Raw genomic sequence first — 60,632 nt, forward strand, 5'->3', positions numbered from 1 at the left:
GTGCAGATGAAACTGCTACAGGGGTTCTATTGCCTCCTATTTCATCTGCACCACAACCCTGTGCAGTAGGCCTCAATTGTCTCATCTTCACAACAACCTGCATGGGAGCCCTCAAATGTTTCTTTGCACAACAGCCGTGTATACCCTCCAAAGCAGCCATTACTGCCTGAAGATCTGATCATTTCAGTTTGAAGGTGAGCTGTAATTCCAGGGGCCTGCAAATCCGGATACTGCAGAATGATCTAAATAAGAAGTATTTAGACCCTAGACCTGTAAACAAGCAACATAGGGGCTGAAGTGACTTCACTCAAGCCTGGACTGATAAACATCAGTATTTGCCATGACGGTTCTATGAAATAAATGCCATAAGTAGCCCAGATATTCAAGTGGAGTTAGCTTTGGGAGATTACATACAAAAGGTTAACAGGAAAGTAAAAAGTGAGACTTTGGGGGGAATGAGGTTTCCAGTTTTATTAAACAATGAGGACAACAGGAGCTGCAATTACCAGCAGTAGACATCGGGCTCCAGAAGTGTAGACATCAACAGCCAAGCAAAAGACTGCTAGTGGAGTCCAGTGAGAGCAACATTTGGAAATTAATTTTATGCGAGTTCAAAGGGGTACAACGCCTCAGAATCCACCCTCCAAACCAGCCATTTCTGCCAGGGAAGCTGATCTTTAGAATCTGGAGACAAGTAATGATTCAAGATTTCCAGGCCCCACATGAAGGCTATCCCTGGGCTGGAAATATTCCTTGAGGTCTGAAAGTGGGCCTCAAAAGAGTATAATGGTTCCACAGCCACCCACCCAGCCACATAGTGCCTATGGCCTCTTTCACATCAAGAATACATTGCAAAGAGGAAGTAAAGTTGCCAGATAGGTGTGTTTGAACCTGATTTGGGTCAGGACTGCTGTGCACACAGAAACCTCCTCTTGGGATTGCCAGCTTCCAAATGAGGCACAAAAGCCACCTTCAAATCATGAGCTAGTGCCCACCAAGGCTACGGCAACCAGAGGCCTCCTGCCCCTCCCTCCCCATCAGCTAGAGCCCACCCCAGGCTAGGGAGCCACTTGCGGCCTCAGGCTCACAGAGGTGGACAACGGGATGCAGATGGACAGGTGGCTGGGAGGCCTCTTAAGTGATTTATATTGCTCAATCTGAGTGCCCTGTACACTTCAAGTTAAGCTTTTCAGTTTTCTTCTAAAGACAATAACTTTTGGTAATTGATGAACAAACTATGCAAAACTGAACTATTCAAAAGGGCTTTCCTGCACAGGTAAATAAGGTTGCACTGCATAAATGGTTTTACAAACTTGTTTGGATACATAATTAGGGATGTGATCCATACTGCTGTGCATACTGTAAGGATACTATTGCACGTAGGATAAGGTGACCAGATTGTCCCGCTTTTGGAGGGGCATCTGGGGGCACCTGGCAAATTGTACTTATGTTGAAATTTTAAAATATATATTACAATACTATTTTTGCATTCTATGCGTTCTATGAAAAATTTTGTTGCTCCATATAGACCAAATTTTTAATCAAGAACCCCCCCACCAGTCAAGGGTGTCCGATTTACCAATGTTAAAATCTGGTCACCTTAGTGTAGGATTCTACTTATTAAATTTTTGTACTGCTTAGGCATGTGACTACTTAAGCAATCCTTCAGTTCTTTTGGCCAGTTCCACATTTCTATAATCCTATGTATTAATTACTGAATTTCCAACTTTGTTGGATTGTACTGACTCACTCTGTGCAATTCTCCTTGAGTCCCTGTGAGAAAGGTAGATTACAAATAAATATTTTTAAGGTACCACAGCCTTGTCTTCTTAACACCTAGGTAGACATTAGGTGTTTAGAGCCTTGTGGTAAAGGTAACGCATGCTTTATTAAAGTCGCACAGTTAAAAATAAATAAAATCTGTACTAGTCAATTGGCCTAAATATTGCAGTCTTCCACTTCCGCTGACAACGGAGGCCACCCATCACTTTGTCCATGGAGGGGGAGGGGGGCAAATCATTTATGTAAAGCTTCCAACGATGTTGCTTCGCGAGAAAGATGCGACTCAATAATACCGTCGTAGCTGTTCTGTCAGTACGATACTCCGGTGTCAGAAAGGGAAGCAAAGGGCTTCCATATTCTAAGAAATTTAACTCCAAATCAGACGATTTTTGTTCACACACAACAATGTTCACTTCTGGGAGTAGAAACAAAACACCCTGCCCATTTAGTGGCGCTTTGATCGGCATGTCTTTGTTTCGCGCGAAAGTTGCAGCAATGCTTCGTGGCCACTACAACAGCCCGCTCGCTTCCCACCCCACGTCGCCGACTTTACCCTGGACGTTCCCTTACAATCTACCCGATAGAGTTCCCAGGGCGTGACTGCCTACTACATGACCAGCTACTCTTCCGTTAGTGAAAAAAGGGAAAATGGCGACTACCCTTCTTTCCCACACTCACGCACTAGCAACTCAGGCGACGTGATACAAAATGGCGGCGGCAGAGGCCCTGAACCTAGCATACGAGAGACTTTGTATAGCGTGGAGGCGGGATCAGTGACTAACAACCAATAGACAGTAGAACTGGGACCTCAGCTGTCCAATAGCCAGGATGGGCGGTTTATAGTTTCTTGGGCTGGCCAATGGTTCCTTATACTGGTGCTGATTGCGGGGCCCGACCGCACGACTGTGGGCGGCGCTGGGATAGGCGGGCGGGCGCTGAGACGGCCGTTTCCTGTCCTGGTGCATGGTGGTCGGACGGAGGAATTGTTGGAAAATTTCTCGGCGAGGTTCGTATATAAATGTGTTTTTACCCAGTGTGCCTTATTCTAACCGCCGCCATCTCCGGCTGGGATGCTTCACTTACGGCCTAGCCCGTCCGTGGCTCTGCTCCATGAGGGAACAGCAAAAGGAAAGGGGGGAGCTGTGCCTGCGCCGCGGATCACATTAATAATAAAAGACGAGGCGCCGCCGTAGCCGCCGCCGCCGCCGCCTACCCCGTACATCTCCCCCCTCCCGCCATGTTCCCGCCTTCTGGGCCTCCGCGGGTCACGCTCTTTTCTCTCGCGGTGCATTCGGGCAGGAACAACCGCCGCGAAAAATAATCGTGTCGCAGGCAGGTCCGGGAGGCCCGTCGGAGCGTGGGACACGGCAGTCTGCTGGGGGGGGGGGTCGGGAGGGGAAGGGGGTTGTTTCGCCGTGGCGCTGGGAGGAGACGCCAGGGGTTGCCACCGCCCTCCCCGGGCTCAGTTCCCAGCGGCTAAGGCCGCTGGCCCCAAGTGCGGCCGCGTTGGCTCCGTGTCTGGCGGTGGAGCCTGGCTTCCTTCCCGTGCCGCCGTCGCCCGCTCGGGACTGGGCGCCCGTGGCAAAGCATCGCGCACGACACAGGGCTTGCTTTCGTCAGAGCTTTAAGCGACAATTTAGGTCAAGGAGGGGCTCCGGCGATGCATATTACCGTAGAATCAAACCACCATCCTGCTTTTCACTGTTGCCAACCGGGGTAACTGCAAGCGATATTCAGTGGACCACTATCTGAACATGGAGGTTCTGTTTGATCATGAAGAGGAACAGCAACCACTGGACTTAGTTCTCACATCTGTTAACTCTTTTCTGTGTACGCTAATATGCTGCCATTCACAGGTCTTGCCAACGTCTTTAATTCAATTTCAGCTATATTTATTGCCCAACTACTTCATCTTTATTTTAATTAGCCCTTCCCATCCCCCCCATCTATATGTAAGGCTTAAAGAAAACAGTTTTAGTGTAACTGAAGGAATGTACATGCACATAGAAGTTTTTACCCAGAATCAAACTTAGTTCCTCTTAAGGATGATTCTGGACTCAAACTTTGTTCTAATTGTGTGTGGTTTACTTAGAGGTGGTGTATATAGGACTACTCCAGGTTTAACAGATAAGATTTTAAACCTAGTGAATTATTATTATGGCTATTTATTAATTAATTAACAAAAGGTAGATAATATTTTTGGTTGATAAATATGTAGGTATATGCACATTTAAGTACACTTGGTCTAAATGCCGGTAGTGCAGCAGACACTGACTTAGAAAAACATTTCCCTCTTTGCAGGATGCCTGTTCTAACATTAGTCTTCCTAATTTTGTGAGTACTTCATTAAAAGTCTGCTGCTTAATTAGGAACATCCATTTACTTGTTCAAAGCCGTTTTAACGACTTAAACAAATTATTTAATTGATATTTGGAGGCCACACTTATTTAACTGCAGTTATTTCTTAAGCTTTTCTCCGTTAATTGTTCTTGCTTGTATTCATGTTAATTATCTGCTGCCAAAGATGCTCATTTCTGGTAAGGATTGATTTTGAGGGCATGCTGTAGAACAGTGGTCCCCAACCTTTTTATCACCGGGGACCACTCAACGCCTTTTACTGAGGCCCGGTGTGGGGGGGGTAGTTTACTCCTCTACTCTCAACCACTGCCCTAACGCTCTCTGATTGCTATGGTAATGTTTAAACATCCCTTCAAAATAAGATACAGACACGCCACAACAGTGAACATAAGGAACATTTTATTTTCATGGAAATTTTAACTCATGACAAGGACAAATCAATGGGAACCCTGAGCTTGTTTCTCTGCAACGAGATAGTCCCATCTGGGAGTGATGGGAGACAATGACACCTGAAGTGTGTTGTAAAGCAGTGGTCCCCAATCTTTTTATCACCGGGGACCACTCACTGGGTACCACTCAACGCCTTTTACTGAGGCCCGGTGGGGGGGGGTAGTTTACTCCTCTACTCTCAACCACTGCCCTAAGGCTCTCTGATCGCTATGGTAATGTTTAAACATCCCTTCAAAATAAGATACAGACATGCCATAACAACGAAGTGTGTTGTGTAAAGGGCTGGGGGTGGTGGTGGATGAAGTAAAGGGCCGGGGGGGGGGGGAGAAGGCGTCCTTCGGGGCCCACCTCCAGTTAGTCGAAGGACCACATGTGGTCCGCGGCCCACAGGTTGGGGATCGCTACTGTAGAAGGTAGTGTACCCCCAGCCTTTACAAAGACAATCCAAACTTACACGTGTTTTCTGAAAATCCCAGGTAACAATTTGTAAGTTTGCAGCCTTATATACTTCTGCTGGGTGATCCTAAACATTCAGACCATTCTGTGTCAATCAGTTCCATTTCCTAACTGATTTATTGAAATCAAAATACTTCTCATTCAGGCAGCCTATCACCTCTCAGATGACAGAATTGGAATAACTTTTTCTACGCTTGTTTATTATTTTAATAATACAACAGAAGTTACAAGTGTTTCAGAAAGTTACTGAAAAAAAGTTTTATGAATATTTCAAATATTCATCCAAAGATTCTTGGAATCTATGATTAACCATATTTATTAGTTTAGCCATCATGGCTAGTGCTCTGACTTTCATGCACCATGTGTCCATTCGTGGCTCTTGCTGTTGTGTCAATCCGGAAGGAATGATGAGTCTTGCTGTCATCAGGTGAAAGAAGAACTCTGCTCCTTGATTTGGGAGACACTTTTTCTAAGCTTTGTTGAGTCTTTTAATTACAGAGCTATAATTCTGGAGACAAGCTCCTAACTAGTGAGGAAACATTCATTGCTCTTAAGGGATCTAATTAATGGCCTTTTGTCAAGGTCCCAGCTGCCATCAGACATGCACTGTAGGCCAACACCATGCTGGGATCCATTTATAGTGACCAGACAATTCTATGATAAAATGTAGCTATGTTTTAAAGTCATAAAAAAACGTGCCATCCAGATGTTGTGGCTTACAAAGTAAAAGGTCTGGTTTTAAAAAACTTAACGTAGGCTTTTTAATGTATTTTACTATATTTTCTCTGTAAATACTGTTCTTAAATGCAGTTATATCAACACAGTGTAAGCATGCTTATATAGAAGGCATTGTCACTAAAATCAAAAGGTTTATGAATAACTGTGGCTGGTATCATGCTGGTAGTTGGAAGGAATGGGAAAACCACAGTATTTCAAGCAAGATCAGTACAGCCAAACATTCTGCTGATGCCTCCTTCAGGGCAATGAACATGGCAACTATTTTGCGTAGACACGCATGGCTAAGATCTACTTCGCTACCTCCAGAAATGAGATCCCGTGTCGAGGATTTGCCATTTGAGGGCAATACTTTGATGGATGAGTTCTTAAGAGATATCAAGAACAACAAACACAGCAAAATCCTTTGGAGTTAGGAATCCTCAGCCACAAGGATTCAAGCCACATTACGGTCCTAGATACCAGTGATCGTATCATCATATCAAACACAGGTGTATACACATTCATTGGGGTATCCTCAAAACAGATCAGGGGCATAGCAAAATCAAATTTCCAGGTTTAGGCCAAACAATATGCCAAGCCACTCCCAAGGGTCTCAGGACGCTAAGGAGGGTGCACGGTCCTCAAGGCCTGGCTTCTGACTTTCCATGCCTCAAGAGTTTTCTGAGTTTCCAGGAAGGCCTTTCTAAATTTCTCCCTTATTGGAGGAGTGTTACTACTGATACTTGGGTACTGTACATCGTTCCATCTCAGTCTTTTTCTCCAACCAGGTGCAGTCAGCCCTATTGAATGCATGAGGTCCCTCTACCAGGTCCTCTTATCCTAATGAATGATCAAGTTTTTCCCAGTGGGCAATTACACATAGAGTTGACCCATTTGATGCACCTTTGGCGCTGGTGTACGATTACCTACTTACCTTAAAGCAGGGGTAGTCAACCTGTGGTCCTCCAGATGTTCATGGACTACCATTCCCATGAGCCCCTGCCAGCATTTGCTGGCAGGGGCTCATGGGAATGGTAGTCCATTAACATCTGGAGGACCACAGGTTGACTACCCCGGCCTTAAAGAAACCAAGTCTAGCCAACACTTCAATTAAGGTTCACCTGGCTGCGATTTTGGCTTTCCATCTTCCAGTGAAGGGAAATCCCTTTTCTCTCATTGAACATCCATTATTTGGATTATTTGGATTGAATATTTATCCCCCTGTCTCTTCTGTTATTCCCCAATGATCATTGACTTTGGTTCTTACACAGTGGGTTCACCCTTTGAGCCGTGGGATACGTGCTTGTTAGTCTGGCTGTCCTATAAGACGGCATTTTTAGTGGCTGTTACCTCCGTCAGGTGGGTCGGGGAGCTAGTGGCCCTACTAACTGATTATCCATTTTTAAAGTTCTTTCCAACTAGGGATGTTCTATGTCCTAGTTTGTGTTTTATTCCCAAGGTGGTTTCTAGGTTTCATCTTTCACAGGATATTAAACTTCCAGTGTTTTTTCCCACTCCCTCGTCCACAGAAGAAAATGCACTTCACGCACTGGATGTCAAGTTAGAACAGCATAGATGTAGCAGCTGTCAGATGTCATTTGACGTTAGAGCATACTCTACACTAGCCCAGGCTGCTTCTACATTCCAGAGAGGTATTCCCTTGCTAGATATTTGCAGGTCTGCCATGTGGTCATTCACAAATACTTTTATCAAACATTGTGCAGCGGACATGCTCACCCCACCAGCTCAACGGATGCAGCTTGGCAGTCTCCCATGTGGGACTGTATAGGATAATGATGACGAAAAACAATTTTTCTTACCTGTAACGGGTTTTCATCTAATTGTCCTGTGCAGGCACACATCTTCCTCTTCTCCACTGTGAGCATGATTCCATGTTTGGGCAAATATTAAACAATCTTTGATGCCCTTTGAGTGTTGAGTTATTTCTTTTTGCTCAGTTTGGTGGGCAAGGGGAGAACTGAGGTGGTGGGGGCTGGCTACTCCTTGGCCATGCGACCGTTGGGCGGGAAACGACTACTGGGTGCTGATTGGAGGAGTCACCCCTAGCTGTCTCTAGGGTAGTAAAAAAAAATTCTGTCCTCTGGCCTGCGCACCAGCACAGAACCCATGTATACCTGCACAGGATAACTAGATGAATAGATAAGGAAACCTGTTTTTCCTCCTCAAAAGATTCTTTTTCGACGGAATCCTTTCATCATTTTTGTATAGTTCTTCACTGCATTGTTATCTTTTATTTATTTTGTGTTTTTCAGTTAATGTATTTCCACATTGATTTTTCAGCATGCTTAACCATGCTTTAAATTTCCGTATGACCTCTTGAATCTTGTGGAACAGATCTCTTGTTCTTTCTTTTTTGCTCTTTTCTGTTTCTGGTTATTATAATAGTTATTATAATAGTTCTCTTTTTCTTTATCTGTGAGTCAATTTAATGCTTATTTCGACTTTTGGTTCTGTTTCTGCTATGTTTCACTCTTGCTTCTTGTCTAGCTTCAGCTATTTCAAGGGTTTCATCTGTCACCCAGCAAGGCTTTTTGTTTCTTTTGGCTCTAGGAATAGTCTTTTAACGTTCTTCCTTTATAATACCTCTGGTTTCAACCCATAGTTTTTATGGTTCATATTCCCTTGAAATTAGCAATGCAATTCTGTTCTTTACATGGTCTTTACACTAAAGAATGCTGTTTAGATTGTATTTCAGTGCTGTGAATGCTTTAGTGTTTTTCTTCAGTTTTGTTCTAATTTTTGATGTTAACAATTCATGGTCTGTATCACAATTGACTTTTGGTCTTGTTTTGGCAGGGAGAACAGAACTTCTCCATGTTCTGTTTCCAATTATGTCATATTTGATTGATTTCTATATTGGCCATCTGTTGATGCCCATGTATAGAATCATCTATTTGGTTGCCTGAGGCATGTGTTTGCAATGAGCAAATTGTCTTCACAGAATGGTATGAATTGCTCTGCAGCTTCATTTTGTGCTCCTAGACCAAATCTTCCCACAGTATTTAATTCTGCTTTGTTTCCTACTTTTGTGTTCAGTCACTTTGCATTATAGCCCCTGAGTGCTACATCTTGCTTCATTATTGGAGCATCATCGTTTCTTCTGTGTTTGTCATTCCTGTGGATTAGGACATTTTCAGTAATAAAATTACAAAGTGAATTGCAGTGAATCGACTCTGGCCTTTCTGTATTTGGGCTTTAGTTCCCTTATTTCCCAGGCTGAAATTTGCCAAATGCTTTCTGCACTGAGTCCGATGGGGGCAGCCTGTCATCATGCTTTGCTCCCTTCCCCTTTCCCAGAAATGTGCTTTTGGCAAAATGGTGCCTGCATGCACCTTTGTTTTTGTTGCGCTCCTTAATCCCACCATTCTATGCCCTTGATCACCTCCCCCCTTCCCTGAAAATGTCCCAAATGTAATTAAAAAAAAATCTCTAACAACAACACTGCTTTAAAAAAAACTTAGAAATGTTGTAATGCGATCACCCCCTTCTTATAAAAAAGGCAGATTTTTTGGAGGGAGGGAAGACGGCACTGAGGAAAAGACACATTCCCAAACAACTCTGAATGGCGGGCACAAGGAAAACCCGATTGCATGCATTCCCTCATTTAGTAGCCCAGAATTAGACCTGTTAGTCCCTGCTTAAAAAAATGAAAACCGGTTTTCTGGGGATTCCTTTGCTGCAGGGCAAGTAAGGGGGCAATTCAGATGTGTACTCGAAGAGGCGGATTTCAGTGTGGGAATGGACAAAATTCTGACCCTTTAAAAATTCAAATCCAAACAATATCTCTAGTGTGGAAATAGTCTTCGTCTGGTGTCTGAGCTGTGGCTGTTCCATCTTGAGTAACTCTGCTAGGAGTTTAGACCCCAGTATTTCTCTCAGCGTTGTTGATATGGACAAACCTCATCACTTTAAGTTGTGTATCAAAGGGGAGTTGGGGATAAATCACCTTTCCAGCTTCTACGAGTGGAGCTATGCTGACAGAAGAGGTTGGAGAGGGAGATTTCACCCCTTTTCAGCAGAGCCCCCTCACGTAGCTATTAGTCCTCATGGATCTCATAATCCTGATCAACTTTCCCTGGTCGGAAAAGTTCGGCTGGGGGAAGGAAATGTAGGAAAGAGTTATAATCCGTGGATTACTGGATCCTATCTATTTATTACTGTGAGAAACCCTATTTTATTACATTTTTTCCTTTATAAAAAGAAAATAAATTGACTTGAATTCTCTCAGGAGTAGATTTCAGGAGCATTGGAGCTGTAGTGGGGGAGGGCAAGAAAGTCGTGTTCCCATGTCCATGGGAACACTTGTGGATCCAAATCACTAAGTATAATCAGGAGGAAATCTCTTTGGTAACCTAAGCGGGAAGAAATTCTTAAATTTTAAAAAGGCGTTATAACTCATACAACTGATTGTTACAGTCCAATTAAAATTTGAATGCAGGGAAAACTGAATCACTTGATTCATTTTGAGAAAAACATAGGATTGGATCCTTCTAATTATTTCACACAAACTCACCCAATTCTCCTCTTTATGATAGCCTCCATTCCATGTAACTTCTGTGCAGGTCCATTTGGTGGTCAAAGGGGGTTCCACATCCCCTTTCTCACCAGTGGAAATGCTTGTTAGATCCAGCCCATAAAGTTGTGAGTTGTCTTTATTCTAATATATCACAAAAGTGCCTGCTTTTCAGTAGACTGAGATTTAACACCCACACTTCTCTTAATTTGAATATCATTGATTTAAAAGGATATGAAACGGAACAATCTGGCATGCAAGCATACAAAAGGAGGCGATATACTGACAATAGTGATTAAGTACCAAATGATTTCTAGTTCTGCTATCCTTCAGGTAACTCCAAAGAACTACTTTAGAGTCCTTTGTTACATTATTGCTGGTTATGTTTCTAGTTAATTCCAGTATTTCTAAAAATATATTGTTGATGGTCAAAACTATAAAATGTATAAAGATTGCTTATGATCCCTAGCAGCACCAATATATATAGAAATACTACTCTAAAAACTTTCTAGGTAGGCTGAATCTACTGATATATATCTTAATTTGTCTTCCTTTTTAGATAATGTTATTAGCCCAGATAAATCGAGATTCTCAGGGGATGACAGAATTTTCTGGAGGAGGGATGGAGGCTCAGCATGTTACTCTGTGTTTGACAGAAGCTGTAGCAGTACAAGGTAAGCAGTCTAGTTAATATCCTAATTGTCTTCATTTTGGCATTCCAAAGATCCCACTTTAATGAACTTCTACTGTGGCACATAGGTCTTTGAAATGTGCCATCTAAGTTTATATTTATTTTCCTTGGCCTAGGTCCTATGAAGCATATCTGTAAGAACCTGCACACACATGGTCTTTTCCCAGCTTTTCCCACCTCCAAAGCAAGGTGATATTGGAGACTGCAGGACTCTGATGTACAAAAAACCCCACATGGCCCAGGGGTTGCCATGAGATGGGGGAATCAGCATAGTAGTCCTATGCCAACAGAATGATATACATTAATAGAAGCCTGTTGACATAAGAGGAAGGGGACAGTGATCTTTCCTGGTCCCCCTCTACATTCCAAACCTCAAGATGCTTGCCTTATTAACACTGTAATCTCTGCAATTTCTAGCATTGGTACTTCGAAGGTCTCAAAGGCCTGCTATAGGAAGGAGCTGTGTCATGAGTGTTCCTGTGTGTATTCTTCAAAACAAAGTACTTACCCTTAACTCCTGCTCTCAGTAGGGTATGCATTAGAGATTTAGTGTGTTTACAAAAAAGTAATGATAAACAACTTGTTTGTTTGCTAGATGGAGATAACTTGGACAACATGGAAGGAGTAAGTTTACAAGCAGTTACACTTTCTGATGGTTCCACAGCTTATATACAACATAATTCTAAAGGTATATAAATAATTTAAAATTACTGCAATAGAAAATACTTTTAATTAAATTGAAAAATAAATTCAAATTGGCAATTTGTCTAGCTCTTTTTGTGTTTGTAAATATTGATAGGCAAGGATGCACATTATTAATTTGTACACCTTAATGTAAGACCAGTATTAGCCATATATTCATGTTCACAATCTTTGAAGTCTTAAATGGTACCTTCATGCATTTGCAGGTTGGTGCTTGTTTCTGCAGATGAAGCCCTGTGCAGATGAGCCTAGCTGTCTTGGTACAAGCAAGGCATATCTTGTGCTGGGATAAAAATGAGGCAAGAAGGGCTTTACAGTGTAGGCTTTTTCTGCTTAATGACCTATGAGATGTTAGTCTAGCTGTTGTGGTGCATATAGCAACTTGAGTCGATTCAGCTGCCGTCAAATTTATGATCCAACACAGACGTCTTCTGTGTATTAAATAAAGTTTTTCAAAAACCTTTATATGTCACTACCTTATGTTCAGCATTAGTTTAAATAATTTTCTCTTATCTGAAACACTTAATTTGTGTTTCAAACACCTGAGCCTTCGGGGAGGGCGGTATATAAATCTAAATAAATAAATAAAATAAATAAATTAATTTAGAAGAATGGTTCATTGTTTTGAATGATACAGTGGATGCAATCTAGAGAAAAATAGGTGAACTTACATATCTCATGAATCAGGGTCAAATTAGACAAAATGTGTGAGAGAAGTGCAGTGCCTTGACTTACTTTGTTTTATTGAGAAGTAGCTGGGGAGGGCTTTGGTTCTGATATGATCAGCAACAAGTTGAGGGCAGAGCCTTTACTCTGCAGGATGTTTTTCTGATCAATTAGTGCAGTGGTCCACAACCTTTATCAGGCTGCGGACCGGCAGCGGCAGGGAGGGTGATCGCCTGGCCACGCATCTGCGGCACTCCTGCGCATGTGCGGCTGGGCTGCGCATGCACATTTCCGCCATGCGATGCTGCAAACTCGCATGAGTGGCACTCCTGCGCTTGCGCGTTTGTGGTGGTGCAGCCACAAACGCGCATGCGCGGCCCGGCCCTGCGGAGGCAGGGAGCCGCGGTCCGAGGGTTGGGGACCACTGAGTTAGGGGACAGAGTTTAATTGCTTGTTTCCTGTAAGGGAAAGGCCATTATATCTTTTGCCATGCTAAGAGAAAAGCTGCTAGGGATTTCTGAATATGATCAGAAAGATTGTAAAGTTTCTCTCTCTGCTGCTGCTCTGAAACACATTTATAATCCTCTATGCATACATGTCAGTTTTTCTAAAAAGGGTAGGAGATCGCTCCAGTCTTACATATCTTGTCTAGTTTATCCTCATTGGTGTTTCAGTATACAGCTAGACAACTTAAGGACACCTTACCTTCTGTGCTGTTTTCAGAGTTCCTTTATTATTTATTTATTTTGTATTTATTATATTTATGTACTGCCCTTTATATATATTGGCAAGCTGTATACATGTTGCTGCCACAGTAATCCCTAAATCTGATGATCAGTGCTTTCAATTACAACAATCTGTATGAGGGGGAGAGTAAAAAGACAGGAATTTGATCTCCTCACTCCCCAAATAGGTTATTTGCACTTTCGGAGCTAATAGCAACAATTATCTGCTTTATGTTGTGTGTATAGTTTCAGTGTATGCACATTCCAGATGCTGAATTTGGAGATCCTGAATTTGCTTGCATGGATATCAATATGTCTGTGGAAACTTGCCTCTGTACACTAATTCGTGATTTTGAAAGATACTTTCATAAATTTAAACTACCTGGTGGAATGAGCTCCCCCCCTACCTGGTGGAATGAGCTCCTGGGTGAGCTGCGGGCCCTGCGGGATTTACCAGCTTTCCGCAGGGCCTGCAAGATGGAGCTCTTCCCCCAGTTTTTGGTTGAGGCCGGGGTCAGCGAATGAGTGCCAGCATCCCCCCCCCCCCCCGGACCTAGTAAGTTAGATCTCCTCCCCACCCTCCCTGCCACTCTGATAGCAGGGGTTAGGAATAATGAGAGCTTCCGCCATGTTGGGATTGTTTTTAAAGTCTTTTAATGGATATTTTAATGGGAATAAGACTATTGTGGCCCGCCACGAGCCTACGGGGAGTGGCAGGAAATAAATCTAATTAATAATAATAATAAACATTCATCTTGGTATGCATATATTCCAGATGGCAAATTAATGGATGGCCAGGTGATTCAGCTGGAAGATGGCTCAGCAGCCTATGTCCAACATGTTCCCATGTCTAAGAGTAGTAAGTATATTACGACAAAAACTACTTTCAAACTGTTGACTTGGAGACAAAATGATTTAATTATTAGTTCTATAAAATGATGTAATTTGAAGTTTTTTAATTGAATGTGTTTTCTGGTCTGTAAATAAAACAAAAGCTCATAATTAATAAATGCATTATTTAACTGAAGTGACTTTTTCTTTTTCTGGCACAGGAGATAGTCTTCGTCTAGAAGATGGACAAGCGGTTCAACTGGAAGATGGAACAACAGCTTTCATTCATCATACTTCAAAAGGTAAATTTGGTACTTGGAAGTACAAGGAAGAGTGGGGTTGCTATGCAAAGAAAGGCATAGCATATAGATGTAGTACACCAAACCACCTCCCTCTTGACTTGAAAAGCCCATGGTCCTGAGATATCCATGAGTCAATTTTGACTTGTTGGCACACACCTATTTTTATTATTATAGCCTCTTCTCTCTCCAGTTATCTACCTCTTCTGTCTGTACCAGGCTCCCTGCATAGTACAGGGCGTTGGACTAGATGACCCATCATGTTAGTTTATCTTGATTTAGAACATATTCCCACTTTTCTACAGCAAGATGATTTGACTCAGTTCTGTTTTATAAACTCATCGAAATGCAAACATTACATAAAAATGTAAACATTACCTTACACATAATTGGGAAATTAAAGGAAAGTATAATTCAGCATGAATCACTTAACTGCATCCAACCTTTTAAAGAAATATCCACAGCTTTTTTCCCATGCCTTAAAATTGTTTCTGTATAATTTTTCAGACAGTTATGACCAGAGTACACTACAGGCAGTACAGCTGGAAGATGGAACCACTGCCTACATTCACCATACAGTGCAGGTTCCTCAGTCGGATACCATCTTGGCAATTCAAGCTGATGGCACAGTGGCAGGTCTTCATACAGGAGATGCTACTATTGATCCAGATACAATCACTGCTTTGGAACAATATGCAGCGAAGGTATATTTGGAACACTCCTGAATTTTGTATGGTATTAGAATTATGTTACATAAGAACCTTAAGATCAAAGTATGTTTTGTTGCTCTGAACTGTGCTGAGATCAAGTTGTATGAGGAGAAAATGATTTTGTTACAAAACAAACAAAGATTGGCACTATATTCAAAGAGGAGGCACTATGGAGTGGTAATTGAAGACAGGAGAGAAGATTGGATTCTTTCTGAACTTTGTGTGATGGTGGAAGTGGAAGACAGAACTTTATTTGATTTGGAAAAGAATAAAGCATTAAACATTGGAGAAATAATATCTTAATATACTGAATGACAGATATTCTTTTAGATTTATGACAAAGCACAAAGAAGCAAAGAAGTCATGCACCTTTGATTGCAGAAAATTAGTAATGCTTAGCAATGTTCTAAAATAGAAAGTATGGATAGAAAATGGAAAGTCAGTGTGTGAGATTTGTATTCATTTTCAATTTACCTTTTCTTATAGCATAGTGCCTGATGATTATTACAGAAGTGTAGCCAAGTTGGTCTGATACAGCAAAAACAAGAAGAAATCTGGTGTCATTTTAAAAGACTTACCATGATGAACGGGTCATAAGCTTTAGTGCAGTGGTCCCCAACCTGCGGGCCGCGAAGGCCATGGCGCCGGGCCGCGGCTCCCTCTCCCTCTCCCCATCCCCCCCCGCAGTAAAAAACTTCCCAGGCCGCAAGCTTGCGGCCCGGGAAGCTTCTTACTGCGGGAGGGCGGGGAGAGGGAATCGGGGCCGGGCCCGATGCGCGGGCACGGCTCGCGGGGCGCGGCCCGATGCCCTGCCGGTCCCCAACCTCAGAAAGGTTGGGGACCACTGCTTTAGTGGACTCTGTTAATGCATCTGATGTAGTGAGCTCTTGTCCATGAAAGCTATTTGTTCAATCTGTTAGTCTTTAAACTGCTAGTCTTTAAACTACAAAACTGCTTTTTTTAATGAACCAAGTAGTGTATTTTTAGTGTAACCTGTTCCTCCCCCACAAGTTTTCATAGGCCCATAGCTTGTGCTAACTAAAACACATTGAGCACGTTTGAAACTTTGATTCGTCAAACAGTCAGTAATACACACACTGGCCTGATGCAGAAGAAATGCTTATGTTCTTTGACCATGGTTAAGAAGTTGGTAATTTGCTAAAGTTTTTTTATGCTCCCCGCAGGGCATTCCGCTCTGTGGGTATGAATCTGCTGGTCGTCCAAGGCCCCAAGGGCATTCCGTCTGGCCTCAACCAGGGCTTTGGCCCTGGCCCCAGCCTGGTAGAACGAGCTCCTGGAAGAGCTAAGGGCCCTGCCGGAATTATCAGCTTTCTGCAGGGTCTTCAAGATGGAGTTCTTCCACCAGGCATATGGTTGAGGCCAGACTGAGGTCCCGGAGTTACTATTGGCAGATCCTCTAGAATTACTTAAATCAGGACCTTTGCTCCTAACGAAAGAGCTCCTGACTGCAGCTGGGGTGGGGAGATGGGGCGTTAACTCCAATGTATTGCCATTTTTTAATGTATTAGGGTAGCGATCCCCAACCTGTGGGCCGTGGACCACATGTGGTCCTTCGACTAATTGGAAGTGGGCCCCGAAGGATGCCTTCTCACCCCCCCCCGGCCCTTTACTTCCTCCCCCTCAGCCCTTTACAACACACTTCATTGTTGTGGCGTGTCTGTATCTTATTTTGAAGGGATGTTTAAACATTACCATAGCGATCAGAGAGCGTTAGGGCAGTGGTTGAGAGTAGAGGAGTAAACTACCCCCCCCACACCGGGCCTCAGTAAAAGGCGTTGAGTGGTCCCCGGTGATAAAAAGGTTGGGGACCACTGTATTAGGGGGTTTTATGAGTTGGGTTGTTTTATTCTTTTATTGTAAACTGCCGCAAGTCTTTGAGAGCAGTGGTATATAAGTTTTAAAAAATAAATAATAAATCTTCCCACAGTTATTACTGTTAACTGTGAATTTCTGGCTTCCCTACTTTGTCCAGTGTTGTGGTTAACAGTTACATTGGTACTACATTTAATTATGAATACTGGCTGGGTTTCTGTCATAAACAGTTTGAAGGTGGTTGATAAGCCTAATTAGTTTGTGTTAACCATGGTTAAGGTTTAGGCATACACATTCTTTCACATATGAACTCTTGGCAGCGTTAGTTAAAGTGGAGAGGCTTGAGTAATGGAATACATATTCCTGCAGTCTACTCCTGATTTTCTTAAATAATGGAAGTATCATATCTCATGGGTGACATATTCACAACCAATTCATGGAGGATCAGCAGCATGTCTGAGGGTTCAATGAAAATTCCCTGCTTGGAGGCAGTATGTCTTTCAGCAACAGTTGCTGTAGGTTGACAGTGGCGGGGGGGGGGGGGGACTATTATCTTCATGCCTTGATCAATTAGAGGTAAGTGTTTGGCCACTGTAGGAAGCAGAATGCTGGATTACATAGACATTTGCTCTAATGCAGCAAGGCTCTTCTTGTATTCTTATCTCCTTTTATAATGCAGTGTAGTGAAACATAAAATATTTCAAGATATTTTTCTGCTTCTTTCTACTTTTTAGGTGTCTATTGATGGAAGTGACAATGTTAGTAGCACTGGGATGATAGGTGATAGTGAACAAGATAAAAAAATGCAGGTATGTGTAAGTGATGTTGTATTTCATACTGTCTTTTTCATTACTTAATTTTTGATTGATTCTTGGCCACCTGAAAGGCTTCTTCTGATTTTCCATTAACCATTAATGTCAATATAGCCATCTTGGCGAGATCTGCCAATTTGCTCAACCAGTCTTCTATTGATGGTAGCTCCTGCGTTTTCCATTTTCTAGCCAGCACTAGTCTTGCTGCCGTCGTCGCATTGTAATACATAAATATTGAATTGGATCCCATAGTTATATAAGTGAAAGCTACATGTAGTGGTATGTCTTTCAAGATTTCAGCCTTTCAGTTTTGAAAAAATGATTGTTGGAATTTGGGGATCTGAAAAATGCAACATGGAGGAAGCAAATGAAATCCCCCTTGCCCCTCTTTTATTAATGCAACCTCTTCTGCCAGCCCAAAGACTTGTACCAAAAGAATGGAAGTGTAAAACCTATCTACTCCATTATATTTATGTCATAGAATTTCTACACAATGTAATCTAATTGCTTGCATTCTGGATGGTTGTCTTGATAAATAAACATATATTTTTCACGCTTTAAGAAAACTTAAGATTTTACCTGCATTTTATTAAGTATATTCACCAAATTTTATGTTAATCAAAGTTATATAAGAAAAAAAAGATGTCTCATTGCTAAATAATAGTAATTTAACCCTTTGTTTAAGGCTAAGTTTCACTCCATTGGGTTTTCATGGCAAAGATACTGGAGTGGTTTGTCATTTCCTTCTCCACTGGATCACCTTTTGTCAGAGCTTTCAGCTATGACCTGTCCGTCTTGGATGGCCCTGCACGGCATAGCTCATAGCTTCACTGAGCTACGCAAGCCCCCTTGCCACGGCAAGGCAGTGATCCTTGAAGGGGGATACCAGAGCATCTTATTTGTGTCTTGAGAAACTTATATGCAGGTCAAGAAGCAAAAGTGAGAACTCAACATGGAATCACTGATCGGTTCAAAATTGAAAAAGGAGTTTGGCAAGGCTGTATACTGTCGCCTTGCCTATTTAACTTGTATGCGGAGCACATCATGAGAAAGACGGGATTAGAGGAGTCACAAATTGGGATCAAGATTGCAGGGAGAAATATCAACAACCTCAGATATGCAGATGATACCACTCTAATGGCAGAAAGTGAAGAGGAACTAAAGAGCCTGTTGATGCGGGTGAAGGAGGAGAGTGCAAAAGTTGGCTTGAAACTCAGCATCAAGAAAACAAAGATCATGGCATCCGGCCCTTTCAATTCCTGGCAAATAGATGGGGAAGAAATGGAGATAGTGACAGATTTTATTTTCCTGGGCTCCAAGATCGCTGCAGATGGGGACTGCAGTAAACAAATTAAAAGACGCTTGCTCCTGGGGAGGACAGCTATGGCAAATCTAGACAGCATCCTAAAAAGCAGAGACCTGCCAACAAAAGTGTGTTTAGTCAAGGCTATGGTATTCCCAGTTGCAATATATGGCTGTAAAAGTTGGACCATAAGGAAGGCCGAGCGTCAAAGAATTGAGGCTTTTGAACTCTGGTGCTGGAGAAGACTCCTGCGACTCCCTTGGAATGCAAGGCGAACAAACCGGTCAGTCCCAGAGGAGATCAGCCCTGACTGCTCCTTAGAAGGCCAGATCCTGAAGATGAAACTCAAATACTTTGGCCACCTCATGAGAAGGAAGGACTCCCTGGAGCCTAATGCTGGGAGCGATCAAGGGCAAAAGATGAAGGGGACGATAGAGAATGAGGTGGTTGGATGGAGTCACTGAAGCAGTAGGTGCAAACTTAAATGGACTCCGGGGAATGGTAGAGGACAGGAAGGCCTGGAGGATCATTGTCCATGGGGTCGCGATGGGTCGGACACGACTTCACACCTAACAACAATAAGTTTCACTCACAGACAAATACGAAACAGTATTCTAAACCCCACCTTCAGTAGTATATCAGAGAACAAAAGGATAACTGCATAAATGAATCTCAGATAGCATGATTCCCTTTCAGAGTCAATATGGCCATATGCTTATAGCAAAGATAATGGAATAAACTTGACAAAATATTACTGAATACATTCCTTGCTTTTGGATCTTCTGCTGTGTTATCTGAGCATGCTGCAATGTTAGATGTAGTGCAGAAGATATTTCATAATGATACAATTATTATTATTTATAAAGCACAATTCTAAGTTTTATTGAATATAATGATACCTGCTTCCAAAGTATACCTGCATAGAATTGAAAATTAAATCTATATGAAATGTTGTCAAAGTCACAATGAAATACAATAAATAAATAAATGAGTAGCTACGAAACCAAGTAAATAACAGAAATTGTTCTAACAATTCCTAGAAGAGCTTTTGCAGGAAAATGTTTTGCAATCAAGCAAAAACACATTCTGATAAATCAAAGTAATAATTGTTGTTTTATGAATATTTTTCCATTCAACAGTGAATGCTCTTTAGATTAGCATGTGATGCCAGATGAATTTTGTTTTCTAATTCTATTTAAATTAAATGTCTGTGAACCATTTTAGTGTTTAACTCCATAAGGACATGTGGAGGGAGGTCTTGTTCCGTCCACTATTTCCTCTTTCCCTCTCCTGAAAGCCCCTATAGCTTCTCTTTTTTTCCTATTTCCTTCTCTCCTTTCCATCATTCAACATACTTTTATCTGCCCCCTGTCTTTAGCTTTCCTTTTTTCCTTTATAATAATTATTTTATTTTTATAGCTCACCATTCCAGCTGGCTCAGGTCAGGTAGCAAGGAGAGGTATACAAGTAATTAAATTAAATAGTTTTTTGAAAAATGCTTTAACATATATTTGTTACATTATAATAATAACCACCTCCTTTAAACAGAGATTTTTAAACAGAGGCTGGATAGCCATCTGACGGAGAGGCTGATTCTGTGAAGGTTCAAGGAACCTGTGAAGGTTCTGTGCAGGTCACAGTGGATGAGCGATAGGGTTGTAAGTGTCCTGCATAGTGCAGGGGGTTGGACTAGATGACCCATGATTTTCAGTATCTTTTGATTGGCCAGTTAAATTTAATCATCTTTTTTTTTGTTTTGTTGCTACTGGTACCGAAAGAGGGTCACAGAGAACCTAGTTGTATTCAACTCAGAATTTATGGGAGGACATTATGCATAATTCAACTGTGATTGCCAAAGAGGACACTTACAGTAGTCAGGGGATGAGTGGAAATTTACCCTTTTAATGTATGTTAGCTAAATATTAAATAAGATGAAGTAAAGTCTTTCTAATAAACTCTTTGGGTTGGATCCAGACTGAGTTTTCTACTCACACAAGGCATTTTGTCAGAGGATCAGAACATTCCCACCCACCCACCACCACACACACACACACACACTGCAACTGATCTCCCTAAAATGCTGCTGTTGAGAGACAGGAAAAGTACAAAAGGTGAATTAGCGATTTGCAGCAGGAAGAGAGAACTGGTGAAAATTACTGCCACTTGTCTATTAGTGGAAAATTTGATCTGGATGCAGCCCTTTGTTTTTGGTAACCCAGCTGATCTTCTTTGACTTGATGCTTCTTTTCTCATAGATTGTATTGCAAAGCCATAGCACAAGAGTGACAGCTAAATCACAGCCAAGTGGAGACAAGGCTTTTCGGTGTGACTATGATGGCTGTGGAAAATTATACACCACTGCTCATCATCTAAAGGTAATCACTGAATAAATAATCCAGTTGTTCTTGGCAATAAGATATTGGTCAGAAAGTACTGGAAATATATGGAAAAATCAGACTGGCAGTTTTAATTTCTAAATTTAATACACAATGTTTGTTTGTTTGTTTATTGAGCTTTTATTCCACTACTCCCAGATGAGCTGGCTTATCGCGGCTCACAACATATAAAATATAAAACCCATAATATACAGTATAAAATAGATAAAACAACACAGATGGTGATCACATAATCCCATATTAGGCCCTTAGTCATCAGTCATCTGTTCCCGGTTGTGACAACTTGATATAAACTGGGGGCAACGACCCTCCCAGATCATTCAAGGATGGGGAAGGACCCGCTCTTATCACCCTGTATTTGGCCCGGCCTCAACCAAAAGCCTGGTGGAAGAGCTCTTTCTTGCAGGCTCTGTGGAACCCAGAGCTCTCCTGGGAGCTCATTCCACCAGGTAGGGGCCAGGACCGAAAAGACCCAGGACCTGGTTGAAGCCGGGCGTGCTTCCTGGTGGCCTGGTGCCCTCAAAAACTTCATAGCTGCAGAATGAAGTACCTTGCGGGGGGCATAAGGAAACAAGCAGTCCGGCAAATAGGTAGGACCCAGACCACATATACCCTTAATGGTCCCACCTAGAAGAAGATCTGTTTGGCTGTACCATAACACGGATGCAGTTAGGATAGGTGATCTACTGACTGATGTAGGGGAGGGAATGGGGCTCCGCAATCTGATGGAAATTTTAGTATTGTTTTAGTATTTTACTGGGTATTTATTGAAGGGATGTTAATGGCAGTCATTGTATTTTATTCTTTTATCTTGATGTAAGCTGCCCTGGGCCAACTATGTTGGGAGGGGTGGGGTATAAATTAAAATATAAAAAATAAAAATAAAACCAATACCTTGAGCTGGATTCGGAAGCAAACCGGTAACCAATGCAGTTGTTTTAGCAACAGCTAGACATTTGCCCTCCAAGATGAACCAGTGAGTACCCGTGCCACCGTATTTTGTACCAGCTGTAATATCCGTGTTGCCGTATTTTGTACCAGCTGTAATATCCTAGTCAGTGTCAAGGGTAGGCCCACATAGAGCAAGTTACAGAAGTCTAATCTGGAATTGACCGTTGCATGAATCACTGACTGTTGCATGAATCACTGTTCCAGGGACAGGTAAGGTGCTATTAGCCATGCTTGACGCAGATGAAAAAATGCCAATCGGGCTGCTTTTGTGATCTGAGCCTCCATAAATAAAGAGGCATCAAATATCATGCCCAAATTCTTGGCTATTGGTGCAGCTGTACATTGCACCCCATCCAGGCATGGGAGATGTGCTTCTTGTCCTCTTCTACCCAACCACAGGACCTCCATCTTGCAGGGGTTGAATTTCACATGGCTCTGCCTGATACATCTAGCCATAGCTTCCAAACAACTGGCAAATCTCTGGGGGGGACATCTGGTGATCCATCAGGAGATAGAGCTAGGTGTCATCTGCATACTGGTGACACTCCAGCCCATAACTCCGAACCAGCTGAGCCAGAGGGCGCGTATAGATGTTAAGAAGTGTGGGGGAGATTATCGCCCCTTGTGGTACACCACAAGGAACAAGCAAGAATTTTTCAGATTTTTTAAATCTCCCCAGTGGCCAGCGATTGGTTATGAAATACAAGAATTATGCCAAGGTAAGTATTTCAGCTCAAAACAAAATGCAACAAAATCAGGCTGCTATAACCTTGATGAAACAGTGTATTTTTATGTGATCTTAAGTGGTACTTGCACTGTATTTATGTAAGCATGTTAAGGGTCTTTGAGAACCCTGAAAATCACCTTGCATGTCCTCATATTGGTTCAAGGAATAGTGGAACATTACCTTACGTTTCAGAATAAAAACAGCTAGTATCTGTTAACAGGTACACGAAAGATCACACACAGGAGATCGGCCATATCAGTGTGAACATACAGGTTGTGGCAAAGCATTTGCAACAGGTAAGACTATGGAGTTTCTTAATGAGTCTTTGTTATTTTATGACTATTTATAACCTGCCTCTAAATTGGTACTGCTGCTTCAGACCAGCATGGCTACCCACTTGAATTTATAACCTGCCCCCTAATTGATTATATTTATATTAATTAAAATAATGAGAAAAAAATTGTGACTACAATAAGAAGAGATAAATTATTGTTGGATTTTTCCTCTGTTGCATAGTCCTGTCCTATTTACCTCATCATACTTGTGGACAAAAAATACTTAAGATTTATACATATGGTATGTATTTGTCCTTGGATAAAGATCTGTGCCATGAGATTATATTCATTCAACTATGCTCTCATGTGTTATGGTGGTACCTTTAAAGGAAAATATCATTCAAAACAGAAGACCATTTGAGACAGAACAGGAAGGGTGCTAGAAAAAGCAGCCATTAGACTTTCAGGGGATGGTTTAACTTCTATGTACCACTATGGTTTATTATGCTGTGGGTCTTTAGCTGATGAGATTTGGCTAACAGTAAGGATTAGCCATGATCCAAGGCCTCAATACAAAAAATTAGAAAGAGAGAAAAAAGACTGCAATCCTAACAGTACTTCCTGGGAGTGAGTCCTGCTGAATAAAATAGGACTTATAGAATCATAGAATAATAGAGTTGGAAGGGACCTCATGGGTCATCTAGTCCAGTGGTTGCCAACCCCCGGGCTGTGGCCCGGTGCCGGGCTACTAAGGCCTCAGTGCCAGGCCGCGGCTCCCTCTCCCTGCCCCCCCCCACGGCGAGAAGCTCACCAGGCCGCGAGCAAATTTGCCGTTTCGGCATACGATTTGCTCGTGGCCTGTGGGGAGGGGCGGAGAGAGGGAGCTACGGCCGCCGGCGCAAACGCGTGCACGGACTTGCCGTGCATGTGTGCTTGCGTCCAGCGGGACTGCAAATGTGCACACGCGGTAGTTTTGTGCGTGCATGTGCGCCGCCGCCACACATGCGCGTTTACGCCCCTGCCAGACACAAATGCACATGTGCGGTAAGTATGCACGTTTGTGCCGGGGCTGCCGTGCGTGCATGGGGGCCCAGGTCGCCCTCTCCCCCCACCCCGTGGCAGCGCTCCGTAGCCACGGAAAGGTTGCGGACCGCTGATCTAGTCAAACCCCCTGCACTATGCAGGACACTCACATCCAAATTGCTCATCTACTGTAACCTGCCACCCCTTTGCCTTCACAGAATCAACCTCTCCGTCAGATGGCTATCCAGCCTCTGTTTAAAAATTTCCAAAGATGGACTTAATTATGAGTATATGTTCTTAAGATTACTCCCAAAGTTACATACTTGATCTGTGCCTTCCCTGCTCCAGGAAACTATAGTTGGTCCACAATACAGCTGTCCAGGTTCTCACACAAACACCATGGAGAGCCCTCGTAAGACCAGTCCTGCAGCAGCTGCGTTGGCTTCCAGTCAAATTCCAAATCCGGTTCAAGGTTTTGGTTAACCTTCAGAGGCTTATGCAGTCATGGCTCTGCATATCTGAGGGACTGCCTATCTGAATACATTCCTCTGTGCTCTGTCAAAACCAACCGGCTGAAGATCTCTGCCCCCAAAGAAGTACGTCTAGCCTTGATCAGGGACAGGGACTTCTCAGCCCTGGCTCCCGCCTGGTAGAATGAGCTGTCCAAGAAGATCAGGGACCTGATGGAACATACTATGTTTCTCAGGGCATGCAAAACAGCGCTCTTCCGCTGGGCTTATGGTTGAGGCCAGTCAGGAAACTCTCCAAAACAACCTATCAGGCCTCCCTTCCTCGCAGTCCCCCTAATCTACCACCTCCTCATTTTTTTTATTTTGACAGGCCAGAAATTTGTATATCATCAGTGCTGAGAATATTAATTCATTCAAGCCTGCCTGCCTTTGATATTTAGACCACCCACCCAGTGGGTAGGCTCAGAGTGGTGTACAAAGTTGTGGATAAAATACAATAAGTAAACAAATTAAAATTTGGATATAAATTTAATTTAAAATCGGTCACAAACAGATTAAAAATTCAAGATTAAAATTACCAGCAACAATTTTTCCACAGAATGTACTTTTATAATTATCCCCCCAAATCAGGCTGGACTGATTTAATTTTTAAACTTTGATATTGTTCTGTTTTGTTATTTTATTGCATGTATTGTTTTATTACTAAGTTTATGATATAATATGGTTTTGAATTCTGCTGTTAACCACTCCAAAATGGCAAGTCCAAGTGGGATGATATATAAATTAAATTGTAAATGAAAAAAATACATAAACAAATCTAAACTGTTGTTCCCCTCAAATACTTTTTTTTTTTGGGGGGGGGGTCTTTTTAATATTCTTGAGACTGGGACCATGACATAGGTTGTATGCTGCTGATCTTTCCCTTTTACCGGGACAGGAATGAGATTTGCAAATAAGTCTGTGCTGAGCAAATATTCTAAAGTAAGGCTGCATAATGGCCACTTCACACATGATGCTCCACTTTGCTTACATGTATACACCTGTACAAGCCATTATTAATGTATTATCTTCACACATCATATATTTTATTAGATTACGTTAGGTTTCTTACACACCGCTCACCCAAAGGGCCTTACAAAAACAGCTCAAACATGTGGTTTCCAAAGGCCAATCTAAACAATTTGTGTTTGCATGCCCTGGGAAAACTAAAGTCTGGTAGGGCAGAGGTGTCATCCAAGTGTGCATTTCTTAGATTAGGGGCCACAACTGAGAAGGCCCTTCCCTGGTGACAGCTGACCAAGTCATCCTCGGGCCATGTACCTGGGAGAGGCAATTGCGTAGGTATGAGGGTCGTAGACCATTACGCGCTTTAAAGATTAGTATCCAGAGATGAATTGGATCCAGAGATGAAATGGTAGCCAGTGCAGCAGAACTGGAGTAATATATACTGGCCATGATGTTCCAGTCAGTAACCTGATAGCTGCATTTTGAACCACCTGCTGTCTCTGAAGCTTTTTCAAGGGTAGCCCTACATAGAGCAAATTGCAGTGGTCCAGCCTGGAGCTGACCGTTGCATGGATCAATGTACCAAGAGAAATAAGGAGCCAGTTGGTGGGCCTGGCATAGTTTAAAAAATGGTGACCATGCTACCATGGACACTTGTTAATCCAATGGTGCAGAATCCAATCATGCCCTGAGGCATTTTACAGAGTCTACAGCTGTCAAGTGGACACCATTGAGTCTTGGGAATGACACTTTAGCTGGCAGTTTAGTGTTATCAGCCATGAGGGACAAAGACCCAAGGAGCAGGTAGCTGATTTCACAGCTTTCAGGATCCTGTCAATATCTACGAGGCTGAGCTAGTGGTTCAGGTGGTTCAAACGAAATTCCCATCGAACTACTGTTATCAAATTCATCAGCCGACTCCAGGTAGAGTTTGCAAATGAATCACAGCTGAGAGCCAAATCAGTATCAATTTTAGGACACACCAAAGGGATGGTCAGTTGTTGAACCAATCTGTATAACTGAGTTGGTTGTGAGCTAACAGACACAATGGAGGCAGTGAAATAATCTCTGTTTACTGCTTTCATTGCCACCTAATAGGCCTTCAGTTAATCTCTGTAGTGCTTGCTTACAGATCCCCCCAAGTTCATTGCCAATTCCATTCTAACCATCTGAGCAATCTCTTAAAATATCTTAAGACTCATTATACTAAGGAGCTACATACACATGAGGCCACCAGGGGCCCAAGGGAGCAATCTGATCAATAACTTGCTGAAGACTTCTATTACAAATCTCATTGAACTCATTGGGGACCAGTCAACAGATATAGATAAATCCTGCAGAACCTTTCAGAAACCACCAGGCTCCATTAGTTTCTATGGGCAAGTATAAATATGCTCATGTCCCTGGAGGGGAGAATGTCCCCCCCCCAACTGACCCTTTTAAGGAAATGATCTGACTGTGGCCCTGGTTTACAAACAACCTTGTTATTCAGTCCTTTGCAACCTAGCATGTGGCCTGCATTATGTTTCCATTCAGCCACTCCCTCTGATAGCCTCAGAAAGGAGTCTCCTGGTGAACTGAGTGAATGGTACACCAGCAGGACTCCCATCCTCTCCCTAACACACCAAACCAGGTCAACAGATTCAAGACCAGTGGTGTTTGGTGCATGGATTGTCTGGAAGGAAAAACACAATTCGACTCTTCTGGCGCTCAGTTTGATGTTAAGGGGGATTGAGTATTCTGGAGGAGTAAACTGGGTAAGGGAAAATACCTCATCCTTACCCAGGTTTCAAAGTATGCCATATCAAAGCATCCCTTCATGATAGTCTCCTGGAGAACTGTGGTCTTATTCTTACTGACCTGGCATTACACAGCATCAGAGTTGAAGAGAAGGGAATTAACTAGGTCTACACACTATCATTCCTTGGGATGAGAAAGAGATTAGGACCCAAGCTTTTCATATCCCTTTGTAAAACAAATCTCTCAATGCTGTATCTCCCTCACATCCCCCCTCTCCAATCTTAGAGGAATAGCCCAGCCACTAGGACACAATTCCAGACACCTGCTTGTTCCTCTGCCCAAGATTTCAAGACAACCAATGTAATGTAATTATGGGAACTTACTTTGTTTTCCATATTGACATGCTGCATATAAATAAATAAATAAAAACAATCATATAACTGTTATCTTTGAAACAGAGGAGATTTTCGTTTGTGGTACTTTGAGCTCCTCTAAGTGGGAGCGGTAGAATACAAACATCTTATCCATGGGTTCCTCTTAATATTTAAGAAACTGGCCAAGGAGTGGAGCATGTTCGGCCCTGGGTGAGGGTCCAGACTCCAATCCAGCCCAATCAGGGTGCGGTCAGTGAAGCTGGCCACACCCTGATTAAGCTGGCCCCTATAGCTACTGTCCTCCATGGCCAGCCACTTGCCGCTCTGCCACCCTGCCCACAGACGCACCTGGCTGCTGGAGCCATTGTGTCTGTGATGCTCCACCTGTGATGCTCCACCTGTGCAGAGCACAGCAGCCAACTGCGGTGGTGAGGAGGAGCTGGCTGCGCAGCACCACCAAAGAGGCAGCCCCTTCACTGTCAACAACCCAGCCGCGTTGAAGAGCATCAGCATAGAGGAGGTGCCGCAGTGGCCAGCACAGCCATGAGGCACTACCATGCACCATGTGCGTCCAGTCCAATGCGGCTTTACAGGTAGGACAGTGGTCGCCCGCAGCCAGTCTGGGGCCCGCCAGCCCCAAGGCCGGCATGCCCCCACCCCACCATCTTCGGGGGGGGGAGGTTGCAGACAGGGCGGGAGGCCTCTCTGCACCTCCCAAGGCCTGCCTCCCACCCTCCCTTTCTGCTGCTAGCGCCTGCTGCATTTTAGACTGCAGCGGGCTTGAAGACTAGTACTACCAATAAAAGATGGTAGATGGAGATCAATGGCTCTGGACATCTGAACTAAGAAGTTTGTTTACATAATTACTAGAACATATCTTGGTGAGACAAGAAGTGAGAAACAGAAAGACATAAGAAACAAAAACATTTCTAAATCCAAGGACAGATCACCACTTTTCCAGTGTAAAATATATTGAGATCAAGAGACAAACAATACAGATAGAATATAGGATACGTGTCCTGATTTTGTGGCAAGATTTATTAATTATCCTAAACTTAACATATTCATAAAATGTATTTCAAGGTTATGGACTAAAAAGCCATGTCCGAACCCACACTGGAGAAAAGCCATATCGGTGTTCAGAAGAGAACTGCACAAAGTCATTTAAGACTTCAGGAGATCTACAGAAACATATCAGAACACACACAGGTATGTGGCATACTTATTGCATCCAGTTCCTATTATATTTCCTAGTAATATATTTTGTACAAACAGAATAGCGTTTTGAAAGAACCTGGTCGGCCATAGGATGGCTTCTGTTTTTTACTTCATGGTAAGCATTTACTCCCAAATTTCTACTTTTCCAGAACTTGCTTTTGAAGCCTGATTTGCTTTTACACATCAGTATTTTGAAACTGCAAATTGTAACCATGTTAAAAATAGCTTATTTCCTATTATGTGCCTTCCCATATTAACAAATCATAACATCTTTTAAATGGACTTTGATGAATGGTAGAGGACAGGAAGGCCTGGAGGATCATTGTCCATGGGATCGCGATGGGTCGAATGCACCTAACAACAACACCATCTTTTAAGTTCTAATACATTTCTAAGTGATACTATTGCTGTCACCAAAGAACAATTAATCTCATCAGGGCAGTCTTAGTGTACTGCTTCCCTTGTTTAGGTAAAATAACTTTTACTGACTTTCTGCTTAGCAGCTTTCAGGTAAATGAGGCAGCTGGTGTTTGTATATGTCTGTGTAAAATACCACGTTTCTCCCATGCCTCTGCAGTCTTCCCTTTCCTCCCCTTTCTATCAGGACAAGGAGATCATCCTTGCTGGCTGCAGAAATGTTTTAGGCAATGCATTTCAAAACCTAAAGTGTACTTTGTGCCAATGAAAATGAGGCGAGAAAGTAAAAGAGAGTTGTCTGTATTGGTAGGGCTACATTGACATGTCAACCACAGAAAAACATTTTGTAGCTATTTCAGCGCAGTATTTTCTTTAACATATTCTCTGCACATGCCTAATATAATGTCTCTTCTCTCCCTGTACTACTTTGTCTTTCTGTTAATCCTGCCTTCTTTTCTGTACTCTCTTCTCACTGTGTATATTATAACACACCCATTCTCTCCAACTTCTTGTGTTCCTCTCATTGCATCTCTCTAAACTCCGTTACCCTGTCCCCCTACATCCATATTGCTTCCTTTTTTTGCAGCAACAACAGCCCAGGTTCCTTTCAACCTGTATTTCCCCTATTTTCTTTAGTCTCTTTATGCTTTGTTTCTGTTACCCCCTCTCTTGTCTCCTTTGCTGAACTGAGTCACAACAGCACATAAATCTTTCATTTCCCCATCACTTCAACAAAGCCTTGACTCTGCAACATTTATTTTCAAGGTCAGGAGCAGACCTTGATTGTGTGACCGAGGCCTGGGTGTGGGAATGTGAGACAGTTGCTTTGACAGAACTGACCTCACTTGGGTACTCAGTACTTCACCAATCTTGGATCCATTGTAGGGGAGTGGGGGTGGCAATCCTGGTCTTGGGAGGCTTTCTCCTACAGGGTTCTCCTGGCCCCGGAGATCAGTGGGTTGGAGTGTGTTGTCACTGGGTTGGACTCAGTTGAGAGCTTGGCCATCTGGCTAGTTTACCGCCCACCCAATGCCACGGCATATGACCTGTCGCGCCTCCTGGAGGCAGCAGCTGCAGTTTCCCAGGCTTTTGATCCTCGGGGACTTCAACGTCAATGCGGATACGCTGCCCCCAGGATTGGACCTGTTGTCATCCATGTTGATACTGGGGCTCTCACAATTTTTTGCTGGGCCCACCCATCAGGCCAGCCACACCGTCAACTTGATCTTCAGGGCTAGGATAGAAGTGGTTTGGGATATGGCTTTAGCCGTCCCATGGTCAGACCACTATGCTCTGCAGGTCCAACTCAGGATACCACCCCCTCCCCAACTGGGCGCTGCTGAGACTCATGGATCCACTTGGTCTCCAGAATGCTCTGTGGGATCCAATGTCTCCTGGAGTCTCATTAGCGGCCTTAGTGGAGGACTGGCAGTCCCGTACGTTGGCTGCTATCAACGAGGATTCCCCCAGATGTCCTCTCTGCCCTCGACTCATACAGGCCCCCTGGTTTATTGGGGAGTTTCAGGAGAAGAAGAGGGAACTGAGAGGACTAGAGTGAATGTGGCAGAAGACTCGTGATTAAGCTACAAGAACATCTTATTTCACTCTTATGAGGGCGTATGAGATGGCAATGAAAATGGCAAAGCAGAATTTCTTTGTCATGGAAATTGCGCCCACAAGCTCTTTGCCAGCCCAATTGTTAAATATTAGTCATTTGGATCTTGGCTGCGAGGCATTAGCATGCTATTCTGTGAATAAAGTCTTGTCACTTCGCCACGACCTTCTGGCCACAGTAGATACAGTATATGAACTGGAGGCCTGTTGGCTGCCTTTGGAGGTGATTGATGGCTTCAATTGGCTCTCTTTACCTGAAGTGGACAATCTGCTGGGGTCGGTAAGGGCCACCACTTGCCCCCTTGATCTGTTGTGGCTCCTCAGAGGAGGAGGCCTGCAGGTAGGAGGCAAGCTCAGGGATATTATTATTCTCTCCCTGTCTACTGGGGAGTTTCTTGAGCTGCTGAAGGTTGCGGTGGTGTGCCCCCTCCTTAAGAAGCCATTGTGGGATCCGCAGGACCCAGCCAGCTACTGCCCGGTTTTGCATTTGGCATTTCTGGGTAAGATAGGTGAAAGCGCTGCTGCAGACCAGCTCATAGCATTCTTGGAGGAAACTTCAGTGCTCAGTCCGTACCAGTCTGGCTTCTGTAGAGTGGAGACAATGTTGGTCGCCCTGATGGATGACCTCCGGTGCCAGCTGGATCGAGGTGGGTTGGCTCTGCTGATTCTATTAGATCTGTCACCTGCATTTGATGTGGTCAACCATGAGCTGCTGGCCCACTGCCTCGCCGGGACAGGGATGTTTTAAGCTGGATACACTCCTTTCTCCATAACTGGAGCCAGAGAGCTGTTGTGGGGGAAGAGTTATCATGCACATATTGGCTGCCTTGTGGGGGTTCCTCAGGGCGCGATTCTCTCCCCCACACTTTTCAACATCTTTATGCACCCTCTGGCCCAGCTGGTGCGGAGCTTTGGGCTGGGCTGTCAACAGTCCACTGATGACACCCAGCTCTATCTCCTGATGGACAGGACTTCCCCCTCTCTCCTGAACCATTTGCCAGATGTTTGGAAGTGGTGGCTGGATGGCTTGAGCAGAGTCGTCTGAAACTCAACCCCGCCAAGACGGAGGTCTTGTGGTAGGGAAGTAGGAGGGCAGGCCAGGAAGCGTGCTTGCCCTGCCTGGCAGGGATGCAACTTATCATCACGGCCCAGGCCACGGCTTTACGCTCTGCGGGTACTGACATGTTGGTGATTCCTGGCCCTAGAGAGGCACACCTGGCCTTGACCCAGGGCCAGGGCTTTTTCAATTCTGGCCCTGCATGAGCTCACCGTGAGCTGCGGGCCCTGTGGGAGCTTTCTGCTTTCCGCAGGGCCTGCAAAATGGAGCTCTCCTGCCAGGTCTATGGTTGAGGTCAGGGCAATGAGGAAGATCGTGCCCCTTCCGCAGGGCTAGTGCTAGCACCTGGGTTGTTGTCAGCTAGGGCCTCCCTCTTCCTCCCCTATAGTGAGTTATTAGATTGCTGGGCATGGGGATCTAGTTGTTTTATTGCTTTGTTTGCTATGCTTTTACCGTGTTTATTGTATTTGGAATGTTCTTTTAACGGGGTTAATGGGTTTTTATTGAGGACTTTGTGACCAGCTGTGAGCCATTGGAATGTAAGTGGCGGGATATAAATTAGCGATCCCTAACCTGTGGGCCGCGGACCACATGTGGTCTTTCGACTAATTGGAGGTGGGCCCCGAAGGACGCCTTCTCCCCCCCCCCCCCGGCCCTTTACTTCATCCTCCCCAGCCCTTTACAACACACTTCATTGTTGTGTGTCTGTATCTTATTTTGAAGGGATGTTTAAACATTACCATAGCGATCAGAGAGCATTAGGGCAGTGGTTGAGAGTAGAGGAGTAAGCTACCCCCCCCCACTGGGCCTCAGTAAAAGGCGTTGAGTGGTCCCCGGTGATAAAAAGGTTGGGGACCACTGATATAAATCACATAATAATAAATAATAAATAAATAAATAAATAAAGTGAGGGAGTCTTAGATGCAGGTGGGCTTTGCAGTACTGGATTTTCAGATAGTCAGGTGGATAGGGAATTGGTTAGAGAACCGCACTCAAAGAGTTGTTGTCAATGGTGTTTCGTCAGACTGGAGAGAGGTGAGTAGCGGGGTACCTCAGGGCTCGGTGCTCGGCCCGGTACTTTTTAACATATTTATTAATGATCTAGATGAGGGGGTGGAGGGACTACTCATCAAGTTTGCAGATGACACCAAATTGGGAGGACTGGCAAATACTCCGGAAGATAGAGACAGAGTTTAACGAGATCTGAACACAATGGAAAAATGGGCAAATGAGAACAAGATGCAATTTAATAAAGATAAGTGTAAAGTTCTGCATCTGGGTCAGAAAAATGAAAAGCATGCCTACTGGATGGGGGATACGCTTCTAGGTAACACTGTATGTGAACGAGACCTTGGGGTACTTGTGGATTGTAAACTAAACATGAGCAGGCAGTGTGATGCAGTGGTAAAAAAGGCAAATGCCATTTTGGGCTGTATCAACAGAGGCATCACATCAAAATCACAAGATGTCATAGTCCCATTGTATACGGCACTGGTCAGACCACACCTGGAGTACTGTGTGCATTTCTGGAGGCCTCACTTCAAGAAAGACGTAGATAAAATTGAAAGGGTACAGAGGAGAGCGACGAAGATGATCTGGGGCCAAGGGACCAAGCCCTATGAAGATAGGTTGAGGGACTTGGGAATGTTCAGCCTGGAGAAAAGGAGGTTGAGAGGGGACATGATAGCCCTCTTTAAGTATTTGAAAGGTTGTCACTTGGAGGAGGGCAGGATGCTGTTTCTGTTGGCTGCAGAGGAGAGGACACGCAGTAATGGGTTTAAACTTCAAGTACAACGATATAGGCTAGATATCAGGAAAAAAATTTTCACAGTCAGAGTAGTTCAGCAGTGGAATAGGCTGCCTAAGGAGGTGGTGAGCTCCCCCTCACTGGCAGTCTTCAAGCAAAGGTTGGATACACACTTTTCTTGGATGTTTTAGGATGCTTAGGGCTGATCCTGCGTTGAGCAGGGGGTTGGACTAGATGGCCTGTATGGCCTCCTCCAACTCTATGATTCTATGATTCTATGATTCTATACTACTGGCTGGCTTCAGGAGGCTGGAAACACACCTACTATCTGCACACACTACTGAATACAGAGAAAAGAGCAGCAACATAAACATAGCCATTCTTCTGATTTATCCTCATTCTTTATACTCTTGTGCTAAGTGACAAAGTATGGGCATTTGGAGTAAGCAATGCAACTTTGTATGCTTTGAGCTCTGATCATGATACTAATAGCCACAAGGTATAGATAGAACACTATGAGTGGGGCAGTAATGCTCTGTATTCTTGGTGTTTGGGAGGCAACAGCAGGAGGACTTCTGGAATTCTAGCCCTGCTAGTGGACCTCCTGATGGCTTCTGGGTTTTGGCAACTGTGTAACATGGAGTGTTGGACTGGATGGGACATTGGCCAACATGACTTCTTTTATGTTCTTACATGCTTGGTCTTACCCAAACACACACACACACTATTGCAGTATTTGTCTTGTGGCATCATTAGAAAAACTCAGATAATATCTGACCAGTTCATACAAATGTTTCCTATCTGTCATATAAACATACTCCCAAGTACATTGGCTATGAGCCTTCTTTACAAATACTGAATGAACCTTCATGCGTGCATTAGGTCACAACAGCAGTACATTCACTGGAAGCTGCCATTAGTTCCAGCTCCCTGGTGAGTGTGCCTGAAAGCATGCTGGTTGTGTTAATACATCACAATTTTATACTTACCTATAAAACCTTATACAAGTGTACCTTGAAAAGTGGGGGTAATATCATGTGACAGTATTACAATCTCTGTGTTAGAATGTATGTTGTTCCCCACCACCACCTATTGCCATTTTCTCCCAACAAAGCTTTTGAATTTGGAGCACCACCAGGAAAAAATGGATTGACACAGTGGAATTAGTGAGAAGGTTCAAGTACCCCACTACCTCTTCTTTTTGTATTTCCCCCAAACCAACATATTCATGCACTTATCTGTAGATAAATGTGGAGTGGTAGAAATAAAGCCCTAAGGGGTAGGTGGGAGAAGAAAGGGGCGAAGCCTGTCCATTGTAAAAATTCCGAGCAGCCAATCGGGAGCTTCGCGGCTCCCGATTCGCCGCTCCGAGTGTCACTCTGCCCCCAACTGCCCCCCCCCAACATGGCCTGCCTTCCCCCATGGTAGCCATTTCAGTGCTGGCCGCCGAGAGAGAAGGTGGCCCAGCAGCCCAGGCCACAAACAGGCCGCAGGAGCCTGGCTGGCCACCTGCAGCCATCTGCCAGAAGCCCGGGGGACCCTGCAGAGCCGGCCAATGGCGCAGCCTTCTGCCTGCCCCTGGGTTTGCCAGAAGGCTGTGGGAAGCTCCGTCAGCCTCTAGAGGCTTCTGCCGAGCCCTGGTACAACCTCGACCCGTCCTCGACGTGGCCTGCCAGAAGCCCGCGGGAAACTGCCCAGTCGCCCGCTGGCTTCATAGACACGGCGGGGCTGTTCCTGGGCCCTCCAGAAGCCAGGGGCAGCCTCCAGAACCGGCCGCTCCTCTGCCCTTCTGCCGGGCTGACGGGACGCAGCGAGGCTGCCCCTGGGCCCACCAGAAGGCCGCGGGAACCTGCGCCGCTGCCTGGAGGCTTCTGCCGGGCCCTGGAACAGCCTTGCCACGTCAGCAATGCACTAGGGCAATCCCTGGGCCCGCCAGAAGCTCAGAGCAGCCTGCGCGCCCGGCCTTCTGCCCGGCTCTGGGATGGCCTGCCCAGCCCAGGGGGAGCCTGCCCCTGCCACCCCAGAAGGCCCCTGCCAGCTGCGGACCTGGCCGGATCATCAGGTAAGCTGCTGCGGGGTGGGGCCTCCACTGTCCCTTCCCCTTGCCCCTTCTTCCCTTTCAAGGCCCATTTTTAGAAATGGGCTTTGAAACTAGTTTTATACTAATTCAGTTTGAAAACTAGTAGACGTTTGAAGCAGTGGAATATCTTTTGCAAATCCAAGAGGGCTTCTGGTAATAAAGAACATTGCTTTTTCAGGATCTATTATCATGTCAAAATAACTGGATTCCAGCTACATGCTTTCTGAAGAAAAAATGTTAAAACCATGAAGGGCAGGGTTTACAAACAGGCTATGTGACATTCTTGCAGACATTCCATTCCTTATGTTTGAACTAAAGATTGGCTTTGAGAAAAGGTTGTTGCTGGGTGGATCCAAGTGCAATTCAGTTATTTTCTGCTGGTAATATGATCATAACATCAAATAAAGATTATAGAAACTATAGCAACATGCCACTGTAGCATGTACACTTAAAAACTCATAAGTCTTTTTGGCAGAAAACTGACAACTTTGCTAAGGAGTGATTTGCAGTTTCCTCTACTGATAAGCTAATAGTTGCCTGTCTGAAAGATCTGTTTTACGGCTTTTAATTATAGTGATAATAAGCTGTCTAATAAGTAGCTTAGTAATACATTGAATTATAAAAATTCTACTTTCACCCATCCCTCTTAGGCTTCTCTCTGTGGCATGACAGTATACAGGGACTCGACAGTTCTTAGCAAAAGCAAATGAGAAAATTCAGCACAACAGCATCAGGGTACGCCAGCGATATAACATTCATTGTAGGGGTTTAACTATTGATCTGTATAGGTGTGTTTAAGATAGTTGTATGTAAATGAAGCCACAGACAGATGTATTTTCTAAGAATTACTGCACACATTTTAATGTAGGTTTTTATCTTTTATGTTACCCGCTGCCAGATGGCTCGCCAATAGCAGCAGGGAAGAAATCCATAAATACATTAAAAAAAACATTCCAGACATTTTCTGTTCTGTAGTGTACTATGGCCATAGTCTGAAGAACTATGTAGGTAGCTCAGTGTGCCTTTGCCACCAACCTCTCTTTCTCACGCAGCAATTCTTTATGCTGCATGACATACCTTGTTTGAACGGGGGGAGGGGATATTCAGAAGTGTGGATGGGTAAGAGGGTTTACTGGTTCAAGAAAAGAAGTTAGAAGTTTTCTTGGGGTGCTCTAACACTTGAACCTACTTGTAGTGCAATCCTAAGCAGAGTTACCCCTTTCTAAGATCACTGAACTTGGTTTAGGATTGTTCTGCTAAAGTAGTTCTCTGGACTGTAGTCTGTGTCTTTAAAAATTGCTCCTTGATTTAAGAAGTATACAGAAATAGCAGATACACTAAATTCTACTAAAAAGAACATTTATGTTTTGCATAACCTATACATTCTTGCATGATGGTTTTTTGTTTTCTATTTTAAAAAAATGAGGCATTTATGGGTACCAAATTTATTGCTTTTGAGAATTACCTTTTATTCATCAACACAATGAACTATATAGTTATGGGTAATTGTAAATACAATTATAATTGTAAATTATAAATACAATTATACATTGGATGGGAAGAGAAAACTCTATACAACTACTGAATACATTGGGTTGGAATCTATCAGTTTTTCCACTAGTACAAGGGAAGGAGGGAGAGTATGTCTGTCAATTCCCCTCCTCACTGCAGCCATTATCCAATATGGCTTTTTTGTCTATGTGGACAAATCCCTAGAATCCCTAGTCTTTTTACTGATCAAAAAGGTCATTCCTCCTTGTTCTGTTGTAAAAACTGGTAGGTTCAAATGTTTTTAAATTGTAATTTTCTCCAACTTTAAAAACAAAAATTCAGAATAATTTTTTAGAAATGTAAATAACACTAATATTCAAAACACACGTGAATCAGATTTAGAATTGACTGCTCTAGCTTAGGAAGTATCTGAAGCCTGGGGGGTGGGAGACTCTTAGCAGGGTATAATGCCACCTTTCAAAGCAGTCATTTTATCCAGGGAAATTGATCTTAGTCAGCTGGAGATCAATTGTAACAGTGGAAGATTTCCAGGTACCTCCTGGAAGTTAACAGCCCTACTTATACTGAATTAGACCATATGTCCCATCAAGGCCAGTACTGTCTACACAAACTGTCACTGGCTCCCCAGAGTCTCATCTAGAAATTTTTCACGTCACTTACAGCCTGTTTTTTTAACTGGTGTTGCCAGAGTTTGAACCTAGTTCTTCTTACATACAAAAAAAGAGGCTTTTCCACTGATCTTCAGCCTCTCCCCTTAAATTATTTCAGAAGAATTTTAAAAAATACAAAGAACATTTCAATTTCAATGCAAACATTCCTTGGAAAGTGAATTATTTTCTAAGGTGAATCCTGCCTGCTTCTTCTTTCTCTTTCTGACTTCAACCACAGTGCATTGAGGGAATAACAGACATGCAAGAAATATCCTAGGCATACATTCAGATTACTCAGTTTGCAGTTTCTACTCAAGAAGCTCATAGTATTGAACCTTCAAACCATATTTGAAATTTCCTGAGTTTCAATAATACTTCTTTTAAAAGGGGGATTATATTCAAGATTGAATTACTGACAATAGTGCAAGAAACAAAACACATAATTCTGCCTGCAGTAAATATACCAATAATCTGTTCCTGTGTACACTTCTGTCCCAGTGAGGAACATATTTCTTAGAAAGGGTTTTTAGGCTTGCAGCTGTAATCACTTTGTAACTTCATTTAAATGCAGCCACTAGTTAGGTATTAGAAATGGCAATACAACAGAAGCTAACAGAAGGTGTATGTTCATAATAAAAAGAAGAAAGTTGAAGAAATTTGCAAATTTAGTAGCAGAATTGTCAAATGCAAACCAATTGAGGAAAGTACTGCTTCTTAAAATGTGTACTGATTAACCTACCTTTTTAATTTTCTAGGTGAAAGACCATTCAAATGCCCTTTTGAAGGATGTGGGAGATCATTCACAACATCTAATATTAGGAAAGTTCACATCAGGACACATACAGGGGAAAGACCCTATTATTGTACAGAGCCAGGATGTGGGAGAGCCTTTGCTAGTGCAACTAATTACAAGAACCATGTGAGAATACATACAGGTATTTGTGTTCTGTTTTATAGTATTTTGTTTATAATTAACAGGTTTTGTCTATCTCCTCCATTATTTGTTTGAGAGGTATTACATAAAACATCTCTGAACAAAGCTGAATTCAAAGCTGAATCTAGCAGTCTTATGGATAGCCCTATACTTCTAACAAGAAAAATTCCATTTGGATTGTGTTATATTGTAAAGTGCAAGATTTGAAAACAAAACAACCGTACTTTTAATTTAGAGCTGTTTGTTACTTATGTGTTATGAGGGCCAGATCTGACATAAATGTCACTTTGTTGGGTTGGACCATATGTGCCATATAATGCCAGGTATCAGAGATATTTTACCATTGACCATGACCAATACTCCTCAGTGGAGCTCAGGGCCAAGCCAGCCATCTTCACCCCTTATGACTGCCAACTCAGGGTTGAGCAATCCCTGGAGATCTGGGAGAAGGTCCTGGAGAGGGCCTGCATTGGGGAAGGGAGGGACCTTGCACAAGAGGGCTAGTTTATTGTGGGGAATGCCCTGCTCTGCTCCGATAGCTATGGCCACACTATCTATGGCAGAGCCTTGAAGTGTGTTTGTGTCTCTCTCTGGGTAATGGAAGAAGATCATCTCAGACTCTTCGCTAATGCTGTGCAATGCTAGGCCGATCAACACTTCATGTGTAAAGGAAATTTCAATGATGAGGGTGAAACGGTCACCTTGAAAGACCTCTCCCCCCAGATCTTTGGTCCTACATCAGTCCTGGACTTCAGGCCAGGAAGGGGATGGGGTGGCAATACTGATTTGGTAGGCTTACTCTTTCCGAGCACCACAGATTCATAGAATCATAGAGTTGGAAGGGGCCATACAGGCCATCTAGTCGAACCCCCTGCTCAACGCAGGATCAGCCCAAAGCATCCTAAAGCATCCAAGAAAAGTCTGTATCCAACCTTTGCTTGAAGACTGCCAGTGAGGGGGAGCTGACCACCTCCTTAGGCAGCTTATTCACTCCCAGCACTAAGAGTCCAGTAGCACCTGATTTTATTTAATTTAACTGTGTTTTATAAATTAAGATGGTTACTTGTTTTATGCAATGTGTTGGAAATTGCCCCGAGCCAGCTATGCTATGAAGGGCGATAGACAAACCCCATAATAAATAAAATTAAAAATAAATAAAAGATTTTATGGTGATGAAAATTCTGCCAGTGACTGATTGGAGCTGACCTGTCACTCCCATTGGTTAAGGGATCTAAAGGATGCACATTACCATTGGCTTGAGCTGCCCCTCCAGAAGGATAGAAGGATAGAGAAGCCAGCAGGTCCTAGAGAAGGAAAGGCTAGAGCAAGCAAGGCTCTAAGAAAGGAATGCTGGAAGAGGGTTGGTCTAGAAGAGTAGTTTATGTGGGCAGAAAGAGCTGAAAAACAGAAGGGTATGTTTCCTGAAACAGCAGAGGTTAAATGTCAAAGTTCACATGTTTTGAAATATTATTTGGCTTCTACTACATTTCAGTGTATAATTTCAAGTAAAGAAGGGAGGGATGGTTGCTGTGAATTTTGAAATTTTGAACATACTGCAGCATAGATCCAAAAAGTATCCTTGTTGGTTCTCTTGGTATCTTGTTGGTTTTAAATACAATTGACCATGATATTCTGTATTGTCTGGATTAGTTAAGTCCGAATGGCACTGTTTTGTGGTTGCTTCATTCCTTCCTTTAGGATATGTCCTAGAAGGTAATACTGGGACATTATTGCCTTCTTATGTAACCTATGGCTTAAAATAATAAATGGCTTGTGACCAAAATACCTAGTGGAATATTTGCTCCTCTCTGACTTTCCCATTCCCTGCACTCTATGAAATGAGCACTGCTTTAGGTCATCATCTGGCAGGAAAAAGGAATTTTGATTGTTTTCTGCTTTCTTGGACTGCTTCTTAATTTTATTTTATTTGCTTTATATATTTTAATCTAATGTAAACTACCCAAGAATCCATTTCAGGATGAAAAGGCAGTATGTAAATACTCTTAATAATGAAATGAAATTTTTATCAATTGACTCTCTTTGATCCAAGGAATTTAGGAAAAACCTTGTATTTGTATATATTGGAGCATATTTGAACCACTGTTATTTAAAACAGTGGTCCCCAACCCGCGGGCCGCAGCCCGGTGCCGGGCCGCGAAGGCCTTGGCTCCAGGCCACGGCTCCTTCTTTCCTCCCCCCCCCCCGAAGCGAGAAGCTCGCCAGGCCGCAAGCAAATCGGCTGCCAAAGCGGCCGATTAGCTCACAGCCTGGTAAGCTTCTTGTTTCGGGAGGGGGGAGAAAGAGAAGCTTGCCGAGCCGCAAGCCAATAGGCTGCTTTGGCGGCCGATTGGCTGGCGGCCCGGAGGGGCCGGGAGGGGGAGCCGCGGCCGCCGGCATGGCGGTGGCGCAAACGCGCATGCCCGGACTGCCGCACATGTGCGTTTGCGCAGCGGTCCGCGCACGCGCATTTGTGCTGGGGCTGCCGCGCGTGCATGGGCCCCAGGGCCGCCCTCTCCCCCCACTCCGGAGCAGCGGTCCGCGGCAGCCGAAAGGTTGCGGACCACTGATTTAAAATATATAATTGTCCATTATTACAAATCCTACCATACAAAGTAACTGTTATCCATTAAACAGCTTTTGCACGTTATATACAAAAGGTGAGTCACCAAGATTGACTAGGAAAAGCATGATAAACTGAATTGCACTATGATTCAGAACAGTCCTATACAATTATAAATAATGATTATAATATTTATTAATTATGATAGAAGTATTTCCGCATGTTTATGCAATCTGACTCACTAATACATTGTGTCTGCTTTATCTTTCTAGGGGAGAAGCCGTATGTATGTACTGTCCCTGGCTGTGACAAACGCTTTACAGAATATTCCAGTTTATATAAGCACCATGTGGTACATACACATTCCAAACCATATAACTGTAATCACTGTGGGAAAACATATAAACAAATTTCAACACTTGCAATGCACAAGCGGACAGCACACAATGATACTGAGCCAATAGAAGAGGAACAAGAAACCTTTTTTGAGCCCCCTCCAGGTATGTAGTTAATGTTTGCTATTCACTAGATTCTCTATCATATTAGCAACCTCATCTATTATATCTTGCTAATAGATACTATATCTTAACTATGACAGCTAAAGCAATAGAACTAAAGTACCATCACAAAAGCACTGATTGATTAGTTTTTTTAAAATTTGCGAGTAGAACATATGGATATAAAGACATTGAGCTCCCTAGAGTTATTATTTTTGTAAACCTCTACCATGTAACCACCTCAACAATTTCCCCCCAAAACTAAAAAAGCCTATGAAAAGAAATCTGTTCCAACCCTTGTCCATTCCTATTTTGTTCTTGAGATTGAGTGATCAGAATTGTACTTAGTATTCCAGCTGGAGCTGTATAAAAGTTTGTATTATCCTTTATTAACTGATATAAGTATTTGTTTAACATGGATATTTCAGGGAAACAGATAATATCATGAGGAATTTTATCCCAGTGTGTAAAAGAAAGATTAGGATGAATGCTTACATTTTGATTGGAGTTGAACATTACCTAATACTACACTATTTCATCACCATGACACAATAGGAGGCCTCTTCTCTCTTTTTTTTCTTTTCTTCTTTTTGTTTTTTGAAGGATGGAGAGAGTTGACAAAGATAAACTTTTCTCCCTCTCCCAAAATATTAGAACTTAATGGTGTCCAGTGAAGCTGATTGGCAATAGGCTCTGGATTGACAAAATAAAATATTCCATCGCAACCCCTTGGACAATGATCCTCCAGGCCTTCCTGTTCTCTACCATTCCCCGGAGTCCATTTAAGTTCACACTGACTACTTCAGTGACCCCATCCAGCCACCTTATTCTCTGTCGTCCCCTCAATCGTTCAATCGCTCCCAGCATTAGACTCTTCTCCAGGGAGTCCTCCTCATGAGGGGGCCAAAGTATTTCAGTTTCATCTTCAGGATCTGGCCTTCTAAAGAGCAGTCAGGGCTGATCTCCTCTAGGACTGACTGGTTTGTTCGCCTTGCAGTCCAAGGGACTCACAAGAGTCTTCAGCACCAGAGTTCAAAAGCCTCAGTTCTTTGACACTTGGCCTTCCTTATGGTCCAGCTTTCACAGCCATACATTGCAACTGGGGAGACCATAGCCTTGATTCGATGAACTTTTGTTGGCAGGGTGATGTCTCTGCTTTTTAGGATGATGTCTAGATTTGCGATAGCTGTCCTCCCCAGGAGCAAGCGTCTTTTAATTTCTTTGCTACAGTCTCCATCTGCAGTGATCTTGGAGCCCAGGAAAATAAAATCTGTCACTACCTCCATTTCTTCCCCATCTATTTGCCAGGAATTGAGAAGGCTGGATGCTATGATCTTCGTTTTCTTGATGTTGAGTTTCAAGCCAACTTTTGCACTCTCCTCTTTCACCCGCATCAAGAGGCTCTTTTTAGTTCCTCTTTGCTTTCTGCCATTAGAATGGTATCATCTGCATATCTGAGGTTGTTAATATTTCTCCCTGCAATCTTGATCCCAATTTGTGACTCATCTAACCCCGCCTTTCTCATGATGTGCTCCGCATACAAGTTAAATAGGCAAAGCGACAGTATACAGCCTTGCCAAATTCCTTTCTCAAATTTTGAACCAATCAGTGATTCCATGCCCGGTTCTCACTGTTGCTTCTTGACCTGCATATAGGTTTCTCAAGAGGCAGATAAGGTGCTCTGGTATTCCCATCTCTTTAAGAACTTGCCACAATTTGTTGTGCTCCACACAATCAAATGCTTTTGCATAGTCAATGAAGCAGAAGTAGGTGTTCTTCTGGAACTCCCTAGCTTTCTCCATGATCCAGCGTATGTTGGCAATTTGATCTCTAGTTCCTCTGCCTCTTCGAAATCCTGCCTGTACTTCTGGTAGTTCTCGGTCCACATATTGCTGGAGCCTACCTTGTAGGATTTTGAGCATAATTTTGGTAGCATGAGAAATGAGTGCAATGGTGCGGTAGTTTGAACGTTCTTTGGCATTGCCCTTCTTTGGGATTGGAATGTAAACTGACCTTTTCTTATCCTGTGGCCACTGCTGAGTTTTCCAAATTTGCTGGCATTTTGAGTGTAGCACTTTTACTGCATCGTCTTTTAAGATTTTGAATAGTTCAACTGTTGCTCAGACTTCCTAAGGCCCATTTGACTTCACATTCCAGGATGTCTGGCTCCAGGTCAGTGACTATCCCATCGTGGTTATCAGGGATGTTAAGCTCGCTCTTGTATAGTTCTCCTGTATAATTTTGCCACCTTTTAAAAATGTCTTCTACTTCTGTGAGAACCATTTTGGTCCTTTATCTTACCTATCTTTGCATGAAATGTTCTCTTCATATCTCCAATTTCCTTGGAGATCTCTGGTCCTCCCTATTCTATTGTTTTCTTCTATTTTTTGCACTGTTCATTTAAGAAGGCATTCTTATCTCTTCTAGCTATTCTCTGGAATTCTGCATTCAATTGGGTGTATCTTTCTCTTTCTCCCTTGCATTTCACTTCCCTTCTCTCCTCAGTTGTTTTTAAACCTTCCTCAGAGTTTAAAAGGGGGGTTAGATAGATTCATGGAGGGTAAGTCTATCAGTGGCTACCAGCCATGGTGATTGAGAGGAACTGACACATTCAGAGACACTAAGCCTCTGAATCCCAGGGCAAGAGGCAACATCAGATGAAGGCCTCGGTTCCTATGCCCTGTTGATGGCTCTCCAGTGGAACCAATTAGCCTTTGAGGATATTTATGCCTAAATGCTAGTAGAAAATGATTAACAGAAACTAAATTGCAGATTTAGCTTAATTTCAGTTATAACTTTTGCAAACATGGCATGAATATCAGAATATGTATTTTCTTTTATATGCATAACACCGTTCCAGCATGCAGGATGAATTTTCTCCTTATTAAAGGTAAAGGTAAAGGTATCCCCTGTGCAAGCACCGAGTCATGTCTGACCCTTTGGGTGACGCCCTCTAGCGTTTTCATGGCAGACTCAATACGGGGTGGTTTGCCAGTGCCTTCCCCAGTCATTACCGTTTACCCCCCAGCAAGCTGGGTACTCATTTTACCGACCTCGGAAGGATGGAAGGCTGAGTCAACCCTGAGCCGGCTGCTGGGATTGAACTCCCAGCCTCATGGGCAGAGATTCAGACTGCATTTCTGCTGCCTTACCACTCTGTGCCACAAGAGGCTCTTTCTCTTTATTAGCATAACGTTAGGTTTCATGTAAATTAATTTCTTTCTTTAATCTAATAGGTCAAGGCGAAGATGTACTCAAAGGATCACAGATAACATATGTAACAGGTGTAGAAGGAGATGATGTTGTTTCTGCACAGGTTGCTACAGTGACTCAAACAGGTCTTGGTCAGCAAGTGGCACTTATTTCCCAAGATGGAACTCAGCATGTAAGTATTTAGCAAGTAAAGCTATCCCTGCAAAATGGATTTCAAAATCTGGACTACTGTTTACATTTAATTATCCCATTTATTTACAAATACAAATGTTGGACTCAATAGAGTTAAGCTTTGCAATGTCAGAAATAATTACCACTGGCTTGGCAAAATCTAAGTAATGTTGATATTGTCCTGCAGAAAGATAAGTTACATATGCTTGGTCGTTCCAAAATTTCTTTCTGCAATTTATTACTGCCTACTTACTAGTACTATTAGGATAGGTTTCAGTCAGGTTAAGGAGAAAAAGAGGAGCTAAAATCTTAGTGATTGGATCCTAACGTGCTCTTGCATTAATAGCAGTTTCTTCCAGTGGTGCTAGGAGGGAGCTGCACTTCTAGTGGATTTCTCACTCAAGTCACACCTCCTCCATGCAGCCCACACTGTTGCTGATAATCCCCTGATCCCAATTAACTTTTTTTTGGGGGGTGCAAATTATGGCAGGAAGTCTTGTCATAATTTTGTAAAGAAAATATAATACTATCTGATAACCATCTACTCTACACGAGTCCAAAGGTACCTTTAAGACCAACAAAGTTTTAGTCAAGATGTGTGTTTTCATGTGCACGCACACTTCCTCAGATAATGAAACAAAGAGTAGATCTATCATCTACTCTAAAATAATATATATGGAACATTTTTAATAAGTAAAACTTCTCTGCCATAAGGTTCTCCGCTATGAAACTAACCTAATATTGAGTGTTTAGTGATTGTGAAGTGTTTAGTGAAGTTACTCTAATTTCTTTCTTGTTCTCAAATATTTTCTAGGAGCTATTTAGGCTTTTAAAGTACTTGGGGATTATTTCAGTTGTTACTTTGATAGTTTAACTGCGCACACTGATAATTGAAAACAAGCAGTGGCTTGGATCCAGCAAAGTATTTCCATGAACAAAATATTTTCTACTCAGGGAACACAAATCTTTCACCTGCCCCCTCCTGCTGCAACTCAAAATCCCCCCCCCCCCGCTATTCTTGGAGTGCAGAGGGAGACAAGAACATTGAGCTTTATAAGAAGAAATCATTCCACCTACCAAAATGCTCTTATGGATTCTAACTAATGTGATGAAATTCTAGAGCACAAATGTAGTACTTGTTAGGCTGATTAATAATTTATGTGCTTTTTCAGGTTAACATATCTCAGGCTGACATGCAGGCCATTGGAAATACAATCACTATGGTAACACAAGATGGCACTACCATCACAGTCCCTGCCCACGATGCAGTTATTTCTTCTGCAGGGACACATTCTGTTGCAATGGTTACAGCAGAGGGCACTGAAGGACAGCAGGTAAAAAGTCAGCAAATATATTTTTATGTAGAAAAAGCACAAGGTTGAGTGACCTACATAATCCATCTCACAAAATATTAAGAGAATTTTGCAGCCTGTATATTCTTATTTCAGAGTTTCTGTGGTGGCCTACAAACAGAATCATAAGCATTTGAGTTTGCAACCAGTTGGTTATGCCATTTACCTGAATTTGTAATAGATTTCCCCACTCTGCCCCCCCCCTTTGTTGCTATGAACCATTAAGAATCTTAAAAATAATCAGCACATTGTGCCGAGAAGGAAATAGGTTCTGGTGTAATTATTTTGAAACTGAGATTGTGTCCTTGGCACTTCATGCCAGTTTGCCAGTTTGTTTTCACATGTAGCACTATTTGAAGCTTCTGAATTGTCTTCAAAGACAGCCCCACAACTGGAGTAAATCTAATATGTATGTGACCAGAGTGTGGGCACTAAATCTGGCAGTTACACCAAGGGCCACAGAGGAGACCTGAAAATATATCTATAGATGCAGGTCTGATAATATGGACCCCAAGCTGCAAACCTTTATTGTATTTAATTGTTTAAAACATTTGTATCCTACCAGTTCACCTAGCTAAGTCCTGCAAGGCAGAATCTTCTCTTTCAAAGGAAGTGAATCCCTATCCAGAACATGCCAGTTTGACCTGTTTGTCAGCATTATTAATCAACAGTACTTTAGCAATATGCGAATTAAGTTTTAGTTTATTTGTTTGGTCCTTTACTAAAAAGAATTCCCAAAGAATCAGTTCAGAATATCCACAGTTTTATCCGATTCATCTGAAAAAGAGCAGTAGAGCTGGGTATCATCATTATATTAATGACTCCTTATTTCAGATCTCTTGGTTTCTTATTATAGTTAAATAGATCACTATGGAACCCCATAGCGTAGATAATAGTGATGCAAACAGCTGTCCCATTTCTCCCACCCCATGCCACTTTCTGATACTTAGCCAGCAAGCTTACTCTCCGTAGCTGGCTTTATGGTAAAACTTATTGGCTTTAGAGAATATTAATAATGATCCATGGCTGAAATACGTTTAAAGGTTTAGATTTTCAATATGTAGTTCTGTGTGTTTCTTATGAAGGTTGCCATTGTGGCTCAAGATTTAGCAGCCTTCCATAGTGCTTCACCAGAAATTGGACATCAGCAACATGGGCATCATTTAGTTACAGCAGATTCTAGACCTGTTACATTGCTGGCTACATCCAATGGAACACAGATTGCAGTTCAGGTAAGTAGAATCAGTAGGCTTGGTAGTGTGAAGTGTCTTAACATTCAGCTGTTCCATTATTTCAATAAACAAACTATACTTCTATTCCCAATTATGTATGCTTGATGTGCAATATGATCATGTATATTTCTATTTGAGAATAGTTATCTGTATAAACATACATGACAAAGTCTCTGAGGCTGCATTTTTGCACTTCCTGACAACCACTATGGCCTGTTCAGTGCAGTCTTAAGGCTGGGATAAATCGGCTAAAGTCATCTGAGCATCATGTCCCTTTGTGTCAAGACACTGTGCCCATACAGCTGGAGTCAGAACCCCCAGTGAACTTGATTCTGGACTCAAAGGAGAAGCCAGAACATGGCCTGAGGAAATTCAGGAGACCCCCCCCCCATATGGTAGATGCTCTGGGCATCTATGTTCCTGAGGCTGATCCCAAGGAGCCTGCAGTTGGAGGTTCCCCACAAGAACTTCCCTCTTTCCCCCAGTTCCTGGGGCAACTAAGTACCAGCACAGGGTCCAGTCCACAAGCCCACCAGGATCTGCCTCCACTCAGCAGGAGCAGCAGAGGCAGTAGGCTTGTGTCAGGATAGCTGAGGCAAAGATACAAAGCCAGGCTTGCACACTGTGTTCCACCTCCTGAGCCAGACCATGGTTCTGGTTGGATGTGATATTTTTGCAGCATTCAGGCCCCATTTAAGCCTGGACAATATGAGTCCCAAGTGTTGCTTTCAGAGCAGACAGAGCTGCTTCCCTCTCAGCCTATTTAAACCTAGGCCTGGGAGGGGAAGCTTGTTGGATCATCTGGTCCTCCATCTGGCCATCTGAAAGGCCAAGGTTCTGCCAACACCCAAGGAAACCTAACCGAAGAGTACAGGATATCTGCTGTCTTTATGAAAAACAAACATCTCCATCCTAAGCCTTCCATCGTTAGCATGTTGATACTAGTAAGACATTGGCACAGCTAGTAGGTAGCAGGAACCACTGGACTCAAACCCCTGCAGAGAAGAGATATTGTGGAAAAGACCTCACTCCATGGAACTCCAAACAAAGCAACTGCACTAGAATCCATAGTAACTCTGCATACATGTTCCAATCACAGGATGGAATGCTGACAAGCACTAGCATGTCAGCCAGAGAGGGAAGTAGCCAGAATGTACTGAAATGCAGACATGATGTCCTGTGCCCCTTTTTGACAGGAGGACATATAGAGGAGAAACCATGGCCACTCCAGTTGCATCACCCAGACACTTCCACAGCTCTCTTGGGAGAGGAAGCTACTGGTTTCTACTACTTGTATGGGGCTACAGTGCCATGACACTGCACTTAGCCCTATGGTCAGCGCATATCTCCCTTTCTGTATTCTATGTACCTAGCCTATATTCCCCGGGGGAATCAAAGCTAGTAGCTGTTCAGAGACTAAATGTGCATTGTTTATTTATTGTATCCCAATGTAGAGGAATGGTGGATCCATGTTAGTGTTTGTGCCTTGGTGGAGTGCATCTAAGGATTTTGAGCAGACTAGTGTTTGCAGTATCTATAACAGTGTTTGTGCTCCTTCTTGGCTATTTGTACATGTATGTTCAAGTGTACATGACCTAAAGCCAGATAGGGTACATTCCTTGCACACTCATTTGAGATATGGACATCCTGGATAGCTTATGGAGAGCTCGGAAGAGTTGTGTTTGGCTGCAGTCTTAGTAGGTGTCATAAGCTACACCACTGCTGTGTAGGCACTGTGTAGGTAAGCAGCCCATGTTTCACTCCAATTGACTCTTTAAGCTTACAATAGAATTTTTGTCAGCATAATTTTGCTTCAGCACTGAAAGCATGATGCAGGCTGAGGGAGCATAAAATGCTATGTCCCACTCTTTCCCCATTATGCCCATTTATTGCCCTGGCAGTGGTACAGTTTTGCAGGCATGGGTTTTAGACCACAGCAGCATTGGTGAGATGTTGCACCAATCTTCACAATATATTGATTTAGGGGGTTAGTTGTTGTCCATAGCAGTTTCTAGGGTAGACTTAGGGTTGCTCTTCCAACTGTACCATCTTAAGCAGATATTTTCAAAGGATAGCCATGCTGGTCTGCAGTAGAATAGCTAGGTTTCACATTAGGAACCAACAAGCTTCAAAGGATTTGAAAAGAAAATTCCTTGTCAGATACCTAAGCAGAGATTCAGTTTTCAAATAACTAGTACTGGCTTTCTCAGCCATGGTTTCATGAAACCCTGGTTTTTCTTGATGGCCCTGGAAAGGCTTCTTGAATGGGTGGAAGTTAATATATATATATATATATTTAAATTTGTTAAAATTTATCGAGTGATATGATCAAATATAGTCATGTCATAATATAGTCATAATTACCCCATGGCTAATTATGGGCTTGGAGGGGGTGGGAAGGGGAGAGCCCCAAGTGGGCGTGTAAACAGCTATGCTTTCCAACCACAATTGTGCCACTTCTGGGGTTTCTTGGAGGCTGAATAATGTATGACGAAACAAGCAGCTGGAGAAAATGAAGGCATTTGTTTTCTTGGTATCAGTATGTAATTATTTCATATGTATGATGCATGATGTATGAAGATCATGCTGATCCATCTCATTTGCAGTGAGTTTCTGCCAGACTTGTAGTTAGCACTGTCCAATTGCTTAAAGATTGCTACTACTAATAAGAGAAGATATATAGTAAATGTAAAATGTAAAAAAAACTGTAACTACTGCAGTTTTTGCACGTGTGTTTTTCAGACAGCAATTATGCCCTATGTTTGTAGCAAACAACTTTTGAAACTGATGGGGGGGGGGTTCAAAAGTCATTTTTAAATAGCCCATGCTGGTCACATTATTATAGCTACATATATAAAAATATGATTGATAATACCTGTATGTCTAAAATAGATGACTAAATATGGTACACAAAATGTAACTAACATTATCTGCTTCAAAATAAACCCCAAAAATGTATTTCAGTACATATATTTTCAACATTGTTTTCTTTTGGTTTCAGCTAGGGGAACAGCAGTCTTTGGAAGAAGCCATTAGAATAGCTTCTAGAATACAACAAGGTGAAACACCGGGAATCGATGATTAACTGTGCCTAAAAGAACAATGGAATTAATTATATTTTATTTTCAGTCAGCGTCTGTGCCAGCCGACATCCATAAAAACTTTAACATGTTCTTGCTCACTAATACTCTGCACACTTTTTATGCAAGAGTGAAGAACATTTCATGTCTCTAATGTTTGTGTACATGAACATCGGGAAATAGATGAATACCATCTATCAGACTGATTCTCTATTCAGGAACATGGAGCTAGGATTTCCTGCTTAGATTTCCTTTGCCTGTAATTACATCAGATTCCAAACCAGACTACAGGCAAATTGCATCTGCTGTAGGACTACTGGAATTAAGTTAAAGCCACATGAAACTGAATGAAGTCATTACTGAAGATTTCAGTGTCTAAACCATGACAAAAATCATCATTTCAAAAACCTTTTGCAAATAGAACACTTTTTATTGGTTCCTTACAAAAGAAATTTTGAAATTTGAGACCTATGTAAATAGTACATTTTGAATTGTGTTTCATACACAAGTTGAAGATGCGTCTCGTTTAGTTTTTGCCTCCTGTCTCACTGATTGTAAATACAGACTGTTCATGCTGGAAGTGCTGAATATATTATCTTTGAATTGGATTATGTACAAATGAGGAGCTTTGCTTGTTCAATATTAAAGGAAGTAAACTTAATATTTCTATTTCTTTGTATCTTATATATATACCAATAGTGAAGTTGGCTAAATCTTTGAATACTGAACTCTGATGGATGGAACTGTGAATGGGCAAGACAGGTCATTCTATAAACCTGAACAACACCCCAGGTTTGCAGGAAAATGTGAAATCTATATTTTAAAAAGGGTGTTTAAAAAAAACCAAATGATAATAGAAATGTCTGTAGCTTTATGCCACATTTTCCCTCAACAGCCATTGCTAGGCAACCACAGTATTCCAGGCCGAGATTCAGCAAGTAAAAGAAAGGGGAAGGGTGCTTTCCAGGACTATTTTGGTCTTTGAAGGAGGACTTGTTGGGGCCAGGCCCTCTCCAAACCTTGCCTTCTAAAGGGTCCACCTCCAAATCTCCAGGAATCTCCAATCTCCATCTGGAAGTTGACAACTATTTGGAGAAAGGAAAGCAGGAGAAGAGGGGCTTTAAGCAGCTGCTGAAGGCCACCAGATTGTCTGATGGGGGAACAGGTCCCAGGAGAGGATCCACTTAAAAAAAAAAAAAACCACACGCACACCTTCCAAAACTGGTCCCTTCAGCCATCTAGGACTGCATTCTTGGAGCTGTAAGATGCCATGTCAGCTCCCTCAGGGCCCAGATCTGTTATAAGAGCTAATTTCACCAGGTAGGGGCCAGGACAGAACTTGTCCTGGCCCTGGTTGAAGCCAGACGAACTTCCCTGGGGCCCATGATTGACTCTGTCAAATGCTGCCATAAGATCGAGTAACTCAAGGAGCGCTGACCTGCCTCAATCAGTTCTCTGGAGGTCAGGGCAACCAGTGCCATTTCCACTCCATGGCCAGGTCAAAAGCCAGACTGGAATGGATCCAGGACCGGAGCTTCATCTAGGTGTGCTAGGAGTTGATCCATGGTGGCCCTTTCAACCACTTTCCCCGGGAACACTATGAGATTGGGCAGTAGTTGGCAGAGTCCTGCAGTTCCAACAATGGTTTCTTCAGCAATGGATGAACCACTGCCTCTTTTAGCCCCTTTGGAAATTCTCCTATTGAGAGAATGATAACTCTCATGGCTATTTTGTCTTAGCTGTGATTTTATGATCCTTTTACTGGCAATACCAAACTTCTCTAGGACATGTTATTTGTGTAAAAAAAAACTTCAAATCAACAGGCAGCTTAGAAATACAAGTCAAAGACAAAAATGTCTAATCTTTGCTATCATTAAAGGTCAGCAAGGTCTTCTGTATGGAGACTATCTGTATTGACATTGCAAAACTCTTGTGGTTAAAATTCTTGCGTGTAAAATGCTTAACAACATATTTGTTGGTTCCAGTACAAATTTACATTAGAACACAGTTTGCAATATATCGTGAACTTTAATCCAATTTTTTAAAACTAACTTACAATTCCTCTACACATGAAAAAGGATCCAATAGCATCATGATAATTTTGATCTATTTTGAGGGATTTGATGTAAGCAAGTGGATCCGCTGTTCTGTATGAGTGCCTCTTTGCTTCCACCCATCCCCTATTTGTGTAATTGGAGATATAACAGTGCTTACAATAATGACATAAGATCCCAATGCACTCTTTCCCCCAAACTCAGATCGTACTGCCTCTGGAACCCACCTAGTAAGAGAAGTGGTGGGAGCATAACAATAGTATTTGTTTCATTACAATTATGATTTTTGTGTAGTCTGAAAATCTAAAAGTCCAATGTCTAGCATCAAAGGAAAAAAGAACAGTTTGATGCATACAGAACTAACAGGTTTTCTTTGGATCAAATCTTTTAAAGATTTTCTCTCTGGAACTTTTTAGGACGAGTAAAATTCTAATTCGCTTACAATTTCAGGGTCAGGTGTTCACCACCTGTTGCTTTGTTTTCTAATTGTTAAAACAGAGACCGAGGATTCTAGGGACATTGTTCTCACTTCTTCTAGTCAGGAGAGCACAGTTGTTGATTATACAATGTTGATCAGCTTCAGTTAGGATTGCTTGATAAAGAGGGAAAGGGTAAGTACTAACAATGTTATCAATCTAATATGGTTTGAGCAAGATATAATTAAGATCATCAGGGTCAAAAGGAACCAGATGAGTCTGTTGAACAAACAATGCCAAGAGCCAGCATGGTATAGTCGTGTTTAGAGTATTTGACTAGAATCTGGGGAAATCCAGGTTCAAATCCTCACTCTGCTATGAAAGTTCACTGGATGATCCTGTGCCAGTTACATATTCTCAGCTTAACCTATGTCACAGGGTTGTTACGAGGGTACAAGAGGAATCAGGAGTACTATGAACCCTATCATGTATGCCATCCTGTGCTCCTTCAAGGAAGAATGGTAAAAATGTAATATGTAAGCATATCTATAAAAATAATATGACTTTTACATTTGATTGTGTATCAGCAACTTTTGTAATAGCTCTTTTAGCACTCCAGCCATAGTGTTGCATTGGTTGTCTCAGTGTTTTAAGGACATTATACATTCAAATAGTTTATATGTGACACTAAAACACACAAACATTTGTGACTCTCTGGGCATAGCCCTAACATTAAATGGAATGAGGTTAAGGACTTTAAAAAGTTTAGCTTATTATTAAACTAGGAGGAAAGCCTGTTTCAAACTGGGCTATAGAATGGCAGAGGGAGGGTGGAAGTGGTCTTGCAGGGCAGGCCAGCTAGTGAAGCAGCCTGCCCAGGCTGGCATGACAGAATATGACCAGATGGCCTCTGCTGCTGTCCAGGTAGAAAGGAGGCCTGGGACCGTGTCCAGACATCTTGCCCCAATCTCTCAGCAGCCAGGAAGCCTGGGAGTGGGCCCAGTGGAGTGGGCCCAGACAGCCTCCCAGCAGCCAAGAGGCCTGGGAGCACAGCACAGTAGAGCATGTCCAGCCACCCCCTTCCCCCAGTTCCATGGCTTACCTCCTGCCTGTTCTTCATCCTCATGCTAAGTGCCAGGAAGCAAACAATAGGGCACTGGGATTCCTATATGCTACATCAAATATTTCAGTATAATAAACAGCCTTCCAAGGAGTTGCTACTGGCAACTTCAATTTAGAAGAACAATCTTCTAAAAACAAGACATTGGAAATATTAATCATTGTAGTAACATGAATATAAACCTCTGTATTATAAAAAGAAAACTCTGCCTGGTATACATGGTTTTAACCTGAATACCATACAGCAAACCACTGTAAAATAAAAAAAAACTAAAACAAGAGGGACCAAACAGTCCTAAAATGTTTTCTTTCTAAACTCAAGTTAAAATAGAAATGTATAAAACTATTATAAGAAATTCTATGAACAGCTTCTCTTAGCTTAAGGCATTCCAGTGGCAACTGAATCAGGGTGAGATAAATGTTAAATACCATGCGTAACTACTAACAGCTGTGAGATACTGAAAGGAACTGATGAGTCAGCGATAACAAAAAGCAGCAGAAATCCAACAGGTGGTTCAGCCCCTTAGGTTCCATAGTACCAGTTTAAAAAATGGTGCGAGTTTCCTCCTGTTCCAATATCTCTCACAATGGGAGAATTCCTGGAGGGACTAAAAGAGGTACTGGTATGCCCGCTACTGAAAAAACAAAAAGGAAGTCCTTTACAAATTTCTTTCTAAACCCTAGTTAAAATAGAAACTTACAAGACTATTATAACAAATTCTATGAACAGCTACTCTTAGCTTAAGTTATTTCAGTCACGCCTGAATCAGGAAGATTCAGGTATCTTTGTTTTAAAAGCTCATTCCTACATTATGTACCATATATATATTAATCCCAGTGCCCTATTGCTTGCTTTGTGTCTGGTCCTTCAGAGGATCCTACCCTCGTATGGAGGAAGGGGAGGAGTGGAGAAGAGCCTCTGATTGGTGCTCAGTGCTACCTGTTCTACCTCTTCCTATTGGGGGCATATTTACCAATGAGGGCCAATCAGAAGTTCAGCACATCATCAGGTAGTACATATGCTCAATTATTGTATAAAGATTGTAACCACTGTTATTGGGCCTCAGGCACCAAAATGTCTTGGACCTTCTCTGAACCATTCCTACATTTATTGTATCATTTAAAAAGGAGCCATTTAAAAGCCACATGGACAGTCCAGCCACTGTAGGTTTTCTGTTCACAGTACTTTTTTATTTTTAAAATTCATTTATTAATTCAGCTGATAAACTGCCCTTCACTGTGATGTCTTGAGGCAGTGTACATAGAATAAAGAAACGAGAAAACCCAATATTTGTAAGCATTTCAAACCAGAAATATAATATAATCAATATATAGTATATAATAAGAATGATATAACAGATGAGTGGGATGTATTGGGCATCTGTGTTAGTTTCCTGACAGTTGGGTCGATTGTGGAGCCCTTGTCACTGGTCTTATCTAAATGCCTAAAAGAGAAATATAAGCCTCACATGCTGTCATCTTCACTATCTACCTGAATTATTTATTTATTGCATTTGTAGACTGCTGGTCCTGGACCAGCCATCTCACAGCAGTTAACAATATGAATATCCTTAACATTATTTCACTCCCTTATATATTTGGGAAACAGCCTCCTGGGAGGAGACTGTCCAGGGCCCTGTCCATCGAGGTCCACCCTGATTGGCTCTCCCCCTCCAGCTCCCACTCTCCCTGCATGCCTGCTAGAATCCTTGTGGCCGCGTCCATTGTCTCCCACAAGGAGAGAGGCAGCGACAGGGCTTTGCAGCCCCCGCAGGTTCACTCCTGCTGGGAGGGAGCTGGGAGGGGGGGGGTTGGAGCCTCCCCGTGGGTTGCCACGACCTGTTGCCACTGGTGGCGGGGAGGGCTTTCTACTCCCGTGTCAGCACCATTGGCAGTGTGTGTGTGGGGGGGTGGCCTTTCCACTCCCTTTAGTCCACTTTGCAGGCCAAAGGGAGCCGTGGCCGCCCTCTCACACCCTCCTGCCTGCCGCCCCCTTCAAAGCCCATTTTTAAAATGGGCTTTGTTACTAGTATTTAAAATAAAAAGTCCAAAAACAACTAACCCCCCCCCCCCCCGAATCCCATCCCTGCCTCAAGACTCAGATTTTCAACTCTGTCTCATGATTGTGAGACTTCTGCTTGCATTATGCTTTGAGCTGCTGCAGGCTGGACAATATAGAACTACAATCTTGAAGTTTGTAGCACTTTGACATTTCTCAGAATTGCTCAGTAGAACCAAGAACCCTGGCCTGGATTGTCCAGGCATACCTGATCTCGTCAGATCTCATAAGCTAAGCAGAGTTGGCCTTGGTTATGATTTGGATGGGAAACTAAGGTCTTAACATAGAGGTAGGCAATGGCAAATGACCTCTGAATGTTTCTTGCCTGACTGCCAGACTATCCTACAATCGTAGGATCTCCTGGCTTCACTTCACAAACATCATATGATATAGTACAAACAAAGTGGCAGATGGCACAGTTTCTTGCCACTGCTTGCTGTGGGTATCTGTACAAATAGATTTGTTGGCCCCATTTAAGTGGAGATTGCAACTGCAATTAAAGGTCAGACTTTGTATCCAGTGCTTTTAAACAGTGCTATTAACAGAGACATTGAGCGTGGAAGTTTGTCAAGGGGAAGCAGAAGAGTACCCTTCTAGTTTCCTGAAAAAGGACACACAAGCTCCACAGGCAGTGCACTGCATAATCCTCAATACTATGGCAATCAACAGAGTCAGGTAAGCACCCTATTTTAACCTTAAAACAACTTTAAACAACCAAATCAGTTATGAAGGTAGAAAGCCAACAAGAGTGCAGTGTAGACAGTGTTTTGCATGGTATTTATTTACAATTGTAAAATTTATAGACTGCTCCTATTGGACCTGCTCTCAGGTTTTAATAAATGCATTGAGATTAAAATAGTTAAAACAGTTAAAAACTAACCAACAATTGGTGATATCTCTATTGTTGTTCTTCTCATTAGGAAGCAGATGGGAAGTGCTATTTAGATTGCAGCAGGGAGGCCCTTAATGTTAATATAGTCGCTTGTCAAACTGGCCTCAATCATAAGCCTGGTGGAAGAGCTCCATCTTGCAGATCCTATGGAACTGGGATAGATCCTTTAAGGTCCTGTTCTTGGGAAGTTAATCCCACCAAGCAGAGGCCAAATATGATAAAGCCCTGGCCCGGGGAAGAGGCCAGTTGGACTTCTTTAGGGCTAGGGACTACCAGGTAATTTGCTGCCATTGAATGTAGCACCCTCTGGAGGACATATTCAGACAGCCAGTTATGCTGATAACAGATATGCTGGGCCCAGACTATGTATGGCCTTAAAGGCTAGAACAAGAATCGAAGTACACCTAGAACGCTACTGGCAGCCTTATGTAGCTGCCACAAAACCAGTCTTATATGGGCCCTCCACGGTGTTCTAGTGAGGACCCATGTGGCAACGTTTTGGACCAGCTGTAATTTCTGGATTGCAGCCTGCATAGAGTGAGACTGGGCGCTAGTACCTTGGTTTGGTGAAGGTGGAAAGAAATTTGCCTTGCTACTCTTGTAACTTGAGCCTCCATTGCTGAGGCATCAAAAATCACAGCTAAGTTCCTAGCCATCTGTGCAGTTGTCAGTTGCACTCTGTCCAGGCAGGGTAAACATCCTTCCTGATCTGACCCTTTCCTCCCCAGCCACAGGACCTCTATCATCAAGTGGCTCAACTTCAAGTGACTACCCTTAAGTCACTCCCCCACCACCTCAAAGCACTTACCCAACAAGTCCGGATGGACGTCTGGCCCACCATCCATCAGGTGACAGAACTAGGTGTCATTTACATATTAGTGACACCTAAGGCCATACATGCCACAAGTATGATTCACTGGGCAGAAGTTCTGAGTGTGTGCTCGATGCATGTTCCTCATGAGTCTTATGGAACAGGTTCATTACCTTGAGGCTAAGATTGCTGACCTGGATATGTAGACAAGACCAAAGAGGTCACAATCTTGATTCTGAGTGAAAATCAGTTGTTGTAGCACCAATTAGGGAGCAGTTACCACAATTCAGCATTCATGTCAGTGGAAAGGTATCCTTAAGTCTAAAAAAGTAACATATGATTTCAAAAGAGGGAACTTAAAACAATATGAGTGAATGAGTTAGAAGGAACCTGAAAGAAACCTGAAAGAGAAGCACAAGAAAGTCAGATCCACAGATCCCTGCCCCCTCCTTACATTACAATATCCTCAGCAGGCCAGGCTGTAATCATTTCAGTGATGATAATCTGGTATTTTAATTCTTAATTTTACATTAATATTTTACTTGTTTTATCTTGCAATCACTTTCATATTTTCTTGTACACTGCCCCAAGATGGCCAGTCTGAAAATGGCAGTAAAAAATTAAAATATAAATTAATAAACATAGATACCAGTTCGTTGATCAATACAGCATTTTAAAAAGACAGCATAAAACAGCATTATAAATTGTGCTGCACAGACCTGATATAATTTCTTGGTAACATAAAACAGGAGCACAGCATCAGTTTCAATACAAATTTTATAAATTTGCTTGTGTTCTGATTGATGGAAATAACTCCAGGAAGATTTGTGCTGGCTGGAATACATGTTGCTGGTCTTTAAGATGCCACTGGATGTTTTGTTTTACTGCTACAAACAGGGCTACATCTTTTACTACTGTTTCCAGAACTAAGTTTGAGTCCAGTGGCATCTTTGAGATGGACAAAGTTTTAATTAAAGGATCAGCTTACATATTGAATAAAACTTGCCGGGCTTAAGGTGCCACTGGACTCGATGTTGCTGCTTCAGACAAAAAACAGCTACCCACCTGAATCTAACCGCCCTTTCCGGCATACTTCCCGAAGGACACCACAATAGCAGACTGCCATCACCAATGAGTCTACAGTTTTACTTGAAAACGTTATCACTGTTTCTTAAGAAATGTGCATGACTTTTTCCTAAGGGCAAATCAATTTACATGATAATTAAAACAAGTGTTCAATGGTGCTTCGACGGGAGCTCGAATCCCTACAACCGGACTAAATTGAGATTTACGTTTAAGAGTGAGGAGGGGGAGGGGGAATGCCTTCGGGAATTTCAGTGTGTGGGGGGGGACGACGAATTTTTATTTTGTCTTTTCAGTTAGTCCGTAGTTGTGGTACAATCCTAGTTGTTAAGGAACGCTTGCATGTGGTGTGTCTTCTCCGAAGCTTTCGGCCTCATTTGCCACTCCCTCCATCGTGTTACGTGCGCAGAGAGGGGCTCTCGGAAGGAAGTTTGTGACCGCAGGCGATTCCTGCCCAGGCAGGCAGGCTGGGACAGTCCAGTGAGGCTTCCCTTCGTTTCCAGCCTCCTTTGAGCGGTGCCGCAGAGCCATTTAAAAAGGCGGCGTGGCCATCCGCCCCTGTGCGCTTTGTCGGGGCGGTCGAGCTCTGGAAAGGCTCCGTCCTCCTGCGGCTGAGCGCGGCCAGGGCGACGGGGGGCGTCGGCCGCTGCCTCTGAGACGGGACTTGCGGGGAAGGGGCTGCGCCCGCAAAGCGACGTCACGGAGTTGGCCGTGTGGCGTCTGCTGCGGCCGGAACTTGTCCCGCGCCAGTTTAAAGGCCACCATTTTCGTCCAGTCCTAGCACAAGAGTGTACGGCTGGCTTGTCGGGCGCCGCAACACCCCTGCTTTTTCTTTTGTTGCCCCAACCTGGAGACGACCCCACACGCGAAACAGAGAGGCGTGGCGCACTCCTTAGCCCTTGCACCGTCGCGCTAAGCATAGCGCCGTCCATTTCAATGAGGAATAAGGAAGGCTTTAATGAGAAGCGCGCCGCTCAGCCAAAGGGGAAAGGAGCCGTTGCAGGACTTGGCCGGAGGCTGTCGGCGCCCTTTAA

The 60,632-nt window shown here is 42.9% G+C and overlaps 1 protein-coding gene across 3 annotated transcripts; it reads left to right on the forward strand.

Moving 5' to 3' along the window:
• The first annotated feature begins 2,667 nt into the window (after positions 1-2,667).
• Positions 2,668-51,825, forward strand: ZNF143 (zinc finger protein 143). Of its 3 annotated transcripts, none has more exons than XM_077321775.1 (16): positions 2,668-2,788; positions 10,857-10,971; positions 11,584-11,676; positions 13,857-13,940; positions 14,128-14,214; positions 14,719-14,915; positions 17,489-17,563; positions 21,125-21,244; positions 23,164-23,239; positions 28,914-29,039; positions 38,881-39,060; positions 41,892-42,119; positions 45,353-45,501; positions 46,673-46,834; positions 47,938-48,084; positions 51,086-51,825. In XM_077321775.1, exons 2-16 carry the CDS (start codon positions 10,860-10,862, stop codon positions 51,167-51,169), a joined length of 1,920 nt encoding a protein of 639 aa, XP_077177890.1. In that variant the 5' UTR covers positions 2,668-2,788; positions 10,857-10,859; the 3' UTR covers positions 51,170-51,825. The 3 variants fall into 3 exon arrangements, with proteins under 3 accessions (XP_077177890.1, XP_077177888.1, XP_077177889.1); XM_077321773.1 differs by lacking the exon at positions 2,668-2,788 and adding an exon at positions 3,194-3,638; XM_077321774.1 differs by lacking the exon at positions 2,668-2,788 and adding an exon at positions 3,194-3,638 and having other exon boundaries at positions 14,134-14,214.
• The last annotated feature ends 8,807 nt before the right edge of the window (positions 51,826-60,632 follow it).

Source organism: Paroedura picta, chromosome 2, assembly GCF_049243985.1.
Source record: "Paroedura picta isolate Pp20150507F chromosome 2, Ppicta_v3.0, whole genome shotgun sequence".
Taxonomy (NCBI): domain Eukaryota; kingdom Metazoa; phylum Chordata; class Lepidosauria; order Squamata; family Gekkonidae; genus Paroedura; species Paroedura picta.

What these genes read in the sequence shown, in the direction of transcription:
- ZNF143 (XM_077321773.1), top strand. Translation starts at nt 3,537, where the DNA reads ATGGAGGTTCTGTTTGATCATGAAGAGGAACAGCAACCACTGGACTTA. An exon ending in TAATATGCTGCCATTCACAG is followed by an intron (nt 3,639 to 10,856) that starts GTCTTGCCAACG and finishes CTTCCTTTTTAG; the next exon opens with ATAATGTTATTAGCCCAGAT. An exon ending in CCCAAGATGGAACTCAGCAT is followed by an intron (nt 45,502 to 46,672) that starts GTAAGTATTTAG and finishes GTGCTTTTTCAG; the next exon opens with GTTAACATATCTCAGGCTGA.